Source organism: Salvia splendens, chromosome 19 (assembly GCF_004379255.2).
Source record: "Salvia splendens isolate huo1 chromosome 19, SspV2, whole genome shotgun sequence".
NCBI classification, from domain to species: domain Eukaryota; kingdom Viridiplantae; phylum Streptophyta; class Magnoliopsida; order Lamiales; family Lamiaceae; genus Salvia; species Salvia splendens.
The window spans coordinates 18,034,392-18,106,480 of NC_056050.1; the positions used below are offsets into that span (position 1 = coordinate 18,034,392).

Consider the following 72,089-nt stretch of genomic DNA (forward strand, 5'->3'; position numbering starts at 1 on the left):
ATGTGAGCTCGGACCCACTTTATTAATTATTTACTCCTTGCTCTTCCCCAAGAGCACAACACCCACATCCATACTCTTACGCAAGGAAATGCTCAAAGGTCCCACCATTCCATTATTTAATTTAAATACTCCAATTACTAAAAACATTTCCAAAATATTAAAATGCATTAAAAATATCTAATACCATTACAAATTACTAAAAAATTAAAAATTACATAATTAAAATCCTTAAAATTGAAAATTACATAATTAAATCCATAAAATTAAAAAAACTCACTACTCGTGGCCGAATTTTGCCCAAATGTGTTTGATTAGGTCTTCTTGTAGCTCAATGTGGGTTCTGTTATCGCGCATTGTGTGTCTTGTTTCGATCCTCTCACCCATCGTCGTATGCACACCTCGGCGTGGGGGAGACCTCTTGGTTGAGCTTCCGGCTTCATCCTCGTCGTAAAAGTTAGCCGCCTTCGGTCCTTCGTCAGCTATAATCATGTTGTGCAAGATAATACATGTGTACATGATGTCGGCAATATTCTTAACGTACCACAGCCGAGACGGGGCCTTCACAATGTTGAATCGGGCTTGAAGGACCCCAAAAGCTCTTTCGACGTCTTTCCGAGCAGAATCTTGACGCTACACAAAAAGAACCCATCTCGGGTCTTGCGGATTGCTGAACGTCTTCACGAAAGTAGACCACCTTGGGTAGATACCATCGGCGAGATAGTAACACATGTGGTATGCATTTCTGTTGACGGTGAAGTCGATCGCCGGTGCTACACCATTCAAAACCTCATTGAAGAGTGGTGAAGAATAGAGCACGTTCAAGTCGTTGTTGGATCCGGTAACACCGAAATATGCATGTCAAATCCATAGGCGGTAGTCGGCGATCGCTTCAAAGAAAAGCATTGGGCCGCCGCCTTTGTGGCCGCTTAAGTATTGCCCCCTCCAATGCTTGGAGTAAGAAAAACAATGCCAAGCATACCGGGAAAACTGTGGACTGTTTCGTGAAGATGAAGCAACCGTTGACAATCTTCGGTGGTGGGTGCCCGAAGGAATTCCTCACCGAAAGTAGAACGAACGTCGTTGAAAAAATTTTTGAGGCATAGGATTCCAGTTGACTCACCCACATGCAAATACTCGTCGAAGAGGTCAGCTGTTTGCCCAGTAGCAAGTTGTCGGATGACACAAGTACACTTCTGCAACGCCGAGAGACTTTGCCGACCAGTTGCGTTTCTACGTGATTGAAAGTATTCAACACGGGCGGACAATGTGTTGACAATACGCATAAACAATCGTTTTGACATGCGAAAACTGCGCCGAAAGTAATCTTCCGAAAACCGCTTCTGCAATGATATCGATGAAATCCATTTTTGAATTTTTTTAGAGAGGGTTTGAGTGAGAGAGGAAGATGTAGATGAGTTGTATGAAAAAATATGAATGAGAGATAATTTGATATGAAAAATGGATGATGAATGTGTGTATTTATAGATGATTTTGGGATTTTAAAAAATTATAAAAAATCAAAAAAAATTCAAAAAAAGGTAATAAAACCGCTATTTTTTTGGACATCTGAAAATATTTTTTTTTTAATTTTTGGTATAATTTTCGATTTAAAAAAAATCCAACGGATAATCCCTTGGCGAATAGAAATGCACCACGTCGCCTGCTCAGGGGCAGGGACGAGCTCGATGCATCGAGCAGCGCCCTGCCAGCGGCGGACAGCGCGTTGCCGCGCCAGCGGTACGGACGCCGTCCGTCCCAGCGAGCACCGCCGCCGTCCGTCCCAGCGAGCACCGCCGCGGATGCTCTTATAGACTTTTTTTTCGTCCCTTTGTAGGTTGGATTTAGTTATTATGTGGCGGGTAACCAGAAAACAAGGAATGCCTAGAAATCAAAGAGATAAAGAGATGATTTGACATTGATGTAAGTTCTGCAATCTTCGTTAGAGTCAATCTCTCAATTTTGCAAGAGTAATCTTAATCGATCGAACAAAAAAAAGTAGACGGTTTTGAATAATATAATAGTGGATAAAGTACTTGTATTCAAAAATAAATTATTATCTTAATATAAACTCTAAACTTAAATAACCAAATGCACTCGACTAAGTTCGAACAAGCTCGGTCGCCTAATCGCTTTAAGGCCACCCGCAATGCGTCACGCGGGTGGCCCGTAATCCGTCACGCCGGGACGAGACGGCGGCATGACGCGTTGCAGCGCCCCGTCTCGTCCCCAGCCCGCCGAGACGGATGGCGAGACGTCTCGCCAAGCGCCAGCGCGACGTGGCGCACTCCGGCGTCATGCGTGACGCCCACTCGCTGGCTTGCGAGTGGGTATCGTCACGCTAATGCAATAAATCATTTTTTTTAATTCGAATTTAAAAAAATCAAAAATCAAAAAACGGCAATATTACCATTATTATTACCGTTTTTTCTTTTTTTATATTTTTTATTTTTTTTACTCTATAAATACGCCTAATTCATCCTCATTTCACACACAAATACACATCTATTCTTCTCAAATCATCTTCATTTCCTCTCCAATTTTCATCTAACCTCTTATCACAAAATGTCCTGCGACGGAAACTCTGGCGGTGGCGGCTCCGGCGGGTTTGACATCAACGCGTTTGGCGACTGGGGGACACGTACAATGTCCTGGGTGGTGGTTCCGGTTCGTCGACGCCGGGCACCCAGGGTTCGTCGACGCCGTGGGTACCAACCACCCATTTTGATGTGGATGCATACGTCCGTCCCTCCGCCCCGAGGTATTCGTAGGGATTATCCCAGATTCGAGAGGATTATTCGGCTGAACCCACTCCGGAAGGAGGCCGAGGCGGTAGAAGCTCCAGGGCGGAGGCGGACGTGGAGGAGGAGGATCTAGGCCGGCATCCGTACAGCCCCAAGGAAACGTTGGCTGTGTACAATGCCTGGATCAGCTTCTCGTACGATCCCATCGTCGGGAATCAACAATCCCGGAAGTGCTTTTGGGAAAAGGTCACCGAGGCCTACCACGAGATTAAGCCGAAGGGGTCCCGCTGCCGCACATTTAAGATGCTCCGTGCTCACTTTGACCGAGTCGACACAGAGGTCAAAAAATTCTGCGCCATCTACAAGAGTGAAGCGGCTCATTACCAAAGCGGAGCTACGGGAGCCGACATTCTGAGGTCGTGATGAAGCTAGAGGCAAGTACAGTCGTGATGCATCCTCTACCACGTCTTGATGAGGTAGGACTTGTCTCCACTATATTGCTAGTGTTCTGTTTTCAAAGTTGTGATGGGTTGCATCCTTTCACATAACTGTGGACGTCGATGCGGATCCAAGGGCTGCCTATTTCAGACTAGTCAAGAATGGCCTCTACATTCGTATGGCCTTTTTGAAGCTATTGCTTCTTGGCTGGTAAAAGATGCAAGGATTTGTTGAAGAAACTATTTCAATTTTCTCATTCTCACTTTTTTTTGTTTGAAGTTGAGATTATGGCAAGGATTCAAGAAATGTTTGCTTGTGATTGTTGAGATATCATGGTATTGTTTGGGCCTTGAGCGATACATCATTTTCGTAGTTGTAATGTTGCTTGGATTGTATCAGTAGTACTCCATGTTTATATACAATTTTCAATGCTTGGTTGTGTTAGAGACTGAAGAAATGTACAATCACCACGTTTATTATGCATTTCTAAGTCTCGCTGGATTCTTTTCGGTTGTCAATTTCATCAACATAGTGATATGTTTGGGAACCGAGTCATCATGATAATTTCTATCGGATTTGGTTTAGTGTAATTATTGATGGTTTAAGAGTTTAGAGTTAAAATAACACTAGTAACTCATGATTTTAAGTTTTACTCCCTCCGTCCGTGACCGTGAAATATTGTCCAGTTTTGCCATTTTTGGCAACTCACATCATCAGACTACTCCTCCTCTTCCACTTTCTCTTCTTTCTTCGACTCAGCAGCTGCGGCAGGTGCAGCACCACCTCCTCCACCGGATGATGCGGAAACAGCAACTGCACCACCTCCTCAAGGCACTGAAGCCAATTCCTCCCTTCCAGCTGCAATCAGCTCAGTGATATCTTTGCTAGCAACTTGGGATAATAGCAATTCAACTCTCTCCAACTGAAACACAAATAGTATTTGAGTAAATTCCCAATAAATACCTAAACCAATATATACATACTTAAAACCAGAAATGCTGCATTTAATTAGTAATGCAAAATTACCGTACAACACGAATTCATAAGAGAGACACTTATTACTTCTTCATAAACAATAAATATCTAAAATAATAACTCATGACAGTTCTCAGCACAACACACATCTCAGAAACATGGAATCATGTATAATCATATGTTAAACACATAATAATAAGAGCCAGTAACCATAATGATTTGCATCAATAACAATGTATACTGGAAAATACACAATAGCTAAAAACGTTAATGAAAGTAAACAACTAAGAATTGCGTGAAAGGCATGTGGATATAAACACATGATCTAGCACACTATGAAGACAATCAATTACAAAAATGCTAGTATATAATTTAGAATACAACCCTCACAAGATCTAGCAGACTATGAAGGCATGTGGAAATAGGCATCCCGGTGGTGTTCGGTTTCCTAGATAAAATAGTTGTATCAAGATATATTCTAAGATTGAGTTGTGAGATTATTTTAGTTGGAGGGGTTAACTATGACTAATTATATCATGTTTATCCATCTAAGATTGAATTATATATGGGCACAAATTTAATGAAATGAAATTATATAATGATTTCATATCATGAGGCATTTGTATACACAAGTAGATTCGACTTGTATTCATCTTGGTTTGGGTTTCTAAAATATAGAATCCGAGTGATTCTCTTCTACTTTCATCCAAAGCTTATAATATTGGGATATACAGATCACAGCCATTTGACTTGTAAGATCCAAGACACACTTTCTTGGAGGAGCTGAAACTTCTGATCCACCGCCACATTCTGGAAAGTCTGCATTTTGTTGCAGAACTCAGCTGAATCTTCCCTGCAAACAAATGATCCAGCACACGAGCAATGCTCGGCTAAATGTGCAGCTTTGATCTGATTGCATTTGAGGCACACAAGGTCTTGAAGGTGGTACAGCCTTTCCCTCTGCCGAATAATCTGGAGGAGAGCATTCTCAATCACTTCACGGTCATAAGCTTGCCCGCATTGAGCCACACCACAACGCCATTCCTGCCCGATTAATCCCTTGTCACGACACAGATCTAGATCCCTGCAGTCGTTGCAGTAACTGCATACAGAATGCTGTGATTTAGAAAGTTGTAGGCTTGTGGCATTAACGCTGTATGGAACATAAACTATAAATGAACACAAAACAGGCAATATTTGATACTCCATTTATGTAGTTTTTTCTTCTATGGACAATCAAGCACCCAATGTTATCAATCTCGTATGGCGGCTCGCCTAAAAACCGCCACAGGGATATGGCGTATTAGTAGGGCGGATATGGCGGTCAATAATTAAATAAATAAAATAATACTTATATATTTATATAATTCAGAAATTAGAAAATAATTAAAATATAACATTTAAAACACTTTAAACAATTAATAAAGTATAAAATACAACTCTAACCTCCATGTTTCTTGCATAATGCCCCATTCCTAAATACAGTACACATGCAATGTTGTCAAAAGTCGGATATGGCGGTGCTATGGCAGCGACATGGTGCTATGGCGTTTCCACCACTGAACCCCATGCCATAGCGCCATGGCGCCGCCATATCCGCTATTTGATAACATTGCAAGCACCACAATAGTACTACTCAATAAACAATTTTTTCTGTAGATGATAGTATAAATTAGAAGACTCAAGACAGAACCATACAGCACCAGCCATTTTTACCTGCAAATGACATTAGGTAAAGTTAAAGATGTCCGTAGATTCTGAAATTCAGCCTCAGGAGCGAATTCTCTTACACGTACCAATTTCAGAAGATTCCTTCTCATAACCTGTCCAAAACCAAGAAAATAAATTGCATAAACAAGACATGTTTGGTGTACAACAACCAAAGAATTACCAGAGGAGCTACATGAGTACAACTCCTATGTGCCCTTCAGCATGTATGAATATGTAAAATAACAATCGATTTATTTTGCTATAGCTAATTGCACTATGCATACAAATAGCGCATGCATGATATTGCTTGCATAATTTACCACCGCAGGGCGTGATGAATGGGATCAGAATAGAAGCAAAATACAGAATAAATTTAGACTTTTGGCAGTTGAGAAAATGTTAGAGATAGTCTGTACCAGGATTTCATGCTGAACATTTTGGTCAAGTGCCAAAACTGCACAGACATACTTGATGAAATCTAGAGCAGCATCTCCCTTTTGGACATTGGTTGAAGAATGCGAACTTTCAGGAGGATCAATCTCAGACTGGTTTCTTCCTTTTATGTGAAGATGTGGATCACATACAATTTTGAGAAGTTTGTCCGTAAAGTCAGACGCAATCTGTAGAACAAAAGAATTTGATTATCAAGCAATAAATTTTAAACTGTTAAGATTTAGAACTCACTTCATATGAACTAAATACTATACCTTTTTCTTCAGGAACTCTGTTTTCTGTGATTCAAGAATCTCAGAAGTAGCAGCTGTGATTGATGGAGTGCACAGGTCTCCCATGCCAGATGCTCGTTTTGCTGCTTCTTCTTGCGCAAACTTCCATGGAAAATACAAAAATTCTGATACAATTAAGATAAAGTGATCCTGCACAAAAGAAAAGCAGTTGATTAGGCATTACATGCAACTGAGTATGCAGCTGATACTAATTCTGGAATTCATTTAGTAGCACAAAGGCAGTATCTTTGCCAGACTAAACGGCTATAGAATATTTTAATATGAAAGGAGGTTCAGGGAACGGTAAGGGTAGCATATTAGGTAAGGCCATTTTTCTGGTCTGATGTATCTGTGGTATTGTTAACAACAATGGTATCAAGAGTGTGAGTTGCTAAACTGTCCACACTGTTTGTGGCTAATATCGATTTCTTTATATTTCCTTTGAGTAAGCTTTGATGCAAAACAACCTTCAGAATTAAAGAGGATAAAGGGACAATTTGATCAAAAAAAAGATAAAGAAGTAATTAATTGTCACATGGATGATTAGCCTACCTGAGTTACTTTTGTCAAGTTTTCTGCTATGGCCCAGTTGGAGACGATTTCTACTTGAGAGTCAGTGCACACACTTTCTGCAGCAGCACTAGTACATTCTTCTGTGGGTCTATCTTCTGATCTAGCTTGAATTCCACCATAGTTGTACTAAGGTTGAAAAACAAGAAGTTGGCAATCAAAATAATGTATAAAAAGTAAAGGGGAAAGGATAAAACAAATAAAGTTTGTATAGGTGTCAGAAATTAGTAGTAGTTCGTTGCTAGAATAATGTTTTTATTAGATTTTGACAATAGAGCCCTTTTGCGTGTTGGAAATGCTGGATATGACACTTGGTGACATACAAATGCTTTAAACCATTGTACAAGTCTTGGTTCAATTAGAAGTATCTAGTTTTATCACTTTTTTTTAAAGTGTATTAAAGTGCGAAGATGAGCTTTAACAGTTATATTCTTCTCTCGTAACCTAAGACTACACTTAGCAGATCTCTATTCAGGTGAAATAAACTGATAAGTGTAGAAAAGAGAAAAACACTCCAAAATCAAATCAATAATATCACAACAAACAATAAAAGCTGTATCATGATATTTCAATACTAAAATAGTAAATTTTTGGCTCTCAACAAACTAAGAAGGGTTGTTTACCTGATCCATGAAGAGTAGGGAATGCCAAAACTGGAAAGGTTCAAGTTCAATCCACTCAAACAAGTCCCTGCTATAAAGAAAGTTTGAGATGACATGCACCACCCAAGAAAACAACCCACATAGAAGTGGTCAAAATACAAAACAGGCCAACCCAGCCACTCCCTCCAACAAACATACTTGCATAAAGATAATAAGTCACCAAAATGCATGTTGAGACGAACCTTGTCTGCAGAGTTTTAAGTACACTATCACAGTAAGCTTTTGCTGCAGATAGATCTGACTTTCCAGTATCAATTATAATTCTGCTGAAGCTTGCAAATACAATTGTTGCACCTAATTTACGGAACTCCGCCAGAAGCAAAGCAAACACCTTTTGCATAACCTGGCAGCGAAAATATCATCAATTTACTAAGTAGAAATTAATTGAACGCCTTATGAGATGGACAAAGATGCTTTCAAAAATTGAAGTATGTGAAATAGCATATATTCTCTCTTTTGAGTAGTAGATTCCAATAACTCAACTTAGATATCACTGGATTGGCAATGCAATATCCTTTGCAGCAAACACAGAGATCACTTAGTAGTAAAAACTGAAAACATCAATCAGCTGAATACTGTTGCTGAGAATAAAACATGAGATAGGAAAAACACAATTTTAATGACATGAGCTGACTCATATGCAACTCATCATATTTCTTTATCAATTGAAGAAGTAAGACTTATTTCCCTGTTAAAAAAGATCACCTTATGAAGCATGCGATGGAGAGCTGGGTCATGAAGTTTAGATATTGGACTGCAAATTGTGAAAGGAGGTTAGTAAAACAATATTATATGCACAGAAATAAACTTCAGTAAAAAACCTGCAAAGCCATCGGTAGAGATGCTGTAATACAGCATCTGCAAACACATTTCCTGATGTAACTGCGTCAGCAAGGCATCTCTGGATTAATTGCTTCAGAGCACGAAATGCAGGAGCACAGGAAATTTCCTCATCATAACAATATTGTTTCTCTGTATTAGATGAAGATGAATTCATATCCTGATCGAAACCAAATAATGCTCCTCCTTCCATTTCATTCACTTGGTTACTTTTGAGAAGAGCATTGACAGTTAGGTGATGAATCTAAAAAATAAGAGACACGGATTACTTTAATGGATAGAAGGGAGAAAAGGGAAAACAGAAGAAAAGGAGGGAGAATGAGATACGAGAATTATACCTTAAGCTCAACTGTAACTTTCCTATATGCACCAGGGTAAGTGAGGATAGGTTGATTGACCTGGTTACAGAGTTCATTATAAACTCCCTTATTACTAACAATGGAGCAAGTATTTTCCTGTGGCCACTGGCCAGTACAAAAAAGTGCCAGGCCCAACAAATATAACTCATTCTGAAGTCTATATAACTTACTTCATCTATAAAACACGGTACATCTTCAGTAGTGCCTCCCAAGTCTGGGAAGCCATTATCAGATATCCACAGAACCTGTTGGACCAAATTCCATGCCAATGAAAACACGCCCAGGGTGAAATATATAAGGCCACAAGTGGCTCATTACATCTCTTATTTTTACTTAAGGTCGGAAGGAAAGTAAATCTCAACAAATAAAGAAAGTAAAAACCTGTTGCTGATCACGCAAAGCTCTTGAGAAAAAAATATCAGCAGTGTGTATGAGCCAGTCAACTTCAAAATTTCCTAACGGAACCTGTTTATATATGATTATCTTCATAAAAAACTGGAAAATAATATAATAAAGTACAGCATATATCAAGTAATGAGTGCAGCAGCGTTTACATGGGCATATCGTGAAAGTGTAACTCTCTCATTCAACCATTGTGATGAAGCAGCACATCGTTGTAATCCAATTTTTGCAGCAATTACTTGCCAACCAATAGCCTGATAACCAAAGAATTCAGCAATACGTTAGTACTTAGTACAACAATAAACCAACACATAAATAAAACCCATAAACCTTAATGCAACACTCAGATTCACCTGATATTTGCTATCACGAGCATTGGAAGGTATGGTTACACAAGGAAAGTCTTCCAGTGACCTAATGCCAGACTTCAATAACTGAATATTAGGGCACTCTATAACAGCGATTACAGGTCCATGATGCCGATGTCTGCCAAAGAAATTACACAGTGGGTATATGTCAAATCATACATGCCACATAATAGGTACTCCCTCCGTTTCGCCTTAATAGAGGCGTTTCATTTTCTACACTCATTTTGGAAAAATAATAATCCCTTGTCCCCCAAAAATAGACAAACTTGTATATGGCACGGATTTTAATGTGCAATTGGTAAAGCAAAAGAGATTGAAAAAAGTAAAACAGAGAGAGGGAAAAGATAGTTGAAGTAGTGTTAGTGGATTATGGGGTTCACATTATTAGTGGCTTGTAAGGTTAAAAACTTTCAATTTTAGACTTTGTCTAATTTTGGAGGATGGCCCAAAATGGTAAAACTAGTCTAGGGTGGGAGTAATAAATAGTTAAAGTAGAGAAAAAGTAACGTGAGATGGAGAATAATTTAGCGATCTTCTCTAAATTATTCTCTCTTACGTTACTTTTTCTCCACTTTAACTATTTATTACTCCCTTCGTCCCATAATAGGAGTCACATTTAGTGTTGACACGGGTTTTAAGAAATGTAATGAATAGTGGGTTGGAAAAGTTAGTGGAATATGTGGTCCACGTTTTACATTAGTTTTATAATAAAACGTGAGTGAAGTGAGTTAGTGGAATGTGAGACCTACTTACCATTTATGGTAAAAGTGAAATGTGACTCTTATTGTGGGACGGACTTATTGTGGGATGGAGGGAGTATTATTTTTCCAAAACGAGTGCAAAAAATGAGACGCCTCTATTAACATGGAACAGAGGGAGTATCAAATTACATCAAAGAAAAGTTCAGGAGAATATCAGCAAATTTATAGCCCAAATATACTCATTTTTCAGTTTCAGTTCAATTAAATTTAGTCCACAGTTGGCGACCCGCCCAATTGGTGATAGGAGGAGTGACTCATTAGACTTGTATACTGGTTTAAGTCCTCTCTTTACATGCATGTGGGACATTATTATGTTATTTTTGTTTCATTTGCCAACATCAACTATTATAGGGAGCTGAGATTTTGTAATGTATGAGAGAGACCTGTATTCGGTTATCATCCTCTGCAAGTTTCCTTGAGCATCTTTGACATGCCCAACATAGTCCACCTACGAGAAAGTGCAAGAACATGATAAAACAATTAATATATTATTACGAAAAAATGCATCAATAATCAAAATACCTTGAAAGTAATGTCTTCATTTGTAGTAGTTTGCGTGGATAATGCTTGGCCAGCTTCACGAAATTGTCTATCTAGCATTTGAGATGACAATTCCTTACTCTGGAAAGGACTGACTACCACAACAGCTATTTGGCTTGATGCAGGAAAATATGCAACAAAAATGGCTCGGCTGTCACAGATGCTGAAGAAAATTGAATGCCAAAATATTTAGTATGATTTGTAGGAACGATATTACCTTAACTACAGAAAATCTGGTTTATTAACTAGGAAATATAACTTGTTTTCAACAACACATAGTACCTATGATACAAGTAGAAGAAATTATATGAATGCTCCAGATATGGGCACTCAGTTGTTGTCTTCATGTGCAATTCACTCAAACTCCAGCCATCTTGGAAGTTTCTTTTTTTAGCTAATTTGTCCACTTTACAGACACAACCAATCTGAAGGATGGCATTAAACTCCGGTGGAATCTTGGTTTCATATATTCCCTGAGAAATTTCACATTCTTATCATCATAAATTTATAATCTGAAAGTAAAATCCAGACTAGCTCTATGAGTGAGCAAATATGGTTATTGCAATTTTCATACACTTGACAAAGTTGCATAATTTCTGCTTAACATTTTCAGCGGATCATATAGTGAGTTCATAGTTAAAGGAGTCAATTACACTGAAGTAGTCTTGATGTGATACTTGCAGTTGTCTCATAGTATGACCCATTTCACATTGCAGTAAACTTTCTGTTATATCATTCCTTACTTTCTGTTAAAATCCACTCTTCAAGTTTGTTGTATGGCTTCATTACCAAGTTAGACCATGCATAAAACTTGACGTTGAATAGTCGCAATTGCAACCACTTTTTTCATCCACTCTCAATGGTTATTGCAATTTTCATACACTTGACAAAGTTGCATAATTTCTGGTAATCCACCCTTATCAACCAAATTAAATGAGGCTTAATGTACAAGTCCTGAATCTCCAACCCCACCACAACTAGAGGAATGAGATAAAAAAAACAACTCTACTGAAGCATGTGACTGATATTATGTTGTCATGACTACAAGGGAAGTTCTCACCGTCTACTTTTCAGACAATGCTAAATTACATAAGGAGGAAATGGAAACAATTTCTACTTCTACTATGAGGATATCATTACTATTGAGAGTGGATGAAAAAAGTGGTTGCAATTGCGACTATTCAACGTCAAGTTTTATGCATGGTCTAACTTGGTAATGAAGCCATACAACAAACTTGAAGAGTGGATTTTAACAGAAAGTAAGGAATGATATAACAGAAAGTTTACTGCAATGTGAAATGGGTCATACTATGAGACAACTGCAAGTATCACAGCAAGACTACAGTGTAATTGACTCCTTTAACTATGAACTCACTATAAGATCCGCTGAAAATGTTAAAGTTTTATCTCCCTACAGCAGTGAGTGTAGAAATGGGGAAATATGATGTTAGAGAAATTCAAGTAAAGAGACCTCAGAGGTTTCAAAGTGAAGAAGACAAATTGTGCGTATTAATATTAACATCTTGCACTGCAATTATCCAGACAAATACTTCAAGAAGCTAGCAGCATATCACTCTGGGCTAGAAAAAAAGATACCTCAACTTCAGGATCTGCAAGGTGAGCGGCTAATTTCTTGCTTTCGGTCCTAAATTGGTCTTCATCAATTATGACCTATCAATAAAAATGCAACGTTAACTACAACTTGATTACTTAATGGCTGGTTTCTGTGATTAGAACAACTCATGTACACTTTAGAAGGTGTACCTCAATAAGGTTGTAGCTTTGGTGTCCGTGGGGAAGAATCTTGTTTACACGCCTTCCAGGGAATTCTTCTGTTACAGGGGCCTTGGAGTTGAGGTAGAATACTCTGGGAACTAATAAGGGGATCTTACGCATTGCTCCTTCTACAACTACCCAAGCAAAAAATTTGCCATGCTGTCCACTTGGTTCGAGCTGAATGATCTGACAAAAAGATGAATCACAGTCAGCTCTCCATGGAGGAAAATACAAAGCAACTGAAAATTTACAAAACAAATTATTCTTAAAAAAATGCATCACCTGCCAATGGCAGCGGGTGAGTGCTAAGTCATGCCTCTGGAAATAGGAATTCACCCCAACTCCACCTAGAGCATGTCTGTTATTTGCAGAGCCACTGGGAACCTCCACATCATTTACAAGGTTTAACCTGTGAAAGTAAAAGTTAACAAACATAAATCAACAGCGAAAAAACTTAGAATCTAAGTATCCAATTATGAAAAGGTTATAGAAACAATTATTTAAATGCATTAGATATGATGAAGAATACCGTTGGCGTTTCCTTTTTTCCCGAGTCCCTCTCCACATTCTCTTCCTTGACTCCAACCATCCTTGATAGTCGACAAATCTATCAATAGTCTCTTCAGGAGCCTTTTGCAATGGATGAGTAGACTGATGTTGTCCAGTTTGTATATCATTTTGCTGCGTACTCCCCCCAAGACTATTTGTTTCAACTTGATGCTGTTCATTATGGATCACGAATGAATGAACAATAGGTTGAGGTCTCACAGGAGGATTTTTTCCAGACCTAAAGTCTTCCATGTCTGTAATATTCTGTACATCTATAGTGTGAGGATAACCACTCAATCCCACAGCATCATCTTTTTCTTTTCGGTTGAAAATATCAACCAACTTCCGCTGGCGAAACTTGTCATCTTTTTCTTTAACTTTCTTGTGCAACCAATCAGGATGAATAACCCTTGGGACAGGATTTGCAACCTGGCAATTATGAGATTGCAGTTCAGTAAAGGGAGAGGGGTATAAAAAGGGAAATAAGCTACCCAGCAGCAGTAACTTGCGTGACCTTTTGCATGGCAGCTGGGATTGTGATAATTTTTTGAATAGCTGAACTAAGCCTTTGTTTGTAGTATGACCAATCAATGATTGACCGGATGCCAACATCTGATGAGACTTTGCACCACTTCTTCACATAAAACTTCATAATTTCTGTAATGTATTTTCATACCAACTAAGCACTTTTTTCTGTTGATATAATATTAGAAAAAAAGAGCAAGAGAGAACTGTATAAATCAAACCTGGTTCAGTCTCAAAAATTGCAACAGGAACAGCACGTTCACTTACTGGGGTTCCCTGTTCAATGTGGTGTGTCAATAATCTTTTAAGCCAATAATGCTGTATCAAATTGCACTGGAACCAATTCTTGAGTGAATGCTATTCTTAAAAATTAATCAGTATCTATCCAAAAGCACATTAGAATATTGTATTGCATTCAGACCAATTCCTGACTAAATGGCTAAATCTTATTCTTTTTATCCTTGCCAAAGAAGCTTAATTTATTGAAGAGATCAAGAAACAGGACTGGTGGTATTGATAGCCATCTCATAGTATTATGAATTGTATACCTTCGGTTCACAAGCAACAATATACTGACAGCGCAATCCTTTATCTTTAACCATAGCATCCCCAAGGAAATCAGCTAAGCGCTTTGCTGTGGTTACTGGGCATGACTTTTGTTGCCCATAATCTGCTAAGGACTTGCTCATTGTACTTGATTCTGATATATAATCAAGCAATTCACTATCTGTGACGTCCTCTCCTTGGTTCTGTAATTATAAGATATTTAAGATGATGAAATCTCATGGAAATGCGGCTAAGAGTTCTTAGTTATACAAGAAAGGAAATACATAGTTGATGGTGAAGAGAGTCAAAATATAAGCTACAGAATATCTTCGAGACAATACTTTGCTGTACTTGAAAATATGTCAAACATACTCCAAAGTCCAAAGTACTTTTCAAAATTTCCTAATCTCAAAGGAAATGCATTCTACTATTCAGAGCAAGCTAAAACGTCAAAAAAAGAAACTAAGGTAACCATTCCAGTTTCTCCAATGGTGCGAGTTAGACTGAGATAAAACTGATCAATAATCATGTTGGCAATGGGATATTGCAGCCTTTCATATGTTAAAGGAAGTCATCATCAAACTAAGTAACATACATCAAGAAGGTCAAGCCAGCGATTTGCAACAGCAGCAACAGCTGAATAACACTCTTCTAAGGTTGACCCTCGAAGGAACTTATCAAAAAGCTCCGCCTACAAAAAATAAAAACAATGTAGATAATAAAGACCTAGGTACTAGAATACTGATAAGGATGAATTACCACAAAAGCATAAACATGGGTGATAGAAATAGGCAGATAAATTTGTTAGTTCTTTAAATGTCACAGCATGTGGCACTGCCTGTTACAGAATTACCTGGAAAACTTTGATCAGCTTCAGCTCACCTCTTCGCTTGATCTCAAAACCCTTGAGTTCAGCTAGGGTACCATCATCATTGAAAACTGCATACCGTTTCTTTATCAAAATCCCTTCCTCCTTGGAAGCTGGTATAATCATTGCCTATATGCATAAGATTACAGATGTTCTTCAGTAATCAGTAATATAAGAAATATTAACAGACAAAGTCACCGCCGAAAGCACAAATCTACAGCTGTCATGCATTTACTTGGCATCACCTTATATGGCCCATCCACCTCAAACTCAATTGAGCATTCACTATGCGTTGTATATGTCTTACTGAAAGGATCTTTTAGATTCTGCAAGAAGCAGTAGATGATTCTTGTGTTAGTAATATGACGTTTAATTCTCCTGCCCAACGTTAATGACAAACCATTTGGAAATTACAAAGTTACGTCGGAACTAACTGGAATACGAAGGGAAGGTTTATTTACTAACCTGGTATTGATCATTGGTGTTGTTTCTAGCCACATCCACATTTAGTATGACACATGGATATGAAATTGTCAGATTCTTCTTTGAGTCTCTGATTATATATTGCAAAAATGTGGTCAGCATATCTTCAAACAATATTAGTGCATGAGAAAAATAATGAACATTATATCAAAACATAAACAATAACAACTCAATCATCATGTTGCAACTTCAGTTTATTGGTATCTACATAGACTGAAAAATCAAATGGGTGAGTGGCGAATATATAAAAGGCAGGAAAGCATTTCTGCTACTAAACCGCACTTTGTCTTGAATGTGAAGTTCTCTGGGAAAGATCCAGGTAGACAACACCAGATACCATCAGTGTCTAACTCAAGAGGCCTCCCAATTCTTTCAACCAGTAAGCGTGCATTCTGAATTATTTTAGCTCCGGTATACGTAACAACCCCAGCCATTTCCATTGAATACCATCTTGCACCCCTGGCAAATTTAGAATTTCACCAAGACATTTAAGAACACAAGATTTATATGAAAGATAAGACTTCAATAACATGGAAGTCTAACAACATACTTGCGCATAACATAGCCATAGAAGGAGTTGAGAATGCACTTATGGGCAAGTTGCAGTGAATCATAAAGCACTACCATGTCCTGAAAAAGTAATTCCGTCAGAGTTAGTCTTACTTCCACAACAGCCTTACATTACTGTAAACCGGACCAAGAGATTAATACTTGTGCTTCCTGGATTCTGATAGAGTTCCCACTGGCTTTTGCTTCGGACAACTTTCCCTTCCAAACTTTATTAAGCCCTTTGTATTCATACCTTCTATCTCGAAAGCTAAACCAAACAACAACAAAAAAGAGAACAATCTTGAGTATGGCCACTTGGCTTGAAATTTCCAACTTACGGTTAATAAGGTTGTGAAAGATCCACAACAGGTCCATATGAAATAGTGGATTGAAAATGCCAAAAAGAATTATGACAATATTTTAGACACCTACCTGCGGACAGTATCAACATAGAATGGGTTTTCACGCATGCAGATCCCTGCTTCTCGAACTTCAGTAATAGGTTTATCCAGTACCCTTTTATATGCCTAAAAGATGGAAGAAAATAGTATAAACTCTGTCTCAAGCAGTTGCTGTTATAAATTAAGGGATGTGGGAAACGATATACACATACCTTTTGGCAGTATTTTTTTAGTCGCTCCTTTAGTCTCACTTGTTGTTCTGCTTTAGGCAGGTCAAGGAAAGTGTTCGATAATTTTCCATTCATGCCATCAACAAACTCAGACTCAATTTGCCTCTTTATATGATAATAATCACTGTAGCAATATAATCAACTGGATTGATTAAAAAAATACTCACGGCAGTTTTCTGTTTAATTAACTAAATGATAGAGGATTACTAATCAAACCTTCTCTTTGCCATGTATGTCTCTCCACGCCAAACCCATTCAAGCGTCCTAAGGCAATTTTTTCCAGGACGATTAAAATCGCATGCAGTGCATATTTCATCCGTGACAATTGAAGGTGGCTACAATTTGAGAGTGAAGAAACATAAGTAAAACAGCATGTCAAGTCAGATGCCATCTCGTAATAGGGTCATATTATGGCTTACGAGTACATATCAGCCTAAATGAACTTTAATTAAATTATATGCTGACTATTGTTGCATGAATCCATCAAGCGGAAACTTTCCCGTGACTCTTGAACATAGCACCCACACAGTCAAGTAGAGATCATATACTGTAATTATATTGCGATAAAATATTGGAGACTGCATTTATCAGACAGAAGCTTCAACGCTTGGAAGCTTTGGAAATGGCTAATTGCCCTCATAAGCAATAACCAAAAAATTCACAAAAAAGAAAATGCTTGGTTTGAATTTCGTGGAACAGTACTACCTATTTGGTCATGGATCATGTTCAGATCATCAGATGATAGGATCATGTTGAGATGATAGGATCAAATGTGGTTTGATATGTGCATCTATGTTTTCTCCTTTGTGTATAATACTCTAAATTGCACTACAAAGTGAAGTTCATAATGAGAGATGTGATATATGATTACCTGAAGCCTGTTTGTTAAAATGATGTTTGGATACATAGCAGCAACATCAAGATGATATATGAGAGGAAATTCTTCACATATTGGGTCATCTCGCAGTTTCACTAGCTGCACATTGAAGGAGAGAAGCAAACAAAACTTAGTAAGTCACATGGATACAGGCTATTCATTTGTTACAAACTTGAATATGATAACAGATAAGAAGAGATTTGAGGAGATTTAATCAAGCACATATTTGTCATACACACTAATAATACATGCATTTTACTACCCAAATGCACACAATATTCGTATTCAGGTTTGCATATACAACCCTCCCAATTTGCACTATTTTGATATTGTCGTCTACTAGATCATGCACAACTCCAAGGTATGTTTGTAAACATGGGGCAACATCTATTTTTTTACGAAGAAAGATAGATACAAGGTAATTCCAAATATATTGAGGCTTTTGAACTTCCCCTTCAAAACCATTCTTTTTCTTTTTGCCTGATCAAATATATTGTGCAAAGAAAGGAATATGGAATACTCTACCTGCACTGGGCTCTAGATAGCGACTAACAAGGATTGACTAATTCAGATGGTGATCAGCCAAAAAAAGGGAGAAAAGGGTTACAGTTCAGATGGTACGGTCAAGAAAGAAACAGCTCAGATGAGATAAATTTCTCCCGTTGGATAGGATTAAATATAAGGATAAAGCAAAGGAAACAGTCTAATATCTGTGCTTTACATAATGAGTTGATCAGAAGCATTCTTCACATGGACGGAAGAGGTTACATTACCTTTTCCCAAATGGCATTCTTAACTTCATCATAATTTGTAACTGATTCCAGATCCATCTTTCCTTCCACTATGATAGCATATTGCAGGTCCCGGTCTAGATTGTCTATTAATTGCTGTAAGGATAATTCATTCTTACTTCAGTAAGTTACAAGGAAAATTTTCTTGCAGGTTACAAGCCTTTGCAGACTAAAAAATTGAGCACAGATCATCCAACAACAATAATCGACCCCCTAGCATGTTTTCCTTCAACATTATATGTGTATAATGTATCACAACTTTCTAAATAGGAACAGTTAGCAGCCAAATTAGTAACTTTAATATTTAATCATATGTATAAGATTTTGAAAGCATTCAACACGTGTAATATATTTTCATTTTTTTTACTTCGGGGTGAGGGAACTGTGGTGCTTGAACCCTAGACCTCTCTGTTATAAGACAGGAAGGACACATTCAACATGTCTAAGATATAGTGTATGCTGAGGTATTTCCTTATTCAAAATATGCGAGAAAATGATGTTTACAATTCCAAAATTGATGGTACAGATTGCCGTTCACGATATGCAGTTATGCACCATATAAAAGAATTGCACTGTTTCACTTAAGATTGTTCCAAGTTTTGCTGACGACCTTGTAATACACAGCTGCTGTAACAAAATAACACATAATCCATATTTTATTTAATAGGAGCTGAGATAGATGATTACCTCATAAGCAGCTGGATCGAGTTTGAAACTTGTTGGAAGGTCAGATCTAAAAACTCCACTTTCTAGGCACTCCACATGGCCCCCAATGTATGTCTCACTCTCAAGGAGTTGATTGTGGTAAAATTTCTCCGGATCAGATTGGTGCTTATTAGGACAGATAACATTTGCTTGGTATGCCTGCAAGAATAAAAAGGCAAAGAACAAAAAGGTATCACCATATGTAGTTTAAAAGAGGCCAACGGGGCTAAAATGGCTTATCTGATGTTTCCTGTTATGTGATTTCTTTTCCTTTACTCATTGGGTTGGATAACATTATAGAACATGGAGAAGCTAGAAGGCTCATAAGACAAATAATGCAAAGCATAAACCTAGTGAATGAAGAACAAAGCATGTATGCACTTGAAAGCATCAATGACCCACAGTTGCAACATAAAACATAATGTATAACGCTTCAATGATTCACCTGAACCATGAGAAGCATTTCACAAAGTGTCCCACTTCCTTTTCTTAAAACTTCGTCTGGTGGCATGGGAATTATGGTTGCTAAGGAGAAAATAAAGGGGTGTACATATGTCATATATAGGTAGTAGGTAGAAACAGCATCAGAAACAGAATATGATGCCATCATCTGCAAAGTTACAACAATGTAAGCCAAGGAGATGGTTAGTGGAGTATCACACGTGAAACATCATACTGAAAGCAGTAAAAGGTCAAGTAAAGATCATGATTAAGTTAAACAGAAAGTAGAACTAATGAAATAAAGAACAGTTAGTTCATCCTGATACTTGTTTTCAGGATGGAAAAATGAGGGATCCTTGATTGTTAAATTCCTCCATTGTTATCTTGGGGGTGGAGGGCAAAATACACCAAATACCAATAGGCCAAAAGAAACAATGCCAGTGCCAGTTTTTCTAAGAAATTGAATGCAAAAAACTTTAGTAACACTTCAAAGGTATCCATGAGAGTTTCATGTTATCCCAAGTCTCTAAGATTTGTTTGACTGATAATGGTAGGAGTATAGGTGGATTAAGAGTGATAAGCCGTAGAGATCAGAGACAACACCAAACCACCAGGAAAATAACAGAAAAGGACTAGGAAATAATATAATACTATAAATTAATAGAAAATGATTACTAGATAACGCCTTTGAAAAGCCACACCTTCAAGGAGGGCAACACACCGACAACACATAGCTTGCGCTGGAAAAACTCAACTAAATTTATGGACACTTAAAACTGATAAACGTAACCCTATTTATAAAACCTACTAAAGATTCCAACTTGAAATAAAATTCTAACAAAATAAAGATCCTAAACATACTCAAACTAGGCAAATACAAGCTACTAACTAAAGACTCCTAAAGATCAACTCAAAACAACTAAGGATGATAAACTAAAGATAAATATTGACAATTATCTAAACTAATCCACAAATATATGATCATCTCAGATCAACCAACTAACATGTGCAAAACCATGCCTTCACTGTTATTAAAAACACATTTGCCTTGACAATGGTGGCTGTTGTTGACTAGAGATACTAAGATAATAATTTATCTTTTTTACACCAGTTCCATACCAATTCTCTATTTTAGAGCAGCCCCGGAACAGATGGGAACCTGTTTTGAATAACATGAACTCCTATTAGTTGACTGGATTTATTCAAATCCTCTTTGTGCAACTCCCATTGCATGATACGTTGATACTACAGCTTTGACAGTTGCAGTCTGCAGCTTATACAGTTGCATGCATATGTATTGTGACTGAGTGTGTTGTCTAGTATCAGCCTCCAGAACAGAAGAAGAAGGTTCCACCAAACATACCACCGACTTCTGAACCTAGTAATTCTCCACTATTTAAAGATGAGTCTAAGCTAGTTCTGATATTGTTTGTAAATTTATATTGCTCAAGCTGAAAAACAACCTTTATCATCAATGATCTTCTCCAATTAATATTTTACAATAGTGTACATACCTGTGGCCTTTCTTGTGCATAGCGAACCATATCCTCAGGATTGACTTCTAAAGGGTCGTAGCCCAATTTAGCTTTCGTAACAGACTGAAATATGAAGAGTTAATATTATAATCTAGATTCTATACATATTACTGAAAGAAGATAAATCAGATGAGTTACACGATTCAAATTCATCAGAGTCACATAAGTGCATTGTTTGAACAGGACAAACACGAGATGAAATCCTAGAGCCATTTATGAGCACAGAAACAATGGAGAAGAGTCATTTTAACTATGCTTAGTTTAGAATCAGAACACTTGCATTTTTAGCTATTCCATGTCTTAAAAAAATCCCATGGCTGACGCCATTATGTTATAAAAGGGAAAATAAGGGAATAAAACAATAGTTCAGTAGTTGAAAGCTAGAAGAGAATGACGTCTGCAAGATAGGTAACTAAAAGCAAGAGGGAAAATAAAAATTATAAATGTATTAGATGGAAAATCATACGAAAATAGGAAATTAAAAGCAAGAGGGAAGAATCTAAAACCAGAAGTTGAATAAAGTAGTTGCACCTTTAAGCCTTGGCTGCCTTGAGGTAGATAACTATCACGTTTAACCCAAGCAAAACAATCCAGATGGCAAGCAAATTTGGCACGGCATTCACCTTGAACTTTGTCACATCGAAATCCAAGTTCCTGCAGTTCATAAGTTACAAGAGAACCAGAGAACAAGACTATATACAGCTCGGTTTTTGGTAAAGGGAAAATGAGCTTGCGAATAAATGGATGCATTAGCTACCAATATTACGCAATCAATCTGCTAAAATAATTGATGTTGGTGCTTGAATTTTATAGAACAGAAAATAAGTGATTTTCAGTTGTTCATGAGTACCAGTTAAACCTTTAGAGAAGAGAAAATGTGGAATGCAAACACAGTAGTCAGTGATTTCTAATTTAATTATCTCCACAGTCATGAAAGTAAGAGGACATAATGCAATATCATGCAAGAGAAATATAGAGCTTCAGAGCAATACAAAATTGAGCATCCTATATTAATGATCCAATGTATCAGTGGAAAAGTTTGATGACAGAATACTCTAAAATGGAAAAACTTTAGAAGTTTCATGTGGCTAGGCAGTGATACATCAGTGGAAAAGATTGATGACAGAATCTTCTGAAAACAGAAAAACTTAAGAAGTTTAATCTGGCTAGGAGTGACACATACTTCATTCATGTTGTAACCATGATGGGCTGCTCTGGTCTCCAGGAATGGCCAATCAAAAAAGTCTCCGTTGTATGTCACGTATATACCAGGCTTTACATCTTGCATATGAGCAAACCACAAGCTAAGTAGTCCTTTCTGCGATAATTCCCAGAGTCATAGATAATTAAAAAATATATACGTTTTAGATGTATAATAATATGCCATAAGCCATTAATACCTCATCTTTAACATTTTTCACTTTGAAGCAACCTTCGAACTCTGGTTTGGGAGTGTACTCCAAATCCTCTATATCCTCCCCAACACACTGCAATGATTTGCAAACATAACTAATTGTCAGTTATAGCACATTCACATAAATTAATCACCTAACAAGCTAACTTGCGTAAAACGTATTTTATTTTCACAAACTAAAACACTGCACTTGGACTAGGCAAAACAGTCAAAATGAGATCCTTGATCTAGTAGAGCAAGTTTGATGGTACTGCTAAAGAAATCACATTATAGAGATCCCAGAGATCAGGCTTATCTAATTTTAGTAATAGAAACAGTAAGCTTTTTCAATTATAAGATTTTAATATCCACATTTCCCTCGGTCAACCTCCAAATAAAAAAGGGAAGAGAGGGAATGGGAGCAACTATCATCCTTAACCTAAGATAAGCGCCATGAAAAACATGGATATAAAATAATTTAGGTCTGGTCATATATACCTCTCTATTAATGATGAGGTACCCTTGGCCATCAATCATGTACGAAATCATCATGATTGAATCATATTCTGCATCTGGAAATTTTAACGGCAGCTTTGTGGTCTCAATATCAAAAGCACAGACATGAACTTCTGCCCGTTGCAACAGATCTGCTCTCCTTTCCACTATAACTCCAGCACTGGATACACTTACATCATACCACTGTCCACACCTTATATCTGAATTATGTGAACTCAAGAATGTATTATGTGGGATATTTGTATGTGAATTCACAAAGAGAATAAGAGAGAAAATCACATATGTATACAGAATTACCTTTGTCAATTGCAAAGCGAACATGATAGGGTACATCAAATTCACGTAGATCATTGATACAATCGATGAAATCTTGGAGCCGTTGTTTGCTGCTCAATCAAAACATCTGCAGATTCAGACAGTGCTTATTGTTATGAATTTATCAAAAGAAGATAGGCATTACCTTTTCCCTGCCAATATGGAATCATATGCATCCTCGGCGTCCATCTTTGCTTTGTTTCTTTCAACAACATGAACAAGATCTTTCTTGACTTGCATTAGTTGTTGAACAGTATCAAAAGATATCTTTAAATAGCACTTGTGCAGACCAGACAGGTGATTTTTCTGTGACAATTGGAGTACTTCAGTACATAGTAATTTCAGTATGTATTTATGCATACTCAAGCTCATGCACATAAAAAAAGGTTATTTAATAACAAATAAACATGTTTAGCTAATTAAGATAAGGTAACAGGTAACTACAATTGAGCACCTAATATAATGGGAGAACAATAACAAGCAATGTGTGTGTATCGAACATAATGAGGTAAGATGAGATAACACCAGTGAAAATATAATAGAGGCCGTTTTTTACTTACAAGATTAAGATCTTCTTTCTCTACAATTTCAATATCTGCAATTTGGCCCTCATAACGCCTTCTCAAATACGCCTCAACATCGGTTTCCATTTTTTCCTATGACAACATTATTGAAAGTAGTCAATCATAGGAGAGTTGCTCTACATAGAAATTTTGTTTGTAGCATTCGAAGTGTGTAATGCCCTACCTTGGTGGCAGCATAAAAATAAGGTCGAAACTTATACTTCGCCTTAAACATTGAACCATCCTGCACCAAAAACATTCAATAGATATCATAACGCGGATGAAAAACAACCAAATTCTCTTCCAAACAAATACTGTCTTTAAAAATTAAACTTTTACCTGGCAGACAAAGTACAAATCGACGCAACTGTGCACCTTATTAGTTTCCCGGTCCTCCCAAGACGACTACATCGAGGAACCACATCAAATTATTAAAAAAAATGGAATCGAATCAATCAAAAATGCATGTGGATGGAATTAAAGGGATGATAAATTGGGGGAAATGGAGGATGCTCACAGAGGCGAAAGTAAGTAGCCAGCCGAGGCGCGTATCGCCTTCGGTGAAGAGATCAAATCCGAGCTTGGATTCAAGCTGCTCCTCCGCATTTAGAATCAGCTGCTGCTTCTTCGAAATACGAAAATCCCACCGATCTTTGCGCCTATTGTCGCTTCCATTCATCGTCTTTATCAACAGGAAAATTAATCAAGTAAATTAATGGTGTGGAAACAAAATGTAAGAGGTAGAAAATGAAGATTGATTAGCAGAAAGAGAAGTTGAAAGCAGGAAATAGAGTGAAGTGAGAGATGCGCCGCAGAGGATCTGTTTCCCGCGCTCGACTTTGGGCTTCTGAATTGACGGGATTGCCCCTATTCAATTTAACTGATAAGCCCGATAACATAACTAATGGCCCATTACAAAAAACAAATGGCATTTCACAGTCCAAATTAGCATTAAAATATAATAATCATGTGTTTTTATTCTCAAAAGAGTGTTCGGTTGGCAAGATTAAATCGATTAAATATGTATTATGTTTGGTTCATAAGATTGAACCATTCAACTTAATTCAACTTAATCCTAGATGGATAGTCTCATGATAATTAGTCATAGCCTCCACATCCAATTAAAATAATCCCACAAATTAATCTTAGATGGATAGTCTCATGATATTAGTCATGGCAACCGAACGCCACCAAATAGTATTACTTGTATACATGGAGATTAATTATCCATATTATTGATATTAACCCAAATTATCATTTTTGAACTTCACAGAAGTATTAAGTATCAAACGGTTAACAAAATTGTTGTATAATTTGCTGATTATTGTGCGAAAATGTGATTTTATAGGTATGTTCCGACCGACCCATTTCATTTTCCATGAACAACAAGAAAAGGTTCAAGGGCCTTAAAATGTGTATAAGGCTGGCTATATGCTGGCTATATGCAGTAATTTTAAAGCTGCATAATTGTGTTTAAGACAGTAAATGGGCTGATTATTATGAAAGGGATTTAACACGGCTCAAATTCCATCAACAAATTCATACAATCATACATATAAATGCAATCCACGCCTCAAGGTATAGTACAATTCAATACAATTAACGAAATTTGAAAAATAAATTTCTAGATTATGGTACATTAAAACTTTGATTACACTTGAAGTCTCAACGAGTTTCATTACAAATATAATTCACGACAGCGGCGGATGGAGGTGGGGTCGAGTGGGGTAGGCCGACCCCACCGCCATCCCTGATGAACTGCAGGAATACTCCTCCCAACGGCCCCCGACCCCACGGCGTTCGGAACTCTGCCCTATGATTCATCTTCAAGCTGCACGCAGCTTTTGCACCTCCATTGTTATTTCCTCTACTGCTAAATCTTTTATGCGTGCGCTTAGGTTTGGGTCTTTTCATTTATTTTAATTAAAACATGCCGGGAATACTTTCTTCATAAATAATTTATCTCTATTATAATGGTTAATACTTTCTTTACAAATTACAACTAAGGTTGCTCGGTATCTAAATTAATTTTAATTCAAATGAAGGGTTTGAGGCGTAGAGCATAGGCTGTGCAAAAAAAGATTCGGTGCATTATATTATAGGAGTATAGTTTATTGAACATCTTGTAGTCATGTTTTATTAATTAATTTATTTTATTATCGTAGTAACCGATAAATTTTAACCTAATTTTAATAGATATTCCTTCCGTTCGATAAAAATATGAATATTTGGAATGAAACGGAAATTAATGTACAATTGTTAAAATAAGAGAGAAATGGAAAGAAAAAGTAATTATAGTATTGTTAGTGGAGAATGTGGCTCTTCTACTAGAAAAGGAAGTTACCAAATACTATAAAAGGAGATAATTTTATGTGACATTCCAAAATAAAAATGTATTTATTTTTATCGGGCGGAGGGAGTAATATCTATCTTTTACTTTTAATTATTGATTTTAGTTACCTTCTATTTTAGATTAATAGATACTTCATTCGTCCCACAATAAAAATCATATTTTATCATTTCGGTACGTCCTACAATAAGAGCCACATTTCACTTTTATCATAAATGGTAAATAGGTCTCACATTTCAATAACTCACTTCACTCACATTTTATTATAAAAAATCAATATAAAAAAGTGGGCATCATGTTCCACTCACTTTTCCTGCCCACTATTATTTACATTTCTTAAAACTCGTGTCTACATCAAATGTGACTCATATTATGGGACGGATAGAGTATTCATTTTTGAAAATATCTCGAGTTTCCATCAACTCTTCTAATACTAATGGCGAACAAAAACAACAGCAACTAGAAGATATTTTCGCAACTAATTTTGACAGTTTCAAAATATTGTAGAAGTACATATAAAATAGAGATATTTCATTTATAATGTATCTTTATAAGTATATATGTTAGTATATTTTATTATTTCTTTCGACCCCATGGCATTTTATTCCTGAATCCGCCATTGATTCACGATGATTGCATTCAATATTAATTTTTTGTGTGTGTGAGTTATTGAGAGAGTTAAATTCCCCACAGCCCTTTCTTCTTTTTCTCTAAATTTTTAGAGTTCTTTAACCTTATAAAAAGCAGGGAAAATCTGGTTTCTAGGTGAATTTGCCACTAAAATAACGAAAATGTACTCATTTTCTTATCTATTCCATATATGGGAAAAACGCCAATGAAACTGGCGTGTCTATAAGTAAAAACGCCAATGAAACTGGCGTGTCTATAAGTAAAGACGCCAACAGAGTTGGCGTTTTACAATGCCGTCGTATTTTACTCGTATTTTCTCCAAATACAGTTAAGTTATAACACGCCAACAAAGTTGGCGTGTTTAATAGTTATACACGCCTATGGAATTGGCGTGTTTAAGTTAAAAAACGCCTATGGAATTGGCGTGTTTAATATAAACACGCCAACCTGGTTAGCGTGTTTCTGTTGAACCATATTTCCCCAGATCTCTCCCAAAATCGCAAACCCTAAACACTTTCCCTCCCCAAAATGCGAAAACCCTTCCCAAGAAGGAAAAAAACGAAAACCCTTCCCTTGCTCGGGTCGACCCAGTGGTGGATTTAAGCGTGCAGATTTCGATTTTTGCTCATTCTTCCAAACATTAGTCCTCCCAATCGGTTAGTATATCTAATTTTTTACTCATTCTTCCAAACATTAGTCTACCAATATTTGATGGATTGTTATGATAGTATATATTGTAGTAATCTGTCGTAGAAACAATTGGCCAAAATTACTCCAATTCATAATAAAAACGCCAACCATGTTGGCGGCTTCCTGAAACGCCAATCAGATCTGCGAGTCATTACAGAACGTAGCAATCTGTCGTAGAAACAATTGGCCAAAATTACTCCAATTCATAATAAAAACGCCAACCATGTTGGCGGCTTCCTGAAACGCTAATCAGATCTGCGAGTCATTACAGAACGTAGCAATCTGTTGTAGAAAAAATTGGCCAAAATTACTCCAACTATAAGACGCCAATTGGACCGGCGTCTTTTATAAAGACGCCAAACACGTTGGCGTCTGTAATAAAAACGCCACCTAGATTGGCGTCTTTCATAAAAAACGCCAACCGTGTTGGCGGGTTTCCTGAAATGCCAAATAGATCGGCGAGTCATTACAGAACGTAGCAATCCGTCGTAGAAAAAATTGGCCAAAATTACTCCAACTATAAGACGCCAATTGGACCGGCGTCTTTTATAAACACGCCAAACACGTTGGCGTCTGTAATAAAAACGCCACCTAGATTGGCGTCTTTCATAAAAAACGCCAATCGTGTTGGCGGGTTTCCTGAAATGCCAATCAGATCGGCGAGTCATTACAGAACGTAGCAATCTGTCGTAGAAAAAATTGGCCAAAATTACTCCAACTATAAGACGCCAACTGGACCGGCATCTTTTATAAAGACGCCAAACACGTTGGCGTCTGTAATAAAAACGCCACCTAGATTGGCGTCTTTCATAAAAAAGCCAATCACTGTGGCGAGTATATTACAGAATGTTACTCTCCCTCGCGCAAAAAATGGCCGAAATTACCAAACTCAAAAACGCCAATGAAACTGGCGTTTTTGGCACACACTATATCTCGCCAACGAAACTGGCATCTTTGGTCAGACTGCTTGCATGAAATTGCAAGCTTCCTTTTTTTCTTCCATATAAATAAGTATAACAAGAGGATGTATCAAATTATCAATATAACTAAGTATAAAAAAAGGATGTATCAAATTACCAATATAATTTGAGTTCAACTCAAATAAAAAACACCAATATCAATTGCATCATCAAATACAAATAGTTGGGGTTTAGTTTAATCGTCTCGTCGTTTCCGCATAAACAGGCCCCATATCCCCTTCCCAATTCTGGATGTAGATCTAGGGCTCCTAGAGGGAGGAGTATCCTGAACAACAGCGTTCTCTAAATCCACTCCAAAAAAATCATCTCGCACAGACGACCGCGGTGGAGAAGCGTGGGTATCACTGAGGCCAATATCTTCTCCTGTACCACCGGTGTAGCTGACAGAATGTCGAGCTCGAACTGCAGACCTAGGGGGAGGTGGATCCACAAAATCGTCATCGGAGTCATGTACTAACTGAGATGACGACTCTCCGCAGGCAGTTTTCTTCTTGGTTCGTCGTTTTCCTTTTTGCCTCACGGGGACGTCCATGTCCATTGCAGAGCGCTGTGAAGGATGGTAGTCCATCAGCTCAGCCTCACCGGATATCTGCAGTCCATCTTCAACCATCCTCGAAATGGTTTCCAAAGCCGGATGTTCTGACATATCTTGGCCACTTAGAAAGTGGCGTATGTTGTGAAGCGTCTCCACCTACAATTTTCAAAGTTAATTACATATCATAATATGAATTTAAATAATTAATATTTTTTACAATTTACCGTGAAATTATGAGAAGATGTCGTTTCGTGGAAGCCCTCTTCAGCATGCACGCCCGGTTTGGTTAAATACACCACAGTTATTTAGCGAAACCAATCCATATATTCGTCGTTTGCAACAGGCTGCATAGTGTACTCCACATCAGTCCACACCAAGTCGTGCCTATTGTCCCACTCCTGGATATGATGGGCGTGGTAATCAACCCAATTCCAGCCAAATTTTCCACGGCGATCCTATTTCGTAAAATCAGAACCGTGGAACAGGTTGAGGAGCGGGATATACGGTTGGACAATCCCAAATTGTCGCAACACTCGTTGTGGCAGGTGTGGCTCAACCAGATTCCAGCATATAAGAGTTGTTATCGACGTCCATATAGGACGACTGGCAACACAACATTCCGGCAAGGTCCGCTAGAGATAAGGCCTCCAAATAAACTACATGTGAAACAAATTTATTCAAAATAATTTCAATCAAAAACAACAAACAAAAAACATTTCATAGGTATATGAATTACCTGGTTGGCGTGCATCATGGAGAACTGATCTCAGAAATTTTCAATACAATGCCCGGGTGCTTTTACATATGACGCCGGACCATTCCATCTAAAAAAATGTAAATTTTGAGCGAATAACACGGAAATTAATGAACATTAAGCTTAAAAAATGAATTAGTGAACAACTTACGTGCTTGCACATGGTGCATATTCTATATGCACGGGATTTAGCATCCTTGGTCTAATATTTGGGATTCTCTCCCAAGCTCACAGCTGTAACAAAGTTAAAGCTCCCCCCGACATCGGTCCTCTTAGAAACGGCAGCTTCACACAAATTGTGGTAGCTATAGGTAGAACACCATTCTACATCCATGAAAAATTGCAGGTAGAAGAACGGAATTTTATTTCCGGAGGCGTTCGGGATCATCAGACCACCAAGTAAAAGCAGACAATAGGTACGAGCCCGCTGAGCATATATGTAGTGCTCGTGCTCATCATTAAGCTCAATCCTCAATTATTTGATAAGCTTGTCTGTTTCCAAACCATTTCTTTCAACTCGGATGAGTCTGGTATAAATCCTAGAAAATCCAAACACACGTTCTTCCAATATCCCACATCCTTCCGGGGGAGGTAACCAGTCACAGCATCTCCGTCGACTTTGAGGCCCCATAAGACCTCCACGCCTTCCAATGTCATAGTCGCTTCACCGACTGAAAAGTGAAACGTGTGAGTCTCTGGCCTCCAACGTTTAATCAATGCGGTGATGAGATGGTGGTCAATGTCCTTTGGTTTACCACACCTCAATATACCGTCGAACCCCATCTGGTCCACCTAATTCTGAATGTTGATATATTTTTGGTTCTTGGTTACTTAACAAAAAAAGGTTATTGAACAATGTGGCTTTTTAGAGCAACTCTGGAAAACCTATTTTTGGTATTGAAAACCTCTCTGTTTCAAAATCAATCTCAAACCGGACGATATTTGCATTTATCTATATAGTATGGGGGTATTCGGTTGGCAAGATTAAATCTCATGATTAAATATGTATCATGTTTGGTTCATAAGATTGAACCCTTCAACTTAATCCTAGACGGATAGTCTCATAATAATTAGTCATAGCCTCCCCCTCCAACTAAAATAATCCCACAACTTAATCCTAGATGGATAGTCTTATGATATTAGTCATGACAACCGAACGCCACCTATATATGCACAAACAAATCCTTTATTGCTGATAAGGAAAGAACACCATACCTTGATGACGATAATGTTGAAGGAAAAATCAATTTCTGAAGAAGAAACAACATAAAATGAAATTCTGAATGAGACTAAACTATGGAGAAGAAGGCGCTACGAAGTGATTTTTATAAATTTGGTTTAATTTGTTACATGGGCTTCATTTAATTATAATTAAATGGTTTATGGGCTTTATGGAGTATATGTTCAATATACGATTTTTATTAAATTATAGTTGTAATTAAAAAAGTATGATTGAAAAAGTATAAAGTATGTGACTATGGAATATTCTTTGGATTGGAGTTTGAGGTAGAGGTATAGATGATTGAAAGTAAAATTATCAGTTAATAAATTTCTTCATTAATAATTCATTATATTTTAAAACAGTAGTATGAGGCTACAGTTTTTGAACAGTGTTGTAGGCCTTGCTAATTACTCCTATTAGTTCAACGTTATCTTCTTATACAAAAGATTAGCAGTTACTATATGAAATCTCTTACTTGAGCCGCACAATTTTACATAAGCACGATTTTTACCAAATTCATTATTAGAATTGGGCGAGGGTGGTAAATGTCTACTCAATTTATATACCGCTCCCTCCGTCCCTCCGTCCCAAGGAAGATGACCCATTCCTTGAGCGGTACGAGATTTTATGCAACTTTATTTCCTGTGTTGATTGGAGATAGTAAAGTAAGAGAGAGAATAAAATATAGATAAAGATGTTTCCATTTTAAGTAATGAGTCATCTTGGTTGGGACAAATTAAAAAGAAAAGTGGGTCATTTTCAATGGGATGTAGGGAGTAGTATTAATTAGACCTACTTTGATGTCATATTTAAATTTGACACCCCCTTTACAAATTTTACAAATTATTCAATTTATATACTCTCTTCGGGACTCCGTCCTATGCTATTTACACTTTTTTTAATCCTATATTTAAGATTGATTTTTTATTATAATTAAATTAGTAATGTACTTATGTAAGTATAGTGAGAAATCACTTGAGTGAACATTTAATTAACTTTAGTATATTAATTATATACCATAATTCCTATTCCTTTAGGTTTCTGTGACTAGTGGCGAAGAAGGAAATTCTGTTTCCTAAGGTTATCCATAACTCATACCTCAACTTATATCGCTTCGGCTGCTATATACATAATTATTCCTTTCAATTTTTATGACTAGTGGCGATGCCAAAGTTATAATATTGAGATACCCAAATTACAATGAATAATTGTGTAGAGTATTTTTGTATCGTTATTGTCAAACTATGACATAAGCAAAGAGGTTACAAGAAATATGGATAATGAGAAATAAATAATGATGCCCCCACCGAGAAGGTAACATTGCTGCCGACTACTTATCACACTATGCATACACGTTTTATCGGGACGTCCATATTTTAGATACCTCTCCATCGGGCACTAGTATCCGGCTCCTGCATGACAGACTTAGTGTCTCATTATCGGTAATTTTATTTTTTGAGACTTCCGGGTTACTCCCGCTTTTTACTACCCAAAAAATAATGATGCCCCCACCGCACCCCATCCTGTCCCTGCAACCCGGAGTGTCGCGGAACGCACCCCTCCAAGCTGTCCGATACACCTTTGTGACCTCAATTGTGGATGCACTTAGATGTGGTCATGGTGTAGACATACAAGATACAAAGCATTAATAAACTCAATTAATTCATTATCCATGCACTTAATATAACTAATTTCTTAAAAGTTTTCAAAGCTTTGTGTGTGTACACCGATCGCGCACATTTATGAGAGTATTCGTCTTTTCCTAAATGCAATTTTCATTTTCTGATTAGGATTATAATGCTCAATGCCAAATCTAGAAATTAAATATTGTGAGATTGGACAAGATAATAAATATAATAATATTTATATATATATATATAGGGGAGCGTTATTCTCCTTTTCACATCTTAGATCCTTTTTCCTTCTTAATATTACGCGTTAGATCTAAGGCATCAACGGATCAGATTGATTCTATAAAACTGGTTCCGTGTTGCATTATAGAAGGTGGTTGTATGCATTACAGGGTTATTATTGACATTTGACGAAAAAGTAACTGCCACATGGTCACGAGTAATGCATATAATTGACTATATAATGCACAATATGTGAACTGCAATGCATACGAATAAGATGTACCATGTTATGATGTTTGGACACGCGTTTCTTGTTTCCCCTAAGGGTTTAATAAGCTTAGGGGCTAGGGTATAGTACGTAGACACGTATGTAATCTTCACATGGTAACGAGTAATGGATATAATTGACTATATAATGCACAATTTGTGAACTGCAATGCATACGAACAAGATGTGCTGTGTTATGATGTTTGACACACGTTTCTTGTTTCCCCTAAGGGTTTAATAAGCTTAGGGGCTAGGGTATAGTACGTACGCATTAATAACAAATTATAAAACGATACGAATAATTCACCAAATTGTCACGAGTAATGGATGTTATTAACTATATAATGCACAATATGTGAACTGCAATGCATATGAATAAGATGTACCATGTTATGATGTTTGACACACGTTTCTTGTTTCCCTAAGGGTTTAATAAGCTTATGGGCTAGGGTATAGTACGTAGACATTACTAACAAATTGTTGTTATTGGAATATACGTATGTGCATTATTTAGTTTAGGTAGTGCATTATGTAGCTGTTAATTGTCATTATCTCAGTATATTATGCATTATTAGAGGTATTGTGTATATGGGTTAATCAACGGATTGAAGATTACATACGTGCATTTAGTAATGTCTACGTACTATACCCTAGCCCCTAAGCTTATTAAACCCTTAGGGGAAACAAGAAACGTGTGTCAAACATCATAACATGGTACATCTTATTCGTATGCATTGTAGTTCACATATTGTGCATTATATAGTTAATAACATCCATTACTCGTGACAATTTGGTGAATTATTCGTATCGTTTTATAATTTGTTATTAATGCGTACGTACTATACCCTAGCCCCTAAGCTTATTAAACCCTTAGGGGAAACAAGAAACGTGTGTCAAACATAATAACACAGCACATCTTGTTCGTATGCATTGCAGTTCACAAATTGTGCATTATATAGTCAATTATATGCATTACTCGTTACCATGTGAAGATTACATACATGTCTACGTACTATACCCTAGCCCCTAAGCTTATTAAACCCTTAGGGGAAACAAGAAACGTGTGTCAAACATCATAACACAACACATCTTGTTCGTATGCATTGCAGTTCACATATTGTGCATTATATAGACAATTATATGCATTACTCGTGACCATGTGGTGCATTATTCGTAGCGGTTTCCAGCCATTATTAGATTACTATTGTACCCTCATAATGCACAAAATAGGACAAATAATGCAACACGGGATTAATTACCCAATGTTGATCTGGACCGTCCATTTCTCTAATCTAATGGCTGATATTAAGAAGGAAAAATGAGGAAATATAGGAAAAGGAAATGAATACATCCCTATATATATATATATATATATATATATATATATATATATATATATAGGATTGTATTCAAATCATTTTCTCCTTATTAATCCAATCTCCTTCTTAATCACATCCGTGGATTTATAGTGATCTAATGGTTTAAATCTTTGGCTGATATTATTTAATTTTCTTAATTTTTAACGTGTAAAGGGCATAATAGAGATTAACAATTGGAGTTAGTTATGGAATGCTCCATGATTTCAGCCGTGGAGGATTTGTGCAGTTTCTCCAAATATTTTCTGCAGATTCTGCTGAATTCTTTCTCCATTAGTCCGGGTTTAATTTTGCTTGAATCACACATCATCTTCCCATTTCATTCGCGATTCTCCGTGTCCACGTTTCCTGCTCGCTTCTGGGGTAGGTTTCCCTATCTCTCGCTGCTGTGGACGTTGCGTTTTTGTCTTTGATTTAATCGATATTAATATGATTTTCAATTGCAAAAAGTTGTTCACCAGTAGTCTCTCGACTATGTTAATTATGTATATTTATGTTTGTAAATCATCTTCATCTGATCAGTCGCAGGGGATTAGAAGCTGACAAAAATATTCTCTTGTCTCCTCGACGAACAGGTCTGTCTGATGACTAAGTACTCTACCCGCTGTTTATTGTTTTCGCCCATGGTTATTGATTTCGATGTTTTCATTTTTTTTTGTGGAAAATAAGTCGCATTACCAAATATGTGTAGTTCATGAAATTCGAGACCTTCGCTGCCTTCGGAACTGTGCTCTCTTGCAAGATCGCAGTCGATCACAACGAGAACTCGAGGGGCTATGGCTTCGTGCAGTTCGACAAGGAGGAAGCCGCACAAAACGTACTCATAATGTTCATATTGTATATTATAATGCGTAGTTTAGTTTCTGTAATGGATTATTTGTGATATGTAATGAACATTTATACAGCGCGTTTAATTTAATTTGTGTCGTGTTTCGATGTTTGGAGCACGTTTCTTGTTTTCCCTAAGGGTTTAACAAGCCTAGGGGCTAGGGTGTAGTATGTTCTAAGTCTAAAAAACGTTGTCCAAATACAAGAGCTGCAGTAATTCGTCTGGGGTTGCACATAATGTACATTTTGTGTAGTATAATGCGTAGTTTATATTTTGTAATGCATTCTTTGTGATATGTAATGAACATTTATCCTGACCCGTTTAATTTAAGTTGTGCCGTGTGTCGTTGTTTGGTGAACGTTTCTTGTTTTCCCTAAGGGTTTGACAAGCCTAGGGGCTAGGGTGTAGTATGTTCTAAGTCTAAAAAACGTTGTCCAAATACACGAGCTGTAGTAATTCATCTGGGTTTCCACATGCATAACGCGTAGGTATATTTTAAAACAGATATACATAATGTACATATTGTGTAGTATAATGCGTAGTTTAGTTTCTGTAATGAATTATTTGTGCTATGTAATGAACATTTATCCTGCCCCGTTTAATTTAGGTTGTGCCGTGTTTTGATGTTTAACGCACGTTTCTTGTTTTCCCTAAGGGTTTAACAAGCCTAGGGGCTAGTATGTTCTAAGTCTAAAAAACGTTGTCCAAATACACGAGCTGCAGTAATTCGTCTCGGGTTGCACATGGATAGCGCGTAGGTATTTTTTAAAACAGATACACATACTGTACATATTATGTAGTGTAATGCGTTATATAAGTTTCTGTAATGCATTATTTGTGAAATATAATGAACATTTATCATGACTCATTTCATTTAGGTTGTACCGTGTTTCGATGTTTGACACATGTTTCTTGTTTTCCCTAAGGGTTTAACAAGCCTAGGGGCTAGGGTCTAGTACGTACAACAGCAACCACGTGATACCTAAAACATTATAAATAATGCATTCAAATAGCCAAATAATATACAAAATCAGTCAAGTAATTAACATACAAATATTGCATTCATTCTTAGACTCATGTACAACATCAGTCTAATGATGCATAATACAGGATAACTAATGCATAGAAATAGCTAAATAATGTACAAATAATGATTCACTCCTTGCAATTCCTACTGGCAGTATATCATCGACCGCCTCGTTGATGTCCAATTTTAGCTGCTTTGATGCTGTACAACATACAGAATAATAACATACAATTAGTTACATAATGTACAGACTGAATAAAATAATGTGGACAGTTATACTGCATTCACTTATACACCCTTGCACATAAGCATCAAAATAATGCCTAAAAACTGATACATAATGCATTTTAATAATCAAATAATGTTCAGAATAAATCAACAAATGCACCATGAATATTGCAATCATCCATTGTCACATGTCCAACTACAGTCACATAAAACATAAACCATGATAAATACTACACTAAAATAACTAAATAATGTACAGATCCGGTCAAGTAATAAACATACAAATATTCCATTCACTCTTTGACACATATACAACAACAGTCACATGATGCATAAAACAGGATAAATAATGCATTCAAATAGCCAATTAATGAACAAAATCGCTCAAGTAATGAATATATAAAAATATTCCATTCACTCTTATACTCATGTACAACAGCGGTCAAATGATGCATAAAACATGATAAATAATATATAGTAATAGCTACATAATGTACAGATTCAGGCTAGTTATGAACATAAAAATATTTCATTCATTCTTTAACCCATGTACAATAACAAGCACTGGATGCATGAAACAGGTATATAATGCATAGAAATAGTTAAATAATGTACAGATTCATTAACACAATTCACATATAAATATTGCCTTCGCTCTTCGAAGGCTTTACAAAAGCATTCACATTATGTATAAAACATGGTAAATAATGCATTCAAACAAGCGAATAATGCACTGAGTAAATCAAGTAATAAACATACAAATATTCCATTTACTCTTTGACCATATACAACAGTCACATGATGCATGATACATGATATATAATGCATAAAAATAGTTACATAATGTACAGATCCATTCAAGTAATGGCCACACAAACATTGCATTCAAGTAATGACCACACAAACATTAAAACATCTTCTATGTTCATCCTCAACTACTTTGTCCCTGTCCAGCAGCACCAACATGCATCAAGAAATGTGCAATATAAGGAATACCAAATAGATATATATTGTAGAAATAAATGTACCAAATGAACATTAAAATTACAACCAAAAAATTTCCACTGCCCAGCAACATATATAATGTACTCATTTAGGTAAATACTGCAGTGACATATAGTTATATTAAAAAGAATGTAACAATTACTTCCTTTACTCTTTGACTATACAAAACAACAAAAAGGAGAAAATTGAACAAAAATGAGGAATTCATATCAGTATACTAAACCTGCTTGAGCTCAGGTTTCGCTAAACCTAACATGGCAAAGAAACTCGTCGCGTCATTTCCAGTTAACCGGCCATCTCGATCTGTAAACACAAATGATAACTGAACTAAACGGCTAATATTCCATAGACGGAAACATTTCAACTTGGAAATAAAAACAAAATTTGAAAAAAAAGGAAAGAGGCAGCAACCTGTATCTGCAAAGTTGAACCAAGTTTGATACATTTTGTGTTGCTCTTTGGAATACAAGTTTATGCCTGAATCGATTTCCATTTCTCGGCGAGAATTTGAATTGATTCTGTATGCAGTGCGCTGGTGATAATATTGTTCAAACCAGGAAGGGTTATTGGAAATCAAGGCAAACCCCGGTGAATTTCCGAGAAAACGGCTTGATTTTGAGTGGCTGCGGCTAGGATTTTTACAGGAATTGGGAAGACGCGTCGAGAGAGAGAATCGGGAGAGATATTGTGAGTAAATTTCACACAATACGTTTTCATCAGTTTTGAGTACATAAAATGACTACTTCACCCTCATGATGCACGAAATTGGTCAAATAATGAAGTGCGGGATCATAAATATGATTTTAATCAAGAACGTCCATCCTCCTGATCCAACGATCCAGATTGCGAAGAAACTTAAATCTAAGGGGAGAAAAGGAGTTTAAATCCAAAGCAAACTCTAAATATTGTACAAACTCCAAACTATGATCTGGACCATTAGAAAATGTCAACAGGTGACAAAACAATATCAACAAAATTGTCAACACAGTGTCAATGGTTGATGTTGTTTTCACTTTGTGTTGACATCATTTCAACATTGTATTGATACTATGTTGACATCAAAATCTTGAAATTTTACACTGTATTAACATTGTGTTTGAGGAGTTTGTACAATATAATAAGTTTGCATTTTATCACTACCTATTTAAATATATTAATAAAAATACATTAGAAATGAAATATCTCTATTTTATATTAAAAGTGGTTGTTAACCTCTACGAGTATTTATATATTGAAGTCGTCAAAACTATTTCATTAGGAATAGTTGTTGCATATCTTCTTGTAATCGTTGTTGTTGTTGTTGTTCTTGTTCTTGTTCTTGTTCTTGTTCTTGTTCTTGTTCACATTAGCACTAGAACAATTGACCGAAACATGAGATCTTTACAAAAATTATTCATCCATGAACCAAACTGGAAGGTGAAAATCAACAATCGAAAGTAACGATAATTATTATATCTATTAAAATTAGGTAATTTTTTTTGTCAATTACTAAAAAAAAAAAATAATAATTAAATATGATTAAAAGATGTTCAATAAACTACAATATATAATATTATTCACCGATTTTTTTTGTGCACAACCTCTGCTCTACAACTCAAAACTCCTTGTAAATGGGTATACCAAACAATACATAGAATTAATAATACTATTATCCTGGTGAAACATAGCCTATCAAAAGAGACCTAATTATATTAATAATAGGTACCATACTTCTCCGGCTGCCTTCTCTAGCTCCATCTCGCCCTCGATTGTTGCATGGTCTCGCTAACACAACTGATCGATTGCTACGTGGCCTCTCGATTCTTAGGAGCCTTTGAAATTACATTTTTGTTCGAATTTGTTGTGGGAGAATGCTTAGAGCATCTGCAACGGTGGACGGATGGCGTCCGTCCGTCCGTGCCAGCGGCACGGAAGACGTCGTCCGCCGCTACGCTCGCGCCGCTGGCACGGCACTGCTCGCTGCATCGAGCACGTCTGTGACAGCGAGCAGACGACGTGGCAGTGTGTGATTGGCCAACGGCATATCCGTTGGAAATTTTTTTTATTTTTAAAAAATCGAAAATAATACCAAAAAATTAAAAAAATATTTTCCCAATCCCAAAAAAATGCCCGTTTTCTGTATTTTTTTTTATTTTTTATATTTTTTTCCCCAAAATCATCTATAAATACACACATTCATCATCCATTTTTCACATCAAATCATCTCTCATTAATATTTTTCATACAACTTATCTACACTTTCATCTCTCACTCAAAACCTCAAATGGATTTCACCCATCTCATTGCGGAAGCCGAGCGCGAAGAACAAGAATACTACGAACAACATCGCCCGCTTATGAAGCATATGTCGCAGCGAATACCCCCGCCCCCCCTCCTCAACCAACTAGGTCAACTCGCCGCTACATCCATCGTGACCGGGAGGGAGCCCACGAAAGGCTCGTTGCCGACTATTTTGCCGACCCGCCGCGGTTTTCGGCAGATTACTTCAGGCGTAGTTTTTGCATGTCAAAGCACTTGTTTATGCGTATTGTCAACACATTGTCCGCTCGTGTTGAATTCTTCCAAACAGGTCCAGATGCAGCCGGTCGGCAAAGTATCTCGGCGTTGCAGAAGTGTATGTGTGCCATCTGACAACTCGCTACTGGGCAGAAGGCCGACCTCTTCGACGAGTATTTGCATGTCGGTGAGTCCACTGGAATCTTTCGTTTTAAAAATTTTTGCGAGGGCGTTTGTGCAGCTTTCGGTGATGAATTCCTTCGGGCACCCACCACCGATGATTGTCAACGGTTGCTTCGTCTTCACGAATCAGTCCATGGCTTTCCCGGAAGCATTGACTGCATTCATTGGAGGTGAAAGAATTGTCCGACTGCTTGGAGGGGGCGGCCACAAAGGCGGCGGCCCAACACTTATCCTTGAAGCGGTCGCCGACTACCGCCTATGGATTTGGCATGCATATTTCGGCGTTGCCGGATCCAACAACGATTTGAACGTGCTCTATTCTTCACCCCTCTTCAATGATGTGTTGAATGGTGTAGCACCGACGATCGACTTCACCGTCAACAGAAATACATACCACATGGGTTACTATCTCGCCGATTGTATCTACCAGAGGTGGTCGACTTTCGTGAAGAAGCTCAACAGCCTGCAAGACCCGAGATGGGTTCTTTTTGCGCAACGTTAAGAGTCCGCGCGGGAAGACGTCGAAAGAGCATTTGGGGTCCTTCAAGCCCGATTCAACATTGTGAAGGCTCCGGCTCGGCTGTGGTACTTGAACAATATCACCGACATCATGTACATGTGTATTATCTTACACAACATGATTATAGCCGACGAAGGACCGAGGGCAGCTAGCTTCTACGACGAGGATGAAGCCGGAAGCTCAAGCGCGAGGTCTCCCCCACGCCAAGGTGTGCATACGACGGTGGGTGAGAGGATCGAAACAAGGCACACAATGCGCGATACTCGAACCCATGTTGAGCTATAAGAAGACCTAATCAAACACATGTGGGCGAAATTCGGCAACGCGTAGTGTTTTTTTAATTTTACGAATTTAATTATGTAATTTTTATTTTTTAGGATTTTAATTATGTAATTTTTAATTTTTAGGATTTTAATTATGTCTTTTTTATTTTATTTGTAATTTGTAATATTATTTCGGTTTTTTAATGAATTTTAATATTATGGAAATGTTTTTATTTAAATTGAATTGTGTTCGTCCTTGCGGAAGAGCACAACTGTTGGTGTTGTGCTCTTGCTTAAGAGCAGACAGAATAAGTGGGGTCGGGCCCACAACCGTGCTCGTTGGTAAAAGCACGGTTGTGGGTGCTCTTAAAGATTTTGGCTCTTTTTATAAAGGCTAAAGCTTGGAGGATAAGCTATTTTTTCCACGGTAGGTAATACACATTAGATACAACCCTTTCTTTTCACCCCCACTTACAGTATGTGAGAAAAGAAAATTGTGGCTTTATGGATGGAATGCACACTCTATCTCTGATTTTCTTTTTAGGGCATCCGCAGTGGTGCGGATGTCCCGGCGGAATTCCCAGCGAAATTCCCAAAAACACCTCCTGCCACGTCATAAGGACTTCCCACTGCACTGCCACGTCATACGAACTTCCCATTGGACAGTGGCGGAATTCCCCTGCGAAATTCCCGACGGAATTCCCACATTAAAATAAATCACAAATTCACAAATTAAACAATTTCCGGAAGTAAACAATTTACGTAATTAAAATTTCGACGAAAATAAGGAAAAAATTCCATTAAAATAAGAAAAGTACATTTCACTAAATAAAAAAAATACATTTCAATATTTAAAAACTACATCAACGACGACCCCTACGCTGCCATACTTCTTCAATAATATCGTTCTGGAGTCGAACGTGGGTTTGTTTTTGGCGCATGTCGGCAAATGCACGGACTCGATCGACGTCGTCATGGGGAATCCCCATGCGTACATTGCTAGTGGCCACGCCGTGGCTTGGACCCGCAGCATTAGCATCATCATTGGCCCAATTGGTCATTGCTGGACCTTCATCTTCGACGATCATGTTGTGCATGATAATACATGCGTACATGATGTCGGCGATGCTGTCAACGTACCACAACCGTGATGGACCCTTCACTGCCGCCCATTGAGCCTGGACCATACCAAATGCCCGCTCCACATCCTTGCGCGCTGCCTCCTAACGTTGCGAAAAAGTATACCTTCTTCGCATCCGTTGGACATCTGATGGTCTTCACAAAGACGGGCCACATCGGGTATATCCTATCCGCCAAATAATAGCCCATGTTGTGCTGGTTGCCGTTGGCGACGAAGTTGACGGCCGGACCGACACCCATGCACTGGTCGTTGAAAAGGGGCGACGACTGGAGGACGTTGATGTCGTTGTTTGACCCGGCTACTCCAAAATAGGCATGCCATATCCACAACCGGTAGTCAGCTACCGCTTCAAGGATCATCATGAGATTCTTGGCCTTGAAACCGGTAGTGTACATCCCTTTCCATGCAGCGGGGCAGTTCTTCCATTCCCAATGCATACAATCTATGCTGCCCAGCATCCCCGGGAAGCCGTGCTGAGCCCCGTGCATATCCAGCAGAGCCTGACAATCTTCGGGGGTAGGCTTCTGAAGATACCTATCCCCGAATATCTCCCTAACGCCCTGACAAAAATACTTCAGGCAGTCGCGGGCTGTCGACTCGCCGATGTGGAGGTACTCGTCGAACATGTCCGCCGCACCTCCGTACGCCAACTACCTGAGTGCGGCAGTGCACTTCTGAATCGGTGTGTGGCCGGGTTTACCCGCTGCATCCTCCCGCACCCTGAAATACCGTATCGACGCTCCAAAGCGCCAACGATAGGCATAAACAGCGGCCGCTGCATCCTAAACCGTCGCCGGAATAGGGTCTCCCCAAACCGTGGCTCCGGCGTAAAGTAGTCCTCGTACAACCGACGGTGAGCAGCAAGGTGGTCGCGGGGTACTATAGTGCGACGGTGGATGGGTCGAGGCACCGCCGGCGCCAAGGCCTCTTGTTCCTCCCTCGCCGCGGCCTCCCGCACACGTGCCCAAATCGGAGCCATTACGTCTTCATGATGGCCACTACCACTACCACTACCACTACCACTACCACTACCAGCCATTATTATTATATAAAAGAAATTTAGAGAGAGAGAGAAGCTTGTTAAAACAAGTTGTGCGAAATGAAACGAAGTTCAACGAGCAGTATATATAGACATTACAAAAATAAAATAAAAATAAAGCGGAATTCCGCGGGAGTCGACGCAATGACGGACGTCCCCGCGGAATTCCGCTTAACGCCGCGGACCTGCGACGTCCTCAGCCCAATTCCGTATCCGTGGGTAGCACGCCTAATGGCGGACGTCCGCGACGGAATTCCGGAACGTCCGTGGGAATTCCACGCGGAAGTCCGCCATTGCGGATGCTCTTAGAGCACATGGCTCAAGAATGAGATGATATTACATCTAATTGCCTGATTCAGATTTCACAATTCGAGATGTAGGGAAGCTCTTTCTCCAAATTATTGGATGCCTAATCTTTTCTATTTTTTTTATTTGTGTATTTGATCACTTGGCATCTGTAACATACTTTGCATCACTTTCTATAAATTGATTTGCAGCTTTATGTATTCCATTGGTTGACATCCATTTATCATCATCATTCACATTTTTTATGAGCTATATATGTAAATGTAGTTTCTTTAAAATAATTCTATTGACTAATGGTTTAAGAAATATAAATGCAATTTTGAAAATACAATTAAAAAAATCATTATAAATTTCTTGCTAATCTATAATTTATAATTTATAATATATCTATCTATGATCTATAATTTATAATCTATGAACATATAAAGCAACAGTTATTTCCGGGGAATGATGCTACACATTGAATAAATCATAATTTTCTTCTACAAACGGCTGGCTTAAAGACATCTGTGTGAATGATGCTCTTCTTTTCGATCCTATGAATGATGCCAAGAAGCTCTCTGTGAGAACAAACTACCTGGAAAACTGAAGAATATAAATTGTTAATATAGGATATAATATCATTCTTATGCTGTAGGTAGGATGAAATATGTAAGTAGAGTAATACATAGGAAACAAAAAGTAAAAGCAAAAGAATGAATAAATTAACTAATAAAATAATCAAACAAAATAAAAATAGAAGAAATTTAGATAATGAGATTTAAGTAAACAAACCAGTTCATATTGCTTTTCCTGTCATTCGTATCATTTAACCTACAATACCTGCAAAAGTATAAAAATGATTAGTTTTACAATCATAAATCGGAAGCAAAAGTAGATAGTAGAAGATTCATGATTGCAAAACCAGTTTACAGAGCTTTTCATTTCTCATGGCGATCAATTCCACTGCAAAATAATCAAACATAAATACGATCAGTACTCAGTAGATCTACCATAAACAAAAAGACATTTAGAGAGAAGAAAGTTGACGCTAACCTCTTTAGGTGATGAATTCACCTCCAATATATGCCCAAAAAAGTACAGTAGATCAACAATAGAAATAAAGATGGTTTGGAAAGAAGAAAATTAACGCTAACCTCTTATTATGCCGATAAATTCACTTGCAATATCTACAAAAATAAAATCGTTCATTAGCTCAACAATAAAAAGAAAGGAGATTTAGGCCATCCACAGTAGGAATAGTCCAGCAATAGCCCAGCCATAGCCTAGCCACTGCCACATCATCAGCACTAACAATCCTCCTGCCACATCATCAAAACAAGCAAATAGCCCAGCAATAACCCAGCCATTGCCTAGCCATATACTATCCACATCACTATTAACTAATATGTACAAAATGAAATAAATAACAATCACACAATATACGGAATTAAATTTACGACACAAAAACGAGAAAATTCACTAATATTAATAAAATTTAATAAGTACATTAATTTAAAAAAATTACATAATTAAAAAAAACTAACGTCGTGTAGTCCTCTGCGCCCATAACTCTTCAATTAAATCCTTTTGGAGTCGAATATGAGCCTCCGTTTGGCGCATGTCGGCATGTGCTTGGAGGCGGCCGTCTTCATCGTGGGGTACCCCACTCCGTACGTTAGGGGCGGCAAGGCCGTGGCTTGGACCAGCTTCATTATCGTCGTTGACCCAATTAGTCAGTTGTCCACCTTCATCTTCGACAATCATGTTGTGCATGATTATACAGACGTACATTATATCAGCAATGCAGTCGACGTGCCACAAACGCGTTGGCCCCTTAACTGCCGCCCATCGACTCCTGCCGTGCCGCAAAGTAGGCCTTCTTCTCATCTCCTGGGCATCGGATCGTCTTCACAAAGACGGGCCACCTAGGGTATATCCCATCCGCCAAGTAGTAGCCCATATCATGTCGGTTGTCGTTGGCGGCAAAACTGATGGCCGGACCGACACCCTGACACTGCTCGTTGAAAAGTGGCGACGAGTTGAGGACGTTGAGGTCGTTGTTCGAACCAGCTATCCCAAAATACGCATGCCAAATCCACAGCCGGTAATCAGCTACGGTCTCGAGGATCATCGTGGGATTCTTTCCCTTGTAGCCGGTAGTGTACATCCCCTTCCAGGCGGCGGGGCAGTTCTTCCACTCCCAATGCATACAATCTATGCTGCCTAACATCCCTGGGAACCCATGCTGTTCCCCGTGCATCCGCAGCAGATCCCGGCAGTCATCGGGGGTAGGGCTTCGAAGGTACTGATCACCGAATATTTCAATCACGCCCTGACAGAAATACTTCATACACTCAAGGGCAGTCGTCTCACTATGTGGAGGTACTCGTCCCACATGTCTGCAGCGCCTCCTTAGGCCAACTGCCGGATTGCCGCAGTGCACTTTTGAATAGGAGTGTGGCCGGGTCTGCCAGCCGCATCGTGCCTAAAGCGGAAATACAGATATCGTTACTCCAATCCGTTAACAATACGCATAAACAGGGACCTGCGCATCCTAAAACGGCGCCTGAAAAGGTTGGCGTTGAACCGCGGCTCCTGTGCGAAGTAGTCTTCGTATAGGCGCTGATGTGCAGCTACGTGATCACGATCAATCACCGCTCGGCGGTGTACCACTGGTCGAGGTCGAGGTACCGCCGGCTGCAAGGCCCTCTGCATCCATTGATCAATCTCAAGGTTCGTATAGGCATCTAGCGCTTCGTTCATTATACGCTCGTACTCCTCAGCATCCCCACCACTACCACTGGCGTTACTCATTTATAGGTGTTGATCTTGTACAGAAATTAAGATAGAGAGAGTACTCGTTAATACAAGTGGTGCGAATGAAAATGACGGGCAAGTCGCGTATATATAGTGTTTCGGAAAAAAAAAATTAAAAATTCGCGCTAGGCGGTGCGCTAGGCTATCCGAACGCTGCAATAGCGCCTAGCGGATCGCCTAGCGCACCGCCTAGCGCCACGGAACCGCCGAGCGCTAGGCGATTTTTTTTCGCGAAATCCGCTAGGCGGCTGCAATAGATCGCCTAGCGCCGGCGCTCGGCTAGGCGTGCGCTAGGCGCTACGATCAGTACTCAGTAGATCTACCATAAACAAAAAGACATTTAGAGAGAAGAAAGTTGACGCTAACCTCTTTAGGTGATGAATTCACCTCCAATATATGCCCAAAAAAAGTACAGTAGATCAACAATAGAAATAAAGATGGTTTGGAAAGAAGAAAATTAACGCTAACCTCTTATTATGCCGATAAATTCACTTGCAATATCTACAAAAATAAAATCGTTCATTAGCTCAACAATAAAAAGAAAGGATATTTAGAGAGAGGGAAATAAGCGGTAGAAGAAAGATAAAAGGGAAGAAAAATGATTGTGTATGAATCTGTGTCTATGCAAGTGGTTTACATATAGAAAAACTTGGGAGGTTAGAGCATCCACTATAGGCGGCCTTCCCTAGTAGCCCCGCCCCATTTTTGTTCACAGCCCTAATTTTTTTGTCCATAGCCTCAAATTTTTGCTTCCGCCACTATAGGCGGACACTTCCAATAGCCTCGAAATTTTATAACCAATTTTCATTTTAATTTTTTCGTTTCATTTTTAACTCAGCTGAATTGAAATAATTATAAAACGAGGTAATTGAGACCGAATATTCGTTGTATTGGCAAAGGTAAAATTATACAACGAACGTCCAAAAAAAATACAAATAAAAACGCCGCCACCGTCTAATCGGTGGCGGAGTCCGATTCCTCATCCTCTTCTCCGTCACTTTCTCCGTCTCCCTCGCTGCCGTCGACCGCCGCTGCCCCAGGGCCCTGATCAGCCAAGCGCAGACGGCGCTGGATCCGACGTATGAGGTCGGAGTATATATTCTTGATGTACGGGTCGGTTGCGGCCTCGTATTTGCTGCAGACTTCATGCAATTTGTGCTTCAGCTGCACATATACGTTATCCCTCTAGACCTCACTGGCAATAGGGGCCCTTGACGCCGGTATAGGCGCGGGCTGCGGGGCGCGCGATCCAAACGCTGCCGACGATCGGCGGGAGGAACCGTCAGCTTCTCTGGCGCATTGGATAGAGGCATGTTGTACCGGAGGGCGGGCGCGCCTAGAGTGTGTAGCGGAGGGCTCTTCGGCTTGCTCTTCGTTCAGGTCGAACGATTGCGAGCCGCTGCCGCTGCTGTAGTCCCCGGCAATGTTGTGTCTTGTCCGCTTCGGCGCCGGAGCCTGCTCTTGCGCATAGATGGCCTTTAATTTACGGCAGTCCTCGAGAACTAGATACTCCTCTCACATTGTGAACTTGGGATGACCCAACGTGTTGTATTGGCTCATCGAAAGTGCTTTCACGTCAAACTTGGGATATGCCCGCGAACCGCCGGGTAGCCGGCAGAATCCTAGACCACTTCTTGCGGAGCTGTTCTGCGGCACGGGGTTTGGTGCCGCGAGGTTTGAACTCGTTGTACGCCATCTCGACGCGCTTCCAAAAGCTCAACTCGTTCTGATCGGTGCCCACTATGGGGTCGGATGTGGCGGCATCCCACGCCCTCGCCACAGCAACGGACTCCTCTTTGGTGTAGTGCGTGGTCTTTTGCCGTCGGCTTGAACTGAGCCGCTGGCTGGACCGCCACCACCGGAGCCGACGCCGCTGCCCGAGCCGCCGGCCCCGCTGACATTGCCCGATCCGCCACCCCCACCGCGACGGCCGCCGCCGCCACCGCGTTCGGACCCCCCGACTCTAGTCGCAACGGGCGTATCCGGTACGCCGGAACTAAGCAGATTGAACATCGTATCCAGTGCATCTTGATCTGCCTCAGTGAAAGGAGAGCTGCTGGATTGGAAAGGGGTCTCCGGACGCGGATGGTGCAGGGCGTCGGGTTGGGTCTGTAATCTCCAAACACCGAGCGGCTCAGATTCCTCGGCAAAGGTTGGGGCGTGGGAGAAGACCTCCACGACTGAGATGGTGGAAGAGTTGGACTCGATGCCCACGGCGGGGGAGATTGATTCAAACTCCATGGCTGGGACGGAGAGCTGCCATATCCCGACGGCTGAGAAGGATAGCCGCTATATCCCGACGGCTGAGACGAATAGCCGCCATATCCAGCCGGCTGGGAAAAATCCCTGCCATATCCCGGTTTGTGCGAGCCGGGTGATTCGTCGTCTCCACCGTGCATTTTTAGAGAGTGAAAGTGTAGATAGTGAATGAAGGGAAAGTGTGAGAAAATGGTGTAAATGGATGGTGGAGGAGTGGTATTTATAGGATTAATTTTTGAAAAAATAAAATAAAATAAAATTCGAGGGGGCTTTAGGCGCGCCTATCCCCCACCGCCCCGTCCTTGCCCCCTATCCGTCGGTACCTCGTCTGCCCCACATTGATTCATCCGCCCCGGGGCGGACGTCCCTGCCACTATAGGCCGCCCCAGAGTCGCCCCCTCCGGGGCTATCGGCGCGCCTTATGTATAGTGGATGCTCTTAGAGTGTCCACTATAAGGAGACACCCCAATAGCCCCGCCCCAGTTTTTGTCCACAGCCCCAAAAATTTGTTTCCGCCACTATGGTGACACATCCAATAGCCCCCAAATTTTATAATCAATTTTTATTTTAAAATATTTTTAGTTTCAATCAGGTATAATTAAAATCATCACAATGTAAATAATAAGAAAATGAGGGTAATTGAGACCGAATATTCGTTGTATTGAAAATTGTAAAATTATACAACGAATATTTAAAATAAAATACAAATAAAAACTCTGCCACCGTCTACTCGGTGTTGGAGTCGACTTCCTCGTCTTCTTCTTCTTCTTCTTCTTCTTCTTCTTCTTCTTCTTCTTCTTCTTCTTCTTCTTCTTCTTCTTCTTCTTCTTCTTCTTCTTCTTCTTCTTCTTCTTCTTCTTCTTCTTCTTCTTCTTCTTCTTCTTCTTCTCCTCATCCCTCGCTACTGCCGGCCGCGGTTGCCCCAGGAGCATCATCAGCCAACCCTAGACGACGTTCAATCCGAGTGATGAGCTTCTGGTATATATTCCTGATGTACGGGTCATCGGTGGCTAGGTATTTGCTCTGCGTAGACTCGGCCAATAGAAACCACTGTCTAGGATCTTCCGTGCTCTCTTCTTTGGGCCGAAATGACCCCCGCAGGCAAGAGAATGACAATGGCTTAACACATCCTCCTGGTCCCATTCTGGGATACACCTTCACATAACCTGATCTGTTCCCATCTTCCACAAATAGGGATCATCCCAGAAGTAGTATTTAGCTTCACTTCTTATCTTCAGCCTTTGAGCTCGAGTAACGTCTGGAGACAATAGTAATTCTCCGGTTACTAGGTAGTTTGCTAAGTCAGCAAACCACGGCTCAACACCCTGTCTTTTTTCAATCAAAAGTTCCACTTGATTAGTTGGGGTATCCGCATTCGATGAACTGATCAAGTCAGCCGGCGCCACAATAAAGTATAAGTGTTCTTCTGGGAAGGCATCCGGGATATCTTCTTTATCTTCCTTTTTTGTTATCCGGCTCAAATAATCTGCCACTCTGTTTTCCATCCCCACCTTGTCCTTGGCTTCCCAATTGAATTCTTGTAGCAATAGCACCCATCGGATCAATCTGGGCTTGGACTCTTTTTTTCGCTAGCAGGTACTTGTTTGCCGCATGATCAATAAAAACAATAACTTTTGATCCAAGTAGGTAAGGACGAAACTTCTGAAAGAAATATACGATTGCCAGCAATTCCTTTTCGGTTGTGTCATAGTTTCTCTGGGCTTGGTTTAAGGTCTTCGAGGCATAGAATATCACATAGCTTTTTCCATCTATCCTTTGACCCAGAACTGCTCCTACCGCAAAATCATTTGCATAACACATCACCTCGAAAGGGTGATTCCAGTCAGGTGCTCGTATGATTGGAGCAGATATCAGCTTGTCCTTAAGAAACTGAAATGATGTCTTGCATTTGTCATAAAAAACAAATTCCACATCATTTTTCAGAAGTGTTGTCAAAGGCTGGGCGATCTTCGCAAAATCCCTTACGAACCTTCTATAAAAACCAACATGCCCAAGAAATCCTCTAATCTCCTTCTGGTTGGTAGGGTATGTCATTTTGGAGATTACTTCCACCTTGGCTTTATCAACTTGTATTCCTCTTTCAGATACCACATGTCTCAGCACAAAGCCTTCGGGCACCATAAAATGCCATATCTCAAAATTGAGAACCAAATTCTTCCACTGACATCTTCTCAAAACAATATCCAGATGATGCAGGAAACACTCAAATGAATACTCGTAGATTGTAAAGTCATCCATGAATATCTCTATGTACTCTTCCAGCAAATCTGAAAATATACTCACCATGCACCTCTGAAAAGTGCCCGGGGCATTCCACAATCGAAATTGCATTCTTCTGTAAGTATACGTGCCAAAATGACATGTAAAGGTAGTCTTATCCTGGTCCTTTGGATCTACATAAATATGGAAGTATCCGTTGTACCCATCTAAGAAGCAAAAATATTGTTTCCCTGCCAGCCGCTCAAGTATCCGTGATCAATGAAAGGCAAAGGAAATGATCTTTTTTGGTTGCAGTATTCAGCTTCCTATAGTCAATGCACATCCTCCACCCAGTGGCCAGTCGGGTAGGCACCAATTCATTCTTCTCATTCTTGATTACTTGAATTCCTGACATTTTCGGCACCTTGTGCACCGAGCTAACCCATTCGCTGTCCGGGATGGAGTAGATGATTCCCAAGGCTAACGGCTTCAATATTTCCTTCAACAATCTTCTCTCATATTCGGGTTTAGCTTGCGTTGAGGGTCTCTATGTGCCTTAGCGCCCTCTTCTAACCGTATGTGGTGCATGCACTAATCCGGGATAATCCCCACCAGATCCGATAACGTCCACCCTATGGCTTTTTTGTTTCTTCCCAACACTTCCAGTAACTTTTCTTCCTGCTCCTTAGTTAACTCACTGTTGATTATTACAAGCAATGTTTCTTCTTCTCCCAAGTACTTCAACCCGGTAGGCAATGTCTTTAGTTCTTTCTTGGGTGGACTTACTTCTAGGGGTAATGGTCTTTCGCAGCCAAGTCTCCTTGTTCCGGCAACTTTTCTAAACTAGCCAGTTAGACAAAGCCACTTGATCCAGTGGACCTCAGCTTCTAGCTGAACTCCATCATTGCTTCGCTGATCTCTTGATCAGTTAGGCCTTGCTTCAGCACGACTTCACATCATCCGGAAACTTCCTTCTCAATTGAGTTGCTCAACTCTGATCCTGCAATAACTCTGTCTCAAGATATTCCAGGACCAAAGGGTTAATAACATCTACAGAATGCAAGTTTTCAACATCCTAGGATTTTTTCATAGCTTCATCAATGTTTAAGGTGAACTTCTCCCCATGGTAATCCAAGCAGATGGTGTCATCACACACATCAATGATGGTTTTGGCCATCCTCAGGAATGGCCTTCCCAGTAACACACCACTGGCCTCCGCGGATTCAGACTCAGTCATTTGAATAACATGAAAATCAGCAGGGTAGAGAAACTCATGCACCTTCACAATAACATTTTCAAGAACTCCTTCTGGCCTGATGCAGTATCTATATGCTAATTGAATTACCACATTTGTCTCCACTTACCTGGCTCCACTCAACCTCTTGTATACTGAGAATGGTAGCACATTAATCGAAGCCCCCTGGTCACACATCACATGCTTAATTCTCATGTCTCCAATTACAGTAGGCAGTGTGAACATCCCCAGATCAGTCTTTTTAGAAGCTTTCTTTTCTATATAATGGCAGAGACATTCTCGTCAATCACTATCTTCCCATCAGCCTTAGCCTTCCTTGCTATAAAGTCTTTTATAAACCGACTGAACGGGGGAAGCTTTAGTGCTTGCAAGAAAGGCAAATTGATCTCTAGTTTTTCAAAGATTTCCATGAAGTCTACTGGGTCCTCCCTCTTCTTCTTTGCTTCCACTCGGTAAGGGAATGGCTTTGCCAGTTTGATTGGATCAATTGGAACCTCCTTGGTGGCTTCCTTCATTTCTTCACTCTTCTCCACAACTATCTCCTCATCCTCTGACTCGAGAAAGAGTGGTTCGGCCATTTGGGGTAGTGGCCTTCTCAGGTCTTCCATAAAAATTTCATCCCTTCCAATGCTTCCACTATTCGCCTGGTTCAGTCTATATCTATCTTTAATCGCCTTCTGCGAAGGTCCACTGTACTCCTTGCCTGACCTCAGAGTAATCAGACTGATATTTTCTTTGTCCGGCATTCTGACTGTGGCTGGGAGTTTTTCCGTCGTTCCCACGCATCTCATTTAACGTTGTAGCAATCTGGGACAGTTGCTTGGTAAGCATGTCCATTGCAGTCTTTTGCTCCTTCTGAGCATCCTGCAACCGGTTTACTACATCGTTGTTAGCTTGCATATACTCTGGAGATGCTCTTGAGCGTTAAGCAAATCTCCAACTAAGTCATCTATGTGTTTTGGATGCCTCTGAAACGACTGACTCGAGCTTGACCCTTGATATTGATTTGATCCCGAACCTTGGTTGAGGTGATAATTTCCTTGGGGCCCTTGGTTGGTGTTTTGGTGATTCCATGTTCCTTGATTTCCTTGGTTGTGATTCTTTGGGCCAAAGTTACCTCCTTGGTATCCTCTCTGGTGTGGGGGGACATATGAAACCATTTGATTGTTCTGATTCATATTCTGCTAGTTTTGTTAGTTCCCCTGGTTACCCTGGTTTCGGTTGTTATTCTAGTTGTTCTGTCCATATTGATTCCTATTCTGCCATTGTGGCTGTGCCTCGGGTTGCTGCTGATAATTCGGTGGTTGTTGAAGTAGTGGATTCGGGTTTGTGTCAGACCACCTGAAATTTGGGTGATCTCTCCAAAGGGCATCTCTCTCTCCAAGGGGCATCTCTCTGTTTCCCACGATTCCAGCTACCATTTTGATTCCAACTTCCTACCGCGTTCACCTGAACTGGATATTCAACTTCCCTATTTGGGCCATAGTATGGGTAGACTTCCTCTGGTCCCGATGCTACCTTAACCTTCTCAGCCTGAGCGGGCTGGTTACTCTTTTCAAAAGTATTCAATAATGCCTTCTCCAGCTTATCAATTATGGCTTCTACCTTGTCCTCACTTTGTTGCTCGTTTGCTGCATTAGTTGGTATTCGTCTGAGGATTGTGGTGCTTGGAGTATCATAAGCTTTCTTGGCGTTAATCAATCTGTCCATCCCCTTTTTGGCCTTGCTCAACCGTAGCTTAGAAAAATCCCCACCGCTTGAGGAATTCATCAAATCCTTACTCTCAGGTATCATTCCCTCATAAAAGTTATTGTAGATCTCTGCCTCTGCCATATGTTTGTTTGGGCAGGCGTCTAACAATCCCTTGAATCTATTCCAATATTGGCTCAACGTTTCATCACTCTCTTGGTGAGCTCCCTGTATTTCCTTCTTCAGAGCATTAGTCTTTGTGGCTGGGAAGAAATAATCCAGGAATGCTGATTTGAAATTGGCCCACGCCCTGATGGAGTTGGGAAGCAGTCTCATGAACCATGTATCCGCTTCTCCCTTGAGTGCGAAAGGTATGGCCCGCAAGCGGTAGTCCTCCTCAGTTGACCTATTTGGTCGCTTCTGTATTCCGCAGAGCTTACAGAACTCATGCAGGAATTCGTATGAGTTGTCGATTTTCCTCCCATAAAAATGAGGCATAACGTCTACACATTGTTTTTCACCTCAATATTAGACTACCTTTGAGTCACTACGATGGCATGGGCAGGCTCACCACTCAAGTGAGCATTGGGGGATCCAATTTCAGGATCATCATCCACTATGGCAGCCATTCTGACTGGCTTTTCCTCTGTAACAATCTCCTCTTTACTTTGGTAAATGGGGGTCGTTGTTCCTCACCTTCTGAACTCGAATGGGATGGTCCGCCTGCATCTCTCACGTTGTTTTATTAATATCCGTGAGGTGTGAGGTAATGCAAGATTGATGTGTGCGGATATTTTTACAGCAAAGCATCTTGCTGGTTGGTGAAAATGGACAAGTCCATAGCACTATGTGGCCTTATTCCAGAAGAAGTTAATCTGGTAATTCTGTTTTAATAAAAACTTACGTTGTAGAATTAAGAATTCTACCTTTATGTGAATCTTCAACTGAACTGATTCATATAGGATAATACTTCTTGTTTATGCAGAATAAGCCATCAAATCCTCATCCATTACACCATCAACTCCACCATCAGTTTTATCAAGGAGAACAACACTACAGCTATCCTTATGCCTAGATTGGCTCCAAAAGCCAAGGTTTGCTAAACTGTTTCTGCCATCTTGATGCATGAGACATGATACATTATTCATAATGAAAGTATCACTAAGGCATTGAAAATTATAAGTTCATCATGTTAGTCAGAGTTGAGGCCATAAATATAGTTATATGGGTAGAGGTTATAAACTATTCAATTGTTTCTTGGCTATTAGATTTGGGTATTGTAATGGTGTATGAGTTTCTGCTTATAATTGTAATCTTGAGATATTTGTAGTTGTGGCTCTTCTAATCATCCTTTAACTTGATCCAATATTTTCCTTATGTTCTAATAGGATATCCTGGTAACTTTACCCGACTGATGATAAAGACTTTTCTAACTCCCTGACTCCCTAACTCCCCTGGTGGTTCATATGAGATATGGCCTTTGTGATTTGTCTTCTTGATTTTGTGAACTCCTGTTTTTGGTTTGTGTCTTTATTATTAAAAATATTTATTAAAAGAGAGATTGGGGTAATTCTTGTATATTGTATTCATCGGTAATTCTCCTTGATATAGGAGTGATACAAACTATTTTAGGTAGACAATATTCTATTCTAGTGTGTATCAATTACCAATTAATTAAAAATTTCCCAAATATATTATTTTTCCTTGTGTGGTGTATTCTTGGTCTCCAAGCTTTGACACTCCCCCTCAAGCTGAGCAGTGGCATCTCCAATACTCAGCTTTCCCAATGCTTCTTTGAACGTCTTTGGACTGACTGCTTTTGTAAGAATATCAGCAAGTTGATCTTCTGATCGAACATATGAAAGTTCTATCACACCTCCCTCCAGCAGCTTCTCTTTGATGAAATGATGGTCGACTTCCACGTGCTTCGTCCTATCATGTTGGACTGGATTTTCTGAAATACTGATGGATGCTTTGTTGTCACAGAACAACTGACTCTTCTGGCTTGGCGGAAACCCGATTTCTGTAAGCAACCTTCGCAACCACAAAATCTCAGTAATGCCACTTCTGATTCCTCTAAACTCGGCTTCAGCGCTAGATAAGGCAACCACCTTTTGCTTCTTACTTCTCCATGTGACCAAATTCCCACCAACAAAGGTGAAGTATCCTCCAGTTGACCTTCGATCTATAGGATTGCTTGCCCAATTTGCATCAGTGTATCCATCGACTTCAAGATCACTATTTTTCCTCAATAGTACTCCATGGCCAGTGGTGCCCTTTAGGTAGCGAACTATCCTTAACGACACATTCATGTGATCCTCTTGAGGTCGGTGCATAAATTGACTTATCACGGCAACTGCATATGCGATATCTGGTCTAGTGTGTGATAAGTAGATCAGCTTCCCTACTAGTCATTGGTACTCTTCTCTGTTGGTTAGTTTAGCTCCATCTTCAAACTTCAACCCATAATTCACCATCATTGGGATGTCTGGAAGCTTGCAATCTAACAGTCCTGTTTCAGCTAGAAGATCTAGAACGTATTTCTCTGTCTCAAAAAAATACCTTCCTTAGACCTTAGTCCTTCTATTCCCAGAAAGTAATTGAGTGGACCCAGATCTTTCATCTCAAATTTTTGGAATAAATTCTCCTTCAGTTTCTGTATCTCCTCTTCATCATCTCCTGTGATTATCATGTCATCCACATATATAATCAAACAAGCTACTCGACCGTCCCTTCTCTTTAGGAATAGAGGATGGTCAGAGTTGCTTTGGGTGTAGCCACTCTTCTTCATGGCCCGCGCGAATCTTTCGAACCACACCCTGGGCGACTGTTTTAGTCCATAAAGTGTTTTCCGTAATCTGCACACTTGTCCTCCAAATTCTTCTGCATATCCTGGTGGTACATCCATATACACTTCTTCTTTCTCCTTCAGCTCTCCGTGCAGAAAAGCGTTGGTCACATCAAATTGATATAACTCCCAATTTTTGCAGGCAGCGACTGATAGCAATGTTCGGACCGTGTTCATCTTTGCCACAGGGGAGAATGTTTCTTCGTAGTCAATCCCATAGACTTGAGTATATCCCTTGGCTACTAACCGCGCCTTGTACCTTTCAATGGATCCGTATGCCCTTCTTTTGATAGTAAATATCCAGCGACATCCTACTGGTTCTTGTCTTCTGGTAAGGGACATTTCTGCCAAGTTTTGCTTCTGATCAAAGCATCCATCTCCTTCCTCATAGCCTTTCGCCAGTGTTTGTGTTTCATTGCTTCCTCAGCTGATTGAGGTATTTCCTCTTCTTCATACATTTCCGTTTCAAATGCTCGAGCCATTTCACTGAGATGCCCTTGCATGAGATTGGCAACTGAATACCGAGCTTTACGTCCCTTCTAGTCTGGTGAATACCTCTTTGGGGTTACGCCTCTCGTACTCCTCGGCGGAAGCTCGAAGTTCCTCCCACTCACTGTAGGATTCTCACTTTCATGTCTCACATGGTCGGTATCACTGTATTCATTACTACTAACCTCGGGATCTCTGGACGGTGTCGATGGTGAGGCGATGTCAACTGAGTCCGAAGGTGGATCATGCAGATTTGGCGACCCGGTAGTACTGCTGTTCGCCTCGTCTGTTGGGTCATAGTAATGTAGAGACGTTTATTGTGAGGATCAAAACACCTATACCCTTTCTGATCCTTCCCATATCCTAAAAAAACACACTTAATAGAACATGAAGAAAATTTAGAACGGTCAGTTTTGGGTATGTGAACAAATATTGAACACCCAAAATTTTTTGGTTCGAGAGTGAGTGGTGGAGGAATTTGGTTTTGTATAGAAAAAACGTCAAGAGGTGTTTTAAACTTCAAGATATGAGTAGGTAGATGATTTAGTAGGTATATTGAAGTAGCTATGGCTTCTGGCCAAAAGGATTTTGGAACATGAGAGTCTAGAAGAAGTGCCCGGGTCATTTCTAAGATTTTTCTATTTTTACGTTTTGATACCCCGTTTTGTTCCGGAGTATTGGGACATGTAGTTTGATGCACTAGCCCCTTTTCGGTAAAAAACTGATGCATGCGAGAATTTACAAACTCCCCCCCATTATCGGATCTAAGTATTTGAATTTTCCTATTATACTGTGTGTGTACAAGAGCATAGAATTGAGTAAATTTGTCAAAAACTTCAGATTTTGATTTCAGAAAATAAACCCAAGTCATACACGTACAATCATCAATGAATAACAAAAAATATTTAAATCCATAACTATCCAAAACAGGGGCAGGACCCCAGACATCAGAGTGTATCAAAGAAAAGGTTGTGTTCATACGAGAGTTATTAAGCTTATATGAGTGTCTGTGGCTCTTTGCCAGAAAACAAGTGTCGCAGTGAAAGGAAAATTGAGTACTAGAAAAATTAGGAAAAAGCAAACGCAAATATCCTATGGATGGGTGTCCTAACCGGCGATGCCAAAGCCAACCCTGTAATATAGTCGATCTGTGAGTCAGCATCGCAGTACCGTGTTGGGTCATCTTGTCCACATAATACAGTCCTTCTTGTTCAGTGCCATGCCCAACTGTCGAGCCAGTCCTGAAATCCTGTAAAACACTGAAATTTGGCTGCATCAGTAGTTTGCACTGTAACTCCTTAGTCACATGACTGACAGACAATAATTTATGTGCCGATGATGGGACATATAGACAGTTTGAAATCTTTAGTGTGGGAGAAATCCTGATAGTTCCTGCTCCTTGAACTGGAATTCGATGTCCGTTTGCCGTCTCCACAAACTTCTTTCGAGGAGCAGATATGTTAGTAAAATCAGATATATCAAACGACATAGTATCAGTAGCACCACAATCAAATATCCAATCACTGTCTTTTTATTGTGTTTCGGATGCACCAATAAGAGCTTGGCCTGAAATTGATTTTTACACACAATATTGGGGTCAAAATCTAATTTCTGAGTTTTTGGGTTTTTTTTTTCATTTATGGCGGAATTGTGGGGCTGTTTTAGATAGAGAGTTTTCGAATGGGGTCTTTTCTGCAATTTTTTAGATTCTATGGGTATTTTTTTAGAGACAGACAAGTGCTGGGGTGGAATGGTAATGGGTTTATGTTTCGGGGGCTGTTTTGCAATAAGACTAAAGGTGGGGCACTTAATACGAAAATTCATACCTTCATCCTCCCAAGGCCTAGTCGACGTCGCATTCTCCCGAATATGAGCAGCCGACGCCCGCGCTGTCTCCTCTGATTTTCGATCGGCGCCGTCGGCGTGCTCCCGGACCTGCTCCGCGCCGGGGTTGCCCGCTGGTTTCCTAGCGTCGGTAGCGCGGTCAGCCACCGCGATTGCCGCCCACCCATGGTTCCTGTTCGACGCTCTTGCCGCCCTCGATTTCTTCATGTCATCCCACCAATCGGGATACCCAATAAGGAGAAAGCACCCTTCCTTCGTGTGCTTCCGATCGCCGCAGTGTGAGCACGTCAATTTATTTCTTTCCTCATCTTGGCGTTTGGTCCAGGGGCGATTGGTGGCGCGTGGTGGCTGGCCGGAACGGCCGCGGTCAACAGCAGAGAGACCGGCGCCAATTCCGGGATGCTGCGAGTGACTGCCTCCTCCGGTGCCCAGAATATGGTCATTGTTCGACTCCCGTCGAACTATCCCGTAAGCCATTCGTACGGTTGGTAATGGATCTCGTCTCATAATTTCCTTTTTAACAGCTTCGTATTTATCATCTAGCGCCGTGATAAATTGGTAGAGCCTCTATTTCTGAACTATCCTGTTATACTTTTCGATTGCCTATGCGGCCTCTCCCTCCATGGGATTGGGTTCCCGTCGATCAATCGAGATCCACAATCCTTGTAGTTTTTGCTATAATGCTTATAATGACATTCCTTCTTGCTTGATGGCACCAGTTTGTCTGTGCAGGTCATAGACCTGGAAAGGGTCTGCGCCGCTGCCATACATGACGGCAAGGCCATCCCATAGGTCATTCGCCGTTGCGTATTGCGACACTTCATTGACCAGATCGGCTTCAATGTTATTGATAATCCAGTTGAAGACGGCGTGGTCTCGCTGTTGCCACTTGTGGTAGGATGGGTCCGATCGAGGGGGAGGTTCGGTTACTCCGTCAATATGGGAGGTGAGTCCCTTCCCTCCGATCGCCCTCTCCATAAGGTTGGCCCAAAGGGGATAATTCTCCCCATCCAATTTCGACTTGACGATGATTTCGCCTAAAGACTCGGGCTGATGAGTCTTGTCTGGTGGATTTGATTTGCCTGGTACAAATTCAAGGTTTTGTCTTAAGAACTTTGCAAATTGAGCGGCGAGTTCAGGGGTGAAAACAGGCGTTCTTTGGCCTGATGTCTCAAGTTTTGGTGTTTCGGTGTCAGAATGGTTAGTTTCTGACATGGTTTTGGGGTTGTTTGCATGGGAAAGGTTTTATGGACGATGATGAGATTGCTCTGAGTCCTCACCCGCTCTTGATACCATATTAAAAGAGAGATTGGGGTAATTCTTGTATATTATATTCATCGGTAATTCTCCTTGATATAGGAGTGATACAAACTATTTTAGGTAGACAATATTCTATTCTAGTGTGTATCAATTAGCAATTAATTACAAATCTTCTCAAATATATTAATTTTCCTTGTGTGGTGTAATCTTGGTCTCCAAGCTTTGACAATATTTTTCTTTGATTTACCAGGCCATCCAACAAGACAATGCTTCACTCCTAAATTGCATTCCTAGATATGATGATGAACATGCTCAAGGTATGAGCTCTCATCTTTTGCTTTTTTCGAGTTTATTGAAGATGAAGTCAGTGAGGTACTTTTTTTGCTCAATGATGGTTGGAAGTATTGAAGAGAGAAGGTAGAGATTTTATCAATCAATGAAGCTCCTAATGTCCTTCCAATCTCGATTTACTGTTTTTGAAGCTGTAATTTATTTATTGCATGGGTGAATAGTGTTTCACCTAATCAAATATTGTATCAGTGAATGTTTTCTTAATTGTTGACCAATAAATTTATAAATTAGAAAATAAAATTTGAGGTTTTTTTTGAAATATGGATAAATATTAGCGATGGATTTTTCCGTCAGTAATAAAATTTGAGGTTCACTAACATGCTTTTTACAACGGCGCCATTCTGTCAGGAATCTGTCATTAATCTCTTCCTGACGGATATATGGATTTTACTGACGGATATTTCCGTCACTAATTTCCGTTTTTGGTAGTGTACAGTATTTAAAAGTGTCTCTAGATACAAGTACCAAATATATTGGAGACGTGTGTTAAAAGCGTCCCAAAAATTAACTCATCGGCGCTAGCTAAAAGTGTCCTTAATTGGATTTGGCACGCTCCAGTAACACAAAAAATGTCCTTAATTAAGCAAAAAAGCGTCAGCTCTTTTTTCTTATAGGGTAATTGTTATCACGCTAATTCACATAAAGCATACTTAGTGCATATAAAACCCTACGCATAATTTCTTTGGATTCGCTAAATTGTAAAACCCTATGCATAATTTCTTTGGATTCGATAAATTGTGATTCTGGTTCGCTACATTTAAAATCAATTCCGGATTCACAACATTTTGATTTATGATTTTGTGAAATCCATAGGGTATTGGAGTTTGATTTCTTCTTTCTGATTTATGTTTCGCTTCTATCAATTTGATTTATTTTCCAATAGTGATGTGCAATTTGTTTCATTCAATTTTGGATTGGCTATGGTACTGCAGTAGGAATGAAGGAGTTAACATTTTCACTTTCTTTCCTAATAAGTGATTAAATTAAGAAACATGAATCTAGTTGAGCAGATTATTCTATGGATGAGATGAACATGTTAGTCAGAGATGAAGAGATTGCCAAGTTTATCCATGAATAGAAGAGTTTAGTAATCAAAATGCATAGTATATTGGCATTAGTATATCATTAATATTGTCAATATACTATTTGCTTTCATGTAATGAATGAATACCCTAAACGATCACTATTGAGTAAGTTTTATTAACCAATCAGTTAACTACCTTATCAATGTTCTCTTACTAATTTAAATATTAATTTGTTTTAATTAATCAAAGACTAATTAATTGATGATTTCCTGCGTGCATAGTTATACGAAAAAAACAACTTGAACAAATGGCATGATAGTCATTACGCTTTGTATCTACAATTAATCAATGTTATTACACACTTAGGGAATGTTTGATAAGTTGTTGTTGTTCAGATTTACTCTTACTTATACATGCAGTGAAAAAGAAAATTCTACATGTCTATGGTGTGAATCATTTACTTTTTCATTTAGAAAATTGAAAAGATGCATGAATCCATGCCTTTGTCTACTGAATTTTCAATTTTTATAGGCAAATTTGAAAAGAGATATGTTTGTATTATTTCTGAAAGTGAAAGTGTGAAATATTAAAATGTAATAATATTCACGGTCATAGATGTATTCAAGTGTTCATGAACAATATTTAGGCATGCATTAGATTAGAAAACAGAAAACACTAAATTTTGTGTCTATTTGTGTAGGTAGAGGGTTATGGTCTGTATTCCCTTGTCTTCTCTTCAGTTTTGGATCGATTTAAATTTTCAGTTGATGCACCTTTAGATTTAGTCCCAAAATCCTAGGGTTTAGTATTATTTTCGTCGTCTGTTATTGGATCTGTTCGTAGTCTGAGAGGCGACGAACAGGTCGCCGTTTGTTCGGCCTCTTCTACTTGAATCGTCCAAAGTCTTCCATTATTTCTCTGATTCCGAAAAATTATAATTGAAAAATGTTATAATATTCTTAATTTTCGATGATTGGCCAAAAGTAGGTGACATTTGTTTCGAATTTACCTAAAATCGAGACCGTCTTTGATCTAATCGAGTAGCTTCTGAACGCCGAGAATTTGGGCTAGGGTTAGTGAAACATTTTCGTCATCGATTCAGTCGAATAGTTTGTGTTGCGTTGGCTAAGCCATCTTCGGTTAGGTTTTGCGCCGCTTATGTTGTTTTGAAGGTAGGGTTTGAGATACCAGTTGGTCGTCGTTTAAGTCTAAAAACTTTGGAACGGCGTGAAGAAGTTTTTGTCGGCTGGGTTTTGCGCCGACGACGTCGGTGATGCGGTTGTTGTTAGGTTTGGTATACTGAAAAGCATGTTTCGAGCACGAATAGAATCTTGCTTGTATACGAAAAACTCTACAATCCACTTTAACCCGATTCTGTATTATTCGAGCAGTTTGAACGAATAGAATCATTATATTATTACATTGTGTTTGCTTGTGCATTTATAAGATACTCCCTCCGTCCCGCACTACTCGCACGTATTTCCTTTTTAGGCGTCCCAAGTTACTTGCACTCTTTCCATTTTTAGTAAAAATTTTCACTTATAGCCGTCATTTTTTACTTTCCTATACACTCATTCCTTAATCTCCGTGCCGAAAAGGAAATGAGCGAGTAGCTCGGGACGGAGGGAGTATTTTATAAACATTTAAATGTACAAGAAGCAAACAAAGTCTAAGTCTTTTGCATAGTAAATTGGTTGTGGCGACGTCCACTTTAAGGTAACACAGTCGGTTCTATGCAATGCTTTGCAAAAGAAAAAGAAGAATTTGACAACCCATATAGGCTTAGACTACCTATCGTGAAAGGTTGCAATGTCAGTCCTATTATTTCTAAGCCTTTCTAAAATAAGATGATGTTGGTGTGGTATAGCATTGAGTGGATCTAACAACAAGACGCGTCTTTATGTTATCTACTAAAAGACTAGGTCTTGATAAATAACTATTTCTTAATCTACATACATTAGCATTGAGCATACGCCATACAGTATTGATTATGCACTACTTTGACTTATCATATGGTGCGGGTTTTTCGCAACCCAATAATCATGATATATTGGGTAGTGGTGACTAATATCTAGCGGTGCTAGGATTGCTATTATGTTGAATCGTGCGCGAGGTGAGTCTCGTTTGATAATGTCCTCAAGAGGAGCTCGAACAAAGTTTTATTATTCCTAAACTGGCCAGTTGGAATTTAATCATTCCATGAATAATAAATAAGTATTTTTGCTAAGTCCACTCTTGGAATTAATAAGATGTCAATTAATTAAGTCTATAATAGACATTAATTAATTAATGGACATTTATATCTTAAGTGCGGGAAATAAACAATAAACATAACGAAAACCCGGATTACTTGTAATTTCGGATTTGAAAGGGCAGTGCAATATTACTTCTGTAGTGGCTGCTCGTAATATTCCAATATAAGCTTATATTAAATTATGGGTTCAATTTAATTAGTAAAAAGCTAATTAGGTGAGACCATATCCAAAACCTTCCATAGATCACTGACCGGGTCCAATATGAACTTAATATAAATTGGAGAATAAATGAGACAGAAAATACAATTATTATTCTATGAAATTTTCGTCCCCCTCTCCAATTAGTAGAGGAGCTCGAATATTCTTCAGTTCTCCTCCGTGAGGAATTTCTGTCTTCTTTATTCGAGTCATAGCATTTTGATTAGATCAGCCCACATTGATTTCGAGATACAGTTCGGGAACTAGTCAGAAGATTCATGGTCTAGTATTGAAGATCATCACGTGGAGAAGGCACAAGCAATCGACGATTCTTTGGAGAATCGAATCGGTAACTTTAAACCGTAGAATTCATATTTTAGGATTTACTTTCTTTGAGCATGAATTATTTGCGTTCTAGCATGCAATTATCTGTTTAACATGTGAATTGATTAATCGCATAATCGGTCAAATAGATCTTCAAGGGGCACCAAACCCCATCATTTGGTATCAGAGCCAAAAAATTGGTTCTGATTATGTGGATTAATTTCATGTTATGTGAATTGGTTGAATGCATAATTGCATATGTTTTGCGTTTTATGTTCGTTGTTTATATGATTTTTCATATGGAAACAAAGTCCGTACATATAGAATGAATTATGGATTGAGATCATTCTTGCGTATGTTGTTATGATTAATCAATGTGTATGTCTTAGATTTGTTCATCCTTCTTGCGTCTGCTGCGTGTGAACATGACATGTAATGATTTCATAGAATCAGAACATGACATATAATGATTTCATAGAATCAATTCATGCGCCTATATCTTTTTGATTTCTCTTGTCGGTGGAATTAATTACATGAATTGAAATCATGGTATCGCTGCATCCGAAACCTCTGCAACAAGAGGAGCAGCAGTCCGGTGGCCAAGGGCGGCGGTCTGCCATGAGCAGCGCCGGTGTGTTGGAATCGTGCTTGGTCAAATATTTTTTGACTAATAATAAATGTTACAAGACATTTAATTTTGTGAAATTAAATGCAATAACGTCGATCTACGTTCCGAGTAGATAACCGTAGTATATTCATTTTCTCAAATCCGATTCCCGGTGAGTGAAAAATAATACATTAAAGTTGGTCACAATAAAGCTAGAAATGAGCTATGTGAAAAGACTAAGAGATTAATTAACTAGGTGTTAATTATCCCACATCGGGGATGATAAACTTCTTTGATGAAGTATTTAATCAGATGAATTATCATGTGTAATCATTATAGTGGAATAAGACGGGTGACAGAGCCCACAAGCGCGCACACGCGCGCTGCCGCCGCCCGCCCGCTCACCGCGTACCGTGTCCCGTGACCCGTGACCCGTGCCCCGGGTGCCTTGGACCTTGGTTCTTGGCAATTGGTCTTTGGGATGTTCTTTGGAGCTAGTCGTTGAGCGTGGTTCGTGCTCCGCTTGTTCTTTTTAGACCAACCCAAACTCCACGCTATCCCCGACGGGTCCTGGTCCACGTCATGGACCCCGACGCATAAGGGGAGTCAAAAGGTCCCCGTTGGAGCCCGACTCACAACGGGAGTCAAAAGGTCCCGGCTAGACCCTGACTGACAACGGGAGTCAAAAGGTCCCCGCTGGACCCCGACGAATAACGGGAGACAAAAGGTCCCCGATGGACCCCGTTGGTCCATGGTGTATCCCGTCATGTAGCATGTCCAGGTGCGTCGTGTCTCTTCAGCTCCCACTAGCTAGTGCACCAGTCAATAATCCCCGGCGGTTACAGTCAAGCCATCATGGCACACATAATGGCTGTTGACTCCATCAATGCCCTGCAGGTGGACTTGGCCTATTAATAGGCATGCATCCATTGCATTCTACACACAACATACTCTAGCATTTTGCATACACGCTCTCTCCCTCTCTGCATAAACTTCCCGTCGAAGCTCTGCCCCCGCCGCACTCCCGTTCGTCGGAGCTCTGCTGCTAGCGGTGCTGCTACTTCAGAGACGAAGCCGTTTTATCTTTGGGGACGACACGCCAAACCATGAGCACTACCGGGACGTATCTCGTCTTGCGGAAAGAGGACTCCTCGACTCGGCTTACCACTTTCCACAGATATTTTCCCGTGTATTTTTTTTAGTTGTAACGTGTAATTTTCATTGTTTTCTTTCCGTGTAATTTTCGCCCGGCAAGATTTGTATCTCATTCCACAACAATCGCAAGACGAGATATTCTTGCCACTAAAGGAGTTTACACACCAACTGAACTTAAATCAACACCTTTGCTTGGAGATGTCGACTGACCCGTCTACCGCCGTTGCCACCGTTCCATCCACTGTGTCCCCTGTCGTTCCCGTCAACACGTCATCGGACATAACGATGATTCCGACTCCTGGCTTCCCAACTTCTTCATCAACAACCCCTTGGGTGTTTGACAACACCTTTGGGACGATTTCTGGATTCACCTCAAGTGGGTCGGTCGGTTCCACTTTCAGTGGTTCCATTGGATCCTTCATTGGGTCGAGTGTCGGGGCCTTCGGGCATGGCACGGGTGTTGGATCCTTCGGGGTCAACATGAGTGCTAGCTCCTTCGGGGTCGGCACGGGTGCCGGATCCATCGGGGTCGGCACGGGAGCTGGATCCTTCGGGGACGACATGAATGTGGGGGCCTCCATGCTCCACGCAACTGTGGGGGGTACTGTGTCCCAACCAATTGTTAGCTCCTACGGGGGCAACGGACTTGGTCCCTTTCATGGGACACCAATGGCACCAAGGATGATGCCACCCGCCGAGAAGCCATCAAAATTCACGGGAACAGACTTCAAGATATGGCAACAGAAAATGTTGTTCTACCTAACAACATTGGGCGTCGTGAACTTTCTCAAGGAAAACGAGCCAAGCCAGCCAAGCGAGGACGAGGCACGTGTCGAGATGTACGTCGAGTATGACGTTTGGCGCAAAGGAGACTCTCTTTGTAAAAACTTTATTTTAAGTGCTTTAGATGATAGTCTCTATAACGTGTATTGTACTATTCCCACATCAAAAAAAAGTGTGGGAAATGCTAGATAAGAAGTACCGTAGTGATGATGCGGGTACTAAGAAATTTGTAATAGCCAAGTACTTGGACTACAAAATGGTCGACTCCCGACCGATCATGGACCAAGTGCAAGAGTTCCAGCTGATCATCCACGACCTCGCCGCCGAGGGAATGGCCCTGCCTGAAGCGTTCACGGCGGGCACGGTCATTGAAAAACTTCCACCCAGCGGGAAGGACTTAAAGAGCTACCTTAAGCACAAGCGAAATGAGATGAATCTTGAAGATTTGATCGTGAAGCTGCGCATCGAGTCAGACGTGCGCAAACCTGGCCATTTTTCCAAGGACTGCTACAACTGTGGCAAACCTGGCCATTTTTCCAAGGACTGCCGCAAGCCGAAGAAGAAGCCGACTGCCCACGTTGTTGAAAAAGAGTTCAAGGACTGGGATGAAAGTGACCTTGTTGCTCTGGTCACGGAAGAAGTCAACCTTGTTGATAACAAAGGTGGCTGGTATATCGACACTGGAGCTATTGCCCACGTCTGTGCCGATAAGAGCAAGTTCGCCTCCTACACCGCTGTTGAAGGGAGGAAAATCAACATGGGGAATCAAGCCTCGTCTCAAGTTCTCGGCATTAGAGACGTGATTCTCATGATGACGTCCGGCGTCACCATCACTTTGAAGGATGTGCTGCACGTCCCGGACATCCGCAAGAACCTATTGTCAGGATCAATACTAGTGAATAAGGGGTTTAAACTTGTATTTGAATCTGATAGGTTTTCTTTGTACAAGTTTGGAAAGTCACTCGGAAAAGGCTTTGTAACCGATGGACTTTTCAAGCTTAGTGTAGTTGTACGCCATGTCCCTAAGCCGTTGGCTAATAATAAGAATGCATCTAATTCTTCTTACTTGGTCGTTCTAACTTGTGGCACAATAGATTGGGACATGTAAATCCAAATGCCATTAAAAGATTAGTAAGTTTAGATTTACTAAAGGCAAATGTGAAACTTGTCTTGAGGCGAAAATGACTAAGTTACTGTTTCATTCGGTTGAACGGAACACAAAACCCCTTGAATAAATTCACACGGACGTATGTGACTTAAAATTGGTGCAAACGAGAGGTGGTAAAAAATACTTTATCACATTCAATGATTGCACACGATATTGTTATGTTTATCTTTTAAGAAGTAAAGACGAAGCAATAGAAGCGTTGAAAAATTATAAGAACGAAGTCGAGAATCAACTTGGATGTAAAATCAAAATGATTCGAAGTGATAGAGGGGGTGAATACGTAGCCCCGTTTGAGGAATTATGCAACGCAAGTGGTATAATTCACCAAACGACTGCACCATATTCACCACAATCTAATGGTATTGAAGAACGCAAGAATCGAACTCTCAAAGAGATGATGAATGCGTTACTAATCAGTTCGGGGATGCCCCAGAACATATGGGGGGAAGCTGTTTTGACAGCCAACTACATCCTAAACAAAATCCCACGCAAAGGTAAGGACGTTACTCCTTATGAGATGTGGAAGGGAAGGAAGTCATTCTAAAAATACCTCAAAGTGTGGGGTGTTTGGCTAAGGTAATGGTTCATCCGTCCAAAGAAGTTACAATCGGTCCTAAAACGGTTATTGTATCTTTATTGGGTATGCACTTAATAGTAATGCATATCGATTTGTTGTCCACAAGTCTGAAATACCGACTGTGACCGTGGGAACAACAATCGAGTCAAGAAATGTTGTATTTCTTGAAAATATATTTCCTCGCAAAGACAAGGAAAATATTGCACCCAATTCTGAGACGAGAATTGAGGATGAAACCACTAGTTATAAATCAGTGGATGAAGAGCCAGAATCGCGCAATCGAACAAAGCCTGATCCAAACGATGCGGTACCAAGACGTGGTAGCAGGGTCAGAACACCAAAGACATTTGGTCCTGACTATATTGCATTTATGTTGGATGAAGAGCCAACATCAATAAAAGTAGCCTTTGCTGGCACAGACGGGTTGCATTGGAAAGAAGCTGTTCAAAGCGAAATTGATTCAGTTTTGCTAAACCACACGTGGGTGTTGGTTGATCTACCTGAAGGTGCTAAACCTTTAAATGAGTCCTTAAAAGAAAGTTTAAGGCCGATGGAACAGTGGACAAGTATAAAGCTAGACTGGTAGTCAAAGGCTTTAAGCAAAAGGAAGGGTACGATTTCTTCGATACATACTCACCTGTAACGAGGATTACATCAATTCGAGTGCTTCTCGCGATTGCTGTTGTACACAATCTTGAGATTCATGAAATGGATGTTAAGACTGCGTTTCTAAATGGTGACCTTGAAGATGAAATCTATATGGAACAACCTGAAGGTTTTGTAGTACCTTGACAAGAGAAAAAAGGTATGCAAGCTGGTTAAATCCCTCTATGGATTGAAACAAGCGCCGTTGCAGTGACACTTGAAATTTGATAACGTGATGTTATCAAATGGATTTAAAATCAACGAATGTGACAAATTTGTCTACATTAAGAACACTGATAATGGATACGTTATAGTGTGTCTCTACGTTGATGATATGTTAATCATGGGTAGTAACACCCAAGTGATTAACGACACGAAGACCTTGTTGAAGAGAAACTTCGACATGAAGGATATGGGTCTAGCCAATGTAATACTCGTAATGAAAATTCTAAGAACATCCGAAGGAATCACATCAACACAATCTCATTATGTTGAGAAAGTGTTAAAGAGGTTCAACGCCTATGATGGCATCCCGACAAAGATGCCTATAGAGCTCAATGTTCACTTGAGCAAGAACAGGGGTGAGCCCGTTGCACAAGAAGATTATGCACGTGTCATTGGATGCATTATGTGTCTTACTAATTGCACTCGACCTGATATTGCTTGTGCCGTGAACAAGTTGAGCCGCTATACGAGCAATCTAAGCAAAGAGCATTGGAAAGCTCTTGTAAGAGTTCTGAGATATCTCAAGTATACTCAAAATCATGGGCTACACTTTTCGAGGTACGGGTACTGCGATGCAAATTGGATATCCTATTACAAAGACTCACTTTCAACAAGTGGATATGTCTTTACTATTGGGGGTGGTGCTGTCTCGTGGAAATCCACGAAACAGACATGTATAGCCCGATCCACAATGGAATCTGAATTCATAGCTTTAGATAAAGCCGCGGAAGAAGCCGAATAGCTTAAAAACTTCCTTGAAGATATTCCATGTTGGTCAAAGCCCGTGCCTCTAGTGTTAATTCACTGTGATAGCCAAGCCGCTATTGGGAGGGTAAACAGTGGCTTGTACAATGGTAAGTCTCGACACATTCGTCGACAACATAATACCGTGAGACATTTGATTACAACAGGGATGATTACAATTGACTACGTGAAGTCATTGGATAATCTAGAGGATCCGCTAACCAAAGTATGACAAGATGCTTAACGAGGAATCACCTATGTAAGTGTGAAGTGGGGCCGCTTCAAACAATACACTTATGAATCCAAAGTGGTGTCCAAGGCCTGAAATGGACACAAAATGTGAGAACGGATGGGGTTGAGGTGTTTAAGTGTTAACATCATTGTCTCGGTGCACGCCGTGGAGGAATAGTTCAAAGCTTCGCGCTACTAGTCCGCCTGTGTATCCGATAGTGTTGACTATGGATAGTTCAAAGCCAAAAACTACCTATCTTTATGCTTACATGCCTCTTGAAGGTTGAGCTTGTGTCTGCATACATATGCATTTGGCAATTTTTACTCATGTGGGGGATTGTTGGAATCGTGCTTGGTCAAATGTTTTTTGACTAATAATAAATATTACAAGATATTTAATTTTGTGAAATTAGATGCAATAACGTCGATCTACATTCCGAGTAGATGACCATAGTATATTCATTTTCTCAAATCCGATTCCCGGTGAGTGAGAAATAAAATATTAAAGTTGGTCACAATAAAGCTAGAAATGAGCTATGTGAAAAGACTAAGGGATTAATTAACTAGGTGTTAAGTATCCCACATCGGGGATTATAAACTTCTTTGATGAAGTATTTAATCAGATGAATTATCATGTGTAATAATTATCGTGGAATAAGACAGGTGACAGAGCCCACACGAGCGCACATGCGCGCCGCCGCCGCCCGCCCGCGAGCCGTGAGCCGCGCACCGCGCACCGTTCACCGCACACCGTGACCCGTGTCCCATGACCCGTAACCCATGCCCCGTGCACCGGGTGCCGGGTGCCTAGGACCTTGGTTCTTGGCAATTGGTCTTTATGTGGTCTTTGGGCTGTTCTTTGGAGCTAGTCGTTGAGCGTGGTTCGTGCCCCGCTTGTTCTTTTTACACCAACCCAAACTCCACGCTATCCCCGACGGGTCCTGGTCCACGTCATGGACCCCGACGCATAACGGGCGTTAAAAGGTCCCCACTGGACCCCGACTCACAACAGGAGTCAAAAGGTCCCCCGCTGGACCCCGTCGGGCCATGGTGTATCCCGTCGTGTAGTATGTCCAGGTGCGTCGTGTCTCTTCAGCTCCAACTGGCTAGTGCACCAGTCAATAACCCCGGCGGTTACAGTCAAGCCATCATGGCACACATAATGGCTGTTGACTCCATCAATGCCCTACAGGTGGACTTGGCCTATAAATAGGCATGCATCCATTGCATTCTACACACAACATACTCAATTTTTTTGCATACACGCTCTCTCCCTCTCCGCATGAACT

At 39.7% G+C, this 72,089-nt stretch overlaps 2 protein-coding genes across 4 annotated transcripts; both read right to left on the reverse strand.

The window, feature by feature from the left end:
* Positions 1–4,730: 4,730 nt before the first annotated feature.
* LOC121779746 (DNA polymerase epsilon catalytic subunit A-like) lies at positions 4,731–24,953 on the reverse strand. 3 transcript variants are annotated; one of them, XM_042177139.1, is made up of 49 exons: positions 24,672–24,950; positions 24,494–24,559; positions 24,339–24,398; positions 24,152–24,247; positions 23,737–23,897; positions 23,574–23,662; positions 23,259–23,476; positions 22,768–22,854; positions 22,551–22,685; positions 21,899–22,021; positions 21,347–21,430; positions 19,837–20,001; positions 19,374–19,550; positions 18,669–18,782; positions 17,890–17,994; positions 17,235–17,353; positions 17,001–17,142; positions 16,820–16,914; positions 16,550–16,655; positions 16,389–16,468; positions 16,121–16,297; positions 15,821–15,908; positions 15,601–15,681; positions 15,341–15,484; positions 15,083–15,178; positions 14,490–14,690; positions 14,163–14,217; positions 13,931–14,073; positions 13,397–13,845; positions 13,150–13,276; positions 12,856–13,053; positions 12,688–12,762; positions 11,374–11,564; positions 11,074–11,254; positions 10,935–10,999; positions 9,776–9,908; positions 9,575–9,676; positions 9,402–9,485; positions 9,191–9,265; positions 9,000–9,059; positions 8,643–8,905; positions 8,527–8,575; positions 8,004–8,164; positions 7,783–7,849; positions 7,142–7,288; positions 6,572–6,739; positions 6,281–6,484; positions 5,871–5,977; positions 4,731–5,256 (listed from the first exon to the last, which is right to left on the reverse strand). In XM_042177139.1, the coding sequence occupies exons 1-49, from the start codon at positions 24,831–24,833 to the stop codon at positions 4,890–4,892; spliced, it is 6,642 nt and encodes a 2,213-aa protein (XP_042033073.1). In that variant the 5' UTR covers positions 24,834–24,950; the 3' UTR covers positions 4,731–4,889. The 3 variants fall into 3 exon arrangements, 2 of the variants coding, with proteins under 2 accessions (XP_042033073.1, XP_042033074.1); XR_006045928.1 differs by lacking the exons at positions 4,731–5,256; positions 5,871–5,977; positions 6,281–6,484; ... (1 more) ...; positions 7,142–7,288; positions 7,783–7,849 and adding an exon at positions 8,305–8,402 and having other exon boundaries at positions 8,035–8,164; positions 24,672–24,953; XM_042177140.1 differs by lacking the exons at positions 21,347–21,430; positions 21,899–22,021; positions 22,551–22,685; ... (6 more) ...; positions 24,494–24,559; positions 24,672–24,950 and adding an exon at positions 20,952–21,057.
* Positions 24,954–52,201: 27,248 nt separating this feature from the next.
* Positions 52,202–53,127, reverse strand: LOC121779111. Its single transcript, XM_042176453.1, has 3 exons — positions 52,657–53,127; positions 52,491–52,546; positions 52,202–52,439 (listed from the first exon to the last, which is right to left on the reverse strand). Exons 1-3 carry the CDS (start codon positions 53,125–53,127, stop codon positions 52,202–52,204), a joined length of 765 nt encoding a protein of 254 aa, XP_042032387.1.
* Between the last annotated feature and the right edge of the window lie 18,962 nt (positions 53,128–72,089).

What these genes read in the sequence shown, in the direction of transcription:
- LOC121779746 (XM_042177139.1), bottom strand. Translation starts at nt 24,833, where the DNA reads ATGAATGGAAGCGACAATAGGCGCAAAGATCGGTGGGATTTTCGTATT. An exon ending in CTCGTGATAGCAAATATCAG is followed by an intron (nt 9,677 to 9,775) that starts GTGAATCTGAGT and finishes TTTGGTTATCAG; the next exon opens with GCTATTGGTTGGCAAGTAAT. An exon ending in CCCTACTCTTCATGGATCAG is followed by an intron (nt 7,289 to 7,782) that starts GTAAACAACCCT and finishes TTTCAACCTTAG; the next exon opens with TACAACTATGGTGGAATTCA.
- LOC121779111 (XM_042176453.1), bottom strand. Translation starts at nt 53,127, where the DNA reads ATGCCGGACAAAGAAAATATCAGTCTGATTACTCTGAGGTCAGGCAAG. An exon ending in AGATAGTGATTGACGAGAAT is followed by an intron (nt 52,547 to 52,656) that starts GTCTCTGCCATT and finishes ATGTGTGACCAG; the next exon opens with GGGGCTTCGATTAATGTGCT. An exon ending in AAGAGGTTGAGTGGAGCCAG is followed by an intron (nt 52,440 to 52,490) that starts GTAAGTGGAGAC and finishes ATACTGCATCAG; the next exon opens with GCCAGAAGGAGTTCTTGAAA.